We start from the raw sequence: 68,308 nt of genomic DNA, 5'->3' as shown, positions 1-68,308 counted from the left end.
CAACCGACCCTTGGCATTGGACGTGACATGACCAGAGTTGGGGGCTTCGCATGGAAGGCTACCCAGCCCCAGCCCCTGCCTTTTCTTTTGTGAACTTTCTTTCAGTCCCGACCTAACTTCGCTTGTGCAGCCTCTGAGTAGGGCAGGCGTGGGCTCCGTCGGGGCTCGAGCGGGGCGGCGGCGCGTGGGTGGCACCTCGGGAGGGAGGGGGCTAGTTCTGCCCCTTGCGCGCTCCTTCCCCGCCCCGTCGAGGCTGAGGTTGGGCTCGGCGTCTCCCTCCTCAAAAGCGCCGCGCCAAGCTGAGCAGGCGGGAGCGGCCGGGGGGAAGCCGCGGCACGGTGAGTCTCAGGTCCCTGGCCGGGGTGCGGGAGGGCGATGGCCGTCCAGCCCTTGGCAAAGACACGTGCCACACCCGATTCCCCGGGGCGCAGGAGCCGCATGTGCTGGTTCGGGCTGGTGGGAGGGGGAAAGCGCTCTGCACATGCTCCGCAGTGGGCTCGCCTTCGCTCCAAAGCCAAACCTGGAGAGGGGAGGAGGACACCGTTCTTTGGACCAAGGTCTCAGCCTTTCAGCCTGGCCCTGGACAGGGACAAGGCTTTCTCATCTGCTTTCCCGCTTCGGGCTGAGCTGGGCTCCGGGGAGCCTCAGCCTCTCCTACAGGGCTTTCCGCCGCCCCGTCCGGCTTGCCTCCTGCGAGGCTCGGTTCGGGGCCACCATCACCGCCCTCTCTGCCTTTGTCCGTAGAGGCGCATCCCAAAATCCCGCCCGCCCGTTGCGAAGAGCCCATCTCTCTGCCGGGTCTGCCCGCTCCCGCCAGCCTAGGTTCCGCTCCTACGGAGACTGGGCGATGCAAATGAACCGTTTCTCTCTTTCCCCCCCAAGACCGGGCATGGTGAGGAAGAATGAGGGGGCTTCCGCGAAGTCCAGGCTTGGCGGCATGGGGGAAAGAGGGTGCTATGGGGTTGCGCCCTGTACGCCCCACCCCAAACTTATGGGGCTGCGACCACTGGGACACCGGGTGCATTTGCCCTCCTTGCTCTCATGCGCACACAGTAGGTCAGGCTGTGGAAGTGCAGGGCCTCTGCCTAGCCGGGCAGGATTAGGCGCGCTTTGCAGTTGAGGACACGAGGTTCTCGGAGTCGATCCCTGGAATTCTCCAATTGGGAGACCCCTGGCGAGGTTCCGTGGCAAGAAGGCGCAGCGACAGCCTGGCTCAGCGGCGCTCTCCTGCACCCTCTTCCGCGCTCCTGGCGCCCGCCAAATGTTGATGGACTACAACTCCCAACAGCCCGCGGACCCAGCGTGGCCCGGCCTTAGGGATGATGAGAGTTGGAGTCAAAGAAGACCTAGCTGGCCACAGACTTCCTAGGCTCCCTGCTGCATCAGGCAGATGTATTAACATGTGGCTCTCCTGCCACTGCCATCAACGGCAACAACTTTTCATCCAGTCCTGGGGTGGGGGCAACTGAAAATGCCTGAGCCACAGCAGCTGAAAGCAGAACTGTCTGTTTCCTACAGTACAGTACTATAGTTTTTGTTTGATTGCCTATTTGCATCCTTTGTTTGAAGTATTGTTATTGTTCCACGGTTATTTTTATTGCTGTTTTTAGTGCACTAAGAGCTGTTCGGCAGTGGAATTTGCTACCAAGGAGTGTGGAGTGTGGTGGAGTCTCCTTCTTTGGAGGTCTTTAAGCAGAGGCTTGACAGGCATTTGTCAAGAATGCTTTGATGGTGTTTCCTGCTTGGCAGGGGGTTGGACTGGATGGCCCTTGTGGTCTCTTCCAACTCTATGATTCTATTATTCTAATTGTAAACCGCCCTGGGATCCTGCCAGGTTAAAGGCTGGGTAAAAAAACAACCCGTCAGGTGATCTCTGACTGTTGGCCATAGTACTAATGCAGAAATGCTGCAGCTCTGTGGTAGAGCATCTGCTTTGCATGCAGAAGGTCCCTGGTTCACCTCCTGGCAGCATCTCCATGTGGACCTGGGAGTGCCCCTAGCCTGAAACCCTGGAGAGCCACTGCTCTGTACAGGACACCTTGCCTTTCTCTGTTCTTCCTCTGAGTTTTAATGCAATAAGAGTTGTAAGATCTGAAAAGCAGGGTCATCCCTCCAGAGGTTGTTAGGCTTCAACTCTTGTCACCACTGCTCATGCTGGCTGGGGCTGATGGGATTTGGAGTCCAACACCCTCTGAAGGGACACCGTTGCTGCTGCCGCCAAGGAATCAGGGAGGTTTCTTGCGTCTGTTACCGTGACCACAGTCTAACCAGGCCTCTCTGCCTCCTCTCCAGATGCCAGTGAGGCTCTCCACAGCCCTGCGTGTTTTTGGGACCAGCCTCTTTGCCGTGGTGGTGCTGGGAGGCATCCTTGCTGCCTACGTCACGGGCTACCAGTTCATCCACACTGAGAGGCACTACCTCTCCTTTGGGCTCTATGGTGCCATCCTGGCCCTCCACCTCTTCATCCAGAGCCTCTTTGCCTTCCTGGAGCACCGGCAGATGCGCCTGGAGGGCCGGCCCCTGAAGCTGCGCTCCTCGGTGGCCCTCTGCATCGCTGCCTACCAGGAGGACCCCGACTACCTGCGCAAATGCCTGCGCTCCATCCAGCGCATCTCCTTCCCCGACCTCAAGGTTGTCATGGTGGTGGATGGCAATGGGGAGGACGACGTTTACATGATGGACATCTTCAACGAGGTGATGGGCTCTGACCGGACAGGTTGCTATGTGTGGAAGAGCAACTTCCATGCCCGGGGGAAGGGCGAGTCGGAGGCTGGCCGCCGCAGGGCCATGCGCCACATCCAGAGCCTTGTCCGGCACAATACCTATACCTGCATCATGCAGAAGTGGGGCGGAAAGCGCGAGGTGATGTACACAGCCTTCTGTGCCCTTGGAGACTCTGTCGACTTCGTGCAGGTGGGTGTCGGGGGCGGAGCCCTGCTCCTTGCCTGTTGTTGCTCTTCCTTCTCTGTATCTTCCCATTCATGCTCATCCTACAACCCAGGCCCTTGTCAAAAAGCAGAAAAAGGGAGGTGGGAGGAGTATTAGCTACATTCAAAATGATTTGGAGAGAGACTTGGGTCTGGGCTCCTTGGCCCCCATAGTAAACACAGCCCTAAAGGGCAACTCTCTGTCTCCCTACACCCTGATACATACCAGTAGGTGCTGTGAGCTTAAGAGGGAAGTAGGGCTACAATGAGCTGCTTCTTCACACTCTGGGGCTTGAACATGCAATCAGCCCCTCTTTGGAGCAGCTGGTTGCTTCTCCTTAGCTCAGTGGTAGAGCATCTGCCTTGCATGCAGAAGGTTCCAAGTTCAATCCCTGGAATCTCCAGGGAGGGCTGGGAGACAGACCCCGGCCTGAAATCCTGGAGAGCCACTGCCAGTCAGTGTAGAGACAATACTAAGCAAGATGGACCAATGGTTTGACTCAGTATAAGATAGCTTTCTATGATCCTATGATCCTGAGTGGTAGAGCACCTGTTTGCATGCTGAAGGTCCTGGGTTCACTCCCCAGTAACATTTCCAGCTTGGGAAGGATGGAAATCTACTACCAGCCCCTTGCAGACAATACTGAGCTGGGTGGACTAATGGTCTGATTTAGGATAAGGCAGCTTCCCCAGTTCCTTAAGCCCTTTGTATAGAATCTTGAGGACTAGAATCTTGATTTATTTTTTAAGGAAAGGCCACAATCCAGTTGCAAAGCAGTGGATTCAATCTCCAGGTTCAATCCCCAGTATCTCCAGGTAGGGTTGGGAGAGACCCCAGTCTGTAACCACGGAAAGCGGCTGCTGATCAGTTCAGGCAGTGCTGAGTTAGATGAATTCAGGCAGCTTCCAATGTTTCTCCTGAGATCACAACTCAGCCTCCAATCTGACAGTAGGAAAACAGTTCTTCTTTCACCCATGTGTAAGCGCAGAGGCTTCTCCTCTGCTCCCTTCCACTCATGCGCTGTAGTTCTGAGCAGCAGGGGATGGTAGAATGTAATTGAGCAGCAGGGGATGGTAAAATGTAATTGAGGATAGATATATATTGATATATTCCATATATGCACACCCCACCCTTCTTTCATTATGGAACCCAAGCATGGTTCCCAAGCAATCTCTCATTCAATTGCTGATCAGCCCCAGATCTGCATCACTTCAGCGATGTGATGGCCTAATGTGCCTTCAGCACTTTCTGGGGGACCTCATCGCAAGCAGAAAACTGGCAGACAAAGGAGAGAGGTGGTACCTCAGCCCTTTGCTAGGTGCTCTGCTTTTCCATTTACAGGGGGTTATAACTTGTGGAGGCATTCAAACCAGGACCTGGAGGTGAAAAGTGTTGCAGTCCATTCTTCCATTTCATTCTGCTGTCTGAATAGACCAGCTCTGGACTCCTTGAATAAGAGGAGGCAGATGCAGGGTATGCCCATACTGTATCTCTCATTTTGGGATTTGCTTCTGTGTTCTGCTTCCCTGTCCTCCAAAAATGCAGGATTCTTCAGCTGGGCTCGATCCCCCTTCTCTGGCCTGCATGGCTGCTGAACAGATATCAGCTGCCCCCTCAATATAGGATGCTACCTTATACAGTCAAGATCCCTGATCCATCTAGTTCACTATTATCATACATGTCCAGGGTTTCAGGTAGGGGACCAGGAGATGCCCTTGGGGATTGAACCTTCTGCATGCAAAGCAGGTGCTCTGCCACTAAGCTAAAGCCCCTCACCATACATGCTCTTGGGTACAGATGCCCTGTGATTCTTCTGCACTTCACCTTACAATGCCTGTTTGGCAATGGAGACCGGCTCCCTCTCGTCTGTGCCTGGTGTGACATCTTCCTCCTCGCCACTTCCGGTCTGTGTTCACATGAGGAAGTGTCCAGGAGAGTTTGTGTCACTTCTCTATCATTCACTTACACTTACATCTTTATTATTATCATTAGTTAAACGTGTTAATTGCCTTCTCAGGGTGATGCAGGCTAATGATAATATACATTAAGTGCAAACTCTCATAAAATTCTGAGATTAACCATAATAGAACCAATATTCCAATGACTGCATCAGTTATACAAATGTACTATGTGTATGTATGTACAAGTGTGTGTATATGTACACACACACACACACACACACACACACACACACACACACACACACACAAAAATATGTATACACACACACACTCAATATGCACAGGCACAGAGATCTAAGTCCATTCCTCATTCTCCTCCCCTGGCCCACCTCTCATTGGAGTTTCAGGAAAGTTACAGTTCTCCTCCACCCTGCATGCCAGAGTACAAAAGAGCCCTTAACTCCCTGGGAAGGTGTGGAGCAGGGTCCCCCAGGGACAACATGCAAAATTGTTCTGAAGGCGGTGGGGGTGTGCATTCCACTTGAAAGAAACGTCCATACGTACGCTTTCTCTCCCCATGCGAACAGTGCAATATTTGTCAAAAAGAAGCCACAATTTGCGTAAAAGTTCTTTAAGGGAAGGGACAGACAAGAGCGTCCTGACAGGGTGTTTTTCTTTCCCTGGCAGGTGTGTGACTCTGACACTGTCCTTGATCCAGCCTGCACAGTGGAGATGCTGCGCATCATGGAGGAGGATCCTCGCGTCGGTGGAGTTGGCGGGGATGTCCAGGTGTGGACCTGAGAGCACATGGCTGTGCAGAGTGTCTGGCTCAGATAATGCTCACAGGGATGGCTCCTTGGGGCAGCCTTCCCAAAGTTGGTCCTCTTCCAGCTGTTTTGAACTACAACTCCCATCAGGCTCAGTGTCCTACAGCTTGCTGGATGGGGTGCATGGAAGTTGTAGTCCAAAACAACTGGAAGAGGAGGCCTTCTGTCCCTCAATAATTGGGGTCAGCCACGGGTCAGCTTGATGTGCATCTGTGGTAAAGGAAACTGGTACAGGAGCCAACCTGTCCATCGGTGGGAGGGTTGTGGAGGGCCAATGACTCAGCGTTGCCTCTTCCCCCCAGATCCTGAACAAGTACGACTCGTGGATCTCCTTCCTGAGCAGCGTGCGCTACTGGATGGCCTTCAATGTGGAGCGGGCCTGCCAGTCCTACTTTGGCTGCGTCCAGTGCATCAGCGGCCCCTTGGGCATGTACCGCAACGCCCTGCTGCAGCAGTTCCTGGAGGACTGGTACAACCAGACATTCCTGGGCAGCAAGTGCAGCTTTGGGGACGACCGCCACCTCACCAACCGGGTCCTGAGCCTGGGCTACCGGACTAAGTACACTGCTCGCTCCAAGTGCCTGACCGAGACGCCCACCAGGTACCTCCGCTGGCTCAACCAGCAGACGCGCTGGAGCAAGTCCTACTTCCGGGAGTGGCTCTACAACGCCCTCTGGTTCCACAAGCATCACCTGTGGATGACCTACGAGTCGGTGGTGACGGGCTTCTTCCCCTTCTTCCTCATCGCCACCGTCATCCAGCTCTTCTACCGTGGGCGCATCTGGAACATCCTCCTCTTCCTTCTGACGGTGCAGCTGGTGGGCGTCATCAAGGCCACTTACGCCTGCTTCCTGCGCGGCAACGTTGAGATGATCTTCATGTCCCTCTACTCCCTGCTATACATGACCAGCCTCCTGCCGGCCAAGATGTTCGCCATCGCCACCATCAACAAGTCCGGCTGGGGCACCTCCGGCCGCAAGACCATTGTGGTCAACTTCATCGGCCTCATCCCGGTCTCCGTCTGGGTGGCAGTGCTGCTGGGGGGGCTGGCCTACACTGCCTACCACCAGGACCTCTTCACGGACACGGAGCTGGTCTTCCTCATCTCGGGAGCCATCCTCTATGCCTGCTACTGGGTGGCACTGCTCACCCTTTACCTGGCAATCGTGGCCCGGCGCTGCAGCAAGCCCCAGGAGGAGTACAGCTTGGCGTTTGCGGAGGTGTGATGAGGATGGAGGGGGGGCGGGGAGTGCAATAATAGCAAAGGACTGGCAGTGTTTTCCCACTTGGTTGTAGGGCTTAAGGAGGGCTGGACCCCCACCCTGCTCCGGACCTGATCCAGTTTTGAAATGTCCCTCCCAGAAGCAAATTGGCAGATTCAGGAGTGCATCACTGGGGATGGAAGCCAGAGCCTCGCAGAACGGATCCTGCCCCTGCAGAAAGCTCAACAGCTCCTGGGAAAAGTTTCCACCACCAGGTGTCCCTGTTGTTCTATGCAAATGACACTGCCTCTCCCCAGAATAGCACCAATGTGGCAGGGACGATCTCTGTAGCCGGTTCAGGGTACAAGAATCATTGTAGCTGATGGGGGTGCAGTTTTTACAGGGAGCAATAATAACCTCCTCGTGGAGATCTATTAAAGAAGGGGCCCTTCTGTGCCCAGCGAAGAGACCATCAGTAGGTTTTTGATCTTCCCTAGGAAGAGCTTTAAGGAGTTTGTAAGGGTTATTCTCTGTTCATAGGAGAAGCAAGTGGGGCTTGAGCCACTGACTTCAAGGGGTTGCTTTCTAGGCAGAGGCCCCACAGGAGGTGGGGTGACAGGGCAGAACATGTGCTCCTTCCAAGAGAGGCTCCCTTCTGCCTGTAATCACTGCATCTGCAGGACTGGAGGGAAATTTACTGAGAAGGAAAGGCTGGCAGTAGAAAAAACCACCTTTGGGCCATAGCGGGAACATGCTGTTGCCCAAAGAATACATCAAATGACTAGGCTGCCCATTTCTAAACAAACACAAGATACTTGAAAGCTCCCATATTGGCCCAATACAGCATGAACCACAGCTACTGTGAATTCGATAAAACAGGTTGCAAACTGGATTGGTCAAATGTCTTCAGCTCCTTCTGGAGTTTTGGGGGGTGGACCACCTATTGCTACCTCCCTCTTTAGTCCAGGACTACGGATCATGCAAGTGGTCCTACAGATCCTGTAGGGACTCCCAGTTCCCTGACTTATTGAACTCCAACTCCTGTCATCCCTGACATTGCTGGCTGGAGCTGGTATGAGCTGGGAGTCCAATAACATCTGCTTGGGGAAGGCTGCTGTAGACCAGGTATCTTCAACCTTTTTGGGACCTTTTCAGTCCCAGGACCCACATTTAACCAAAGCATGCATCTAGAGATCTATTGCTTAATCTTCCACAATATTTGTATGGTGGTAGTGCCCAACTAAACTTAAAGCGGGCCATGACCCACCAGTTGAAGACCAGTGTTCTAGACCATATTTTGTTATGCTTGGGTAGGGGGTGTTAAAATACTTTAATGCTGTGAACAGAGCTGCCTGTCTGGAGATCTTCCTTTGGACCAGCCTCTCTCTCTTGGCCTCTGCTTAGCCTGGGCCTCCTAACTTTCTGGTGCTTCTCCTACAGACTTCTTCTCCCCCTGGTGCTCTGCCAACATGGCCATGTTACACTTCCAGCTCAGAGAAGGGGGAGAAACCGAGGACAGTGGTGCTGCTTTTGGGAGGCCACTGCCACCCAGTCTAAAAGCCATTTCTTGATTCACAATCTGCACCTCTGCCCAGCCATTACAACTCCTTCCAGTCTCTCTGGCAAGAAGCTGCCTGTGTTGAAAGGGAAGGGGGGGGTCCCAGCTTCAGCTGGCAACAAGCTCTGGGCAGCTTTTATGCCAAACTCACATTGCTGAGATGGAAGTGCTCACTAGTTGTTCCTTGCCTGTTCCTAAGCTAGTAGGTCAGCATGGGAACAAAGTGTTTAGGCACTTGCTGTAGTAAATCCACTGTCATCTACATGCTTTCAGCATAGGCAAAGGCACAGATTTTCTGCAATTCAATTCGTGCAGAATGTGGAGGTCTGAAAAATCTCTGATTCCCTCCTTTTTATGGCTAAAAGAAAACAAACCAAGTTTCTAAAATTCGTATTTTTACAAAAAGTTCTGAAAATGTATAAGCAATATTTGAATGCTTCTTTAGTAGCTTGTTTGTATTGTTCCTTTGGCCTCCACTCTGCTTCTTGAAAAAAGGGGGTTCTAAATTCAACAGAGTTATAAAACAGATGCCAAATAAGGCAGGCGCATTTATGTTTAGACATATTTGTGTGGACCTTGATTTACAAAAATTTGTTAGCTTGCAAAAAATTGACAGGTTGCTGCTGAATTTGCTTAGAGCAGCAGTACTCCAAAGTTGACTCTTTATTGCTTCTCAAGAGAAGCACTAGAAGGCCCTGTATGCTGGAGACTGGCTGACCTTGGCCACACAACTTCCCAGTTTTCACAGGCACTGTGAATCCAATTGGTGGACAAGGAACAGAGTGAAGAAACTTTCTGATTAGAGCAGATGTATATTTATTATTACCTTTCACCCCCAAACTAAGGAGGGTGTTGTGTGTATATGTGTGTGTGTGCACCACACATACACACACTGGATAGGCTCCGACAACTTTTGTTTTCCTTGCTATGTAAGGGAGCTGAATAATCCCTGGGATCAAAAGTAACTTGGATGCTTTTGCTCCAAATATGCTTTTAGGGGGTATGAGGGAGGTGGACACACAGTATTTTAGTGTATTGGACTTTTGTTTTTCCAAATACAAAACTTGCCCATCAACAATGAGGCTAGACACCTTATTTTTACAAAACCAAGCAACTTCTCAGGATTCCACAAGAGACTTCTGTACCAAAATAATATTCTGTGCTATGACCATGCCACCTCCTAGGAACAGAGGGCACCTGATCTATCTTTTGGCCTTGGTGCTGTTCAGGAGCCTTCCCAGTGCCCATCTTCCTCTACTCCTTTCTGCCTCAGGCCAGTTAGCTGAGTCTGACTTTGTCCTGCTGCTGCTGCTGCTGCTGCTGCTGCTGCTGCTGCTAGAGGTTCCACTGCCCAATTCCAAGTTCTCCCTCCAGATGGGCACTGCCGCTCTTTCTGCCCATCCCACAAAAGGTTCTGAATCTGAGATTGTACCTGGAAATTCCTGCCTCTCCTGCCTGTAGCTCCATGCGAATTGACAAGAACAAGAAAAACAAGCCCCTAATATTAGACAGGGAAGCAGTGGACATAGGGCAGTTGCTACTCCCATGGGTCCATGTGGCTGGGAGGTAGACTAAAGTGGCATCAGTGCCAATTCTGTCCTGCCACCTCTGGAAGGCAGATGGAGTCTGCACTGCCATCTAAGAAAGCAATAATGGCTTTTGGGCTGCAAGCTCCCTTTATCTAGGCACAGACTAGTGAAGAACTTTTCTATGCTGGGGACTGACTGCATAAACTAATCTTGGACAGATGTCTCCTCCCACTACTGCCACCTGAAAGGGCTGGTCCCCGCCCCCTCAGCATAACCTCACACCCTAAGGGCTGATTGCCTAGCTGTTTCCCAGGGGCCCCAACCAGCTTGAAAAGGAATGGTTCTAAGCAATTCTTTTGGTGGCTGGGGGAGCATATGGTACTCCCTGGCAATAAAGAATGGCTGCTTTGCAGGCTAGGAGAGCTTGCAGCCCACACTAGAGCCTGCCTTTTAAAAGGCTGCCCTGTTGGGGGGAGCCATGTGGAAAAGCTTGCTCTGTAACCTGCCTAAGACAGATGCCTCCCTGCAAAGAGCTGCCAAATCAAACACTGTGGCAAAAGATGGAGAGCTTCCTCAGGTTCCTCTTTCCAACTGTGCATCCTTCCTAATTGCGAATGTCTGGAAATGCTGCTTTCTGCCCGTGCTGTTCTCTATGGCCTGCGCTGGTCCCAGGCATGAGAGTGGAGGGATGGGTGGGTAGGGTGCCAGGCTTTGTCCCCCCCCCCCAAAAAAACATTCCCTGCTCTGGGCTGCATCCCTTTTTCTACGTTACTCCGTTTGGGTTTCTCTTATTTAAAATGAAATTTGTAGAATTTTTGTACTCTTTGGTAACAAACACTAGTTGATTGCTTAAAGTTATTTGTAAACTTATTTATTTTTTACCTGCATTTTCATATTTTTTATAAAGGTTGTTTGGGTTTTTTTTACTATGATGCATTTGTTACAATAAAAATAGCTTGTAAACTAGATGGTCTAGGGTATATTTGGGACTTCTTCTGCGCATCCCCTCCCTTCACCAAAGTGCACACAATTTGAGTGGTGGGGAGGAAGACACTGGCAGGGGCAAAGAACCAGGTCTAAGCTAGCTGAAATCTGCAGGAAATTTCAGCCTGATTTCCCTTTCAGCCATTCTGATTTCCTATTTGCCAACATAGTCACCCCCTCCCCCAAAATGTCCTAGAGACAGAAAATAAAGTCAGATCAGAACCTAATCATCTCCTAGTGTCTGAAAAAGAGATGCCCATTTCTCAAAAGGCACTTTAGCAACAGCTGAGTCCCCCCCCCCCGCCGCCGCCAAAACCAAGTGGCAAAAAGCACAATGGAATCAAGAACCCAGGAAGAACTACGGTAAGTGACCAGCAGGGCCCACAATGAGGCTTGAGTTTCTGCAGGAGATAACTGTAGAGAGTCATCAGTGCTGACTGGAACTTGTGGGAGTGTTAGACCAGAGGACATCAGGTTGGCAGAGGTCACCAGCCCTTGGGAAAGGATCTAAGCTGAAACCCAGAGCAAAGTCCTCCATCCCTGCTATGAAGATCAGGCTAATATTACTCAGGTGCCCCAATAACTTTTATTTGTTCAGTCGTCTCTGGATTTTGGGGCAAGGGGCTCAGCACCTTAGCAAAGACACCGGGTTGAATATCACAGCTGAGCTGCTCTTGGGGAAAGCACTGGCTATTTGAACACACTGGACATGGGTGCTGGATTCTCCCAGACACTGGCTTTAATCCCACAAAGACTGGCCTCTGAGATAAGGCACTTCTCCCAAGGGCTGGGTTCACACAACAGACTGCATAAACTGGAACGAAAAGCACTGAGTTCCAACAAGCTGGCTAAGTGGACAGGATTTGTCCCTTTCAGCACAGCCCCGACACTGCAAGGAAGTAGGCAGATCTTCCTCCATGAGAACGAGGCACCAGTGTGCTTGGAGGTGGGCTGCAGCATCCTTATGCTTTCTTGGCCACATTGGTGATGATGGGCTTGGGGCGGGTTTTGAAGAGCAGCTTCTTCTTTATGAGAGCGGTGACTGAGTAGTGGCCTGGTCCCAAGGTCGACTCGCCCCCAGGCACGGCTTGCTTGGTCAGGACGGCAAAGGGCTTCTCTAGACGCACAACTTTACCATACAGGATGTGGTGCCCCACGATGAGTACAGGGACTCCCTAGAGAGAGATCAGACAGTGGAGGCACTCAAGCCTTGTAGAGAGAGTGGTATGGAAGGAAGCCAGCCTCAACCAAGAACTCCCCCCACATCCGCAAGCACCTGGCTAGTCCCTCACCTCTTTAGTGTAATGTAGGTCCCCCAGGAGCCTCCCTGCCAGGCCAGCCCCAGATCGCGATTCCAGCTCGCCTTGGAGCTCCATCAGCACCCACTCTGCCAGACCTCCAACCCCATCCCTGCAAGGAAAAGACGAGGAAGGGAAGAGCTGTTATAGGTCACGAGGTGTAGCAAAAAGATCATTCCCGAACCACCACCGCTAGAAGCCAGTGCAGACTCACCGGGACACGACCAGCTGCACCATCGTCCCACGGTTCCTCTGCAACAAGGAGAAAAGGGGTTTGGAGGCGGGGTGAGACCCAGATTCTCCCTCGTTCACCCCAGCGGGACTCCCGACCCAGAAGCAGCTAAGGGGCAGTCCCCCATCCCCAGCAGTGCCAACCTCGGGCAGAGATCCCCCTTTCCTAGGAACTCCCTGCGGGCTCCCCTCTTCCTGGCCCTGCGATGCCGAGGGCGGTGGCCAGTCCGGTAGCCTCAGGCGAGCAAACTGACGCAGCCGCAGCATCTAGCAAATAGGGCGAGCCGCTTCCCTGTGCTTGTTCTAATGACAGGAACTCTGCACGCGCTCAGAGTCACTTTCATCCCTGGACGCCGGGGGATCCGGAAACTCCGCGCGCCGGCGCCTCTGTGGGAGCGGCACTCTGTACGTGCTCAAGAGCGCGCTCTTTCTCTCTTCCCCCACAGCCCCGCCACGCACCTCACTCAGGATCTCCCGAACCTCCCGCCTCGCCGAAGCCCCGGAAGTCCCGCCCCTCACCCCTAGATGACTTCCGCTTCCGGGCTTAGAGGGGCGGCGCGCACGTGGAAACCGGGCTTGCTTCGCTCTCTCTCCGCGTTCTCCGGACGCTCGACCGGTGCTATTTTCTGCCTGCCTGCCATGGTCGAGTTCGAGGTGCACCGCGCACGGCTCTTCGCCTTTGTGCCGTCCGGGATCCGGTGCGTGGCTGCGTCCCGCCCTTCTCACCACCGCCTGGCCGTGGGCCGCCTCGACGGCTCCCTCGAGATCTACGACCTGCAGGCCAACATGTTCCAGGAGAAGGTGACTCTGGCTCCCCAGTGGTTGGCATTCAGGGGTAGACTGCCCGTGCACATGAGGGCTCCACCTGGCACCCATTTGACAGGTCTCCACCTCTGTGAGGTTTTAATGGCATCTTGGCCATTGTCTGACCCCAGATCTTGTGGCCTTGAGTTCCACAAGCTAGTTCTTTCCTCCGTGAAGTAATACTAGCTTATCCAGGCACAGCTGAGCTCAGTGACAGAGAGCCCTTTGGCTCCGCTGAGGCTGGGAATTGGAGCCCCAAAGAATTGTTTGCCTGGGGGATGCCCTGGCTAAACAGCTATCTTCTGGGCATTCTTTGGGGCAAGAGGGTGGGTAGCACAGGTGACTCACCAAGCTTCTCTGTACTTTATTTTTGTAATCAGGAGGTATATCAGTGTGGGGGGTTTCTGGCTGCAAAGTTCTCCAGTCTGAGCCCAGCACAGGTTCATCCTGTGTGTGATTCCTCCCAGCTAAAAGTGTGTGTATGTGTGTTGAAAGGAGGCCATTGACACCCAAAGCCTACAAGAGACACCTTTCCTTAAACCAAAAAAACTATTCAGGATTGCCTCTTGGTTTAGGAGTCCTGCAACTTCCCCTTACCTATGACTTCTCTTTCCAGGTCATTGCTGGCCACGAGACGAGGATCCCAGAGGCGCTCTGCTGGGTAGCGGGAGACCGGCTCCTTGGTGCAGGTCTCAGTGGGGACATTGTTGAATACAACTTGGAGAAGCTGAATGTCAAATATTCGTTGAATGCTTTTGGAGGTCCTATCTGGACGATGGTGGCTGATCCAACTGGGACTCAGTTGGCGGTAGGTGCCCCTAGTATCCCAGAAACGGGCAGCTTGAAAATGTGGTAATGAAGTCTTGTGCTAGTAAGAGAACAGCCTTTAGAGGGGGGGGGATAGCACTCAATGATTTAGAACAGTAAGGGGTGTAGATTTAGGTAGGTAGCCGTGTTGGTCTGACACAGTTGAAATATATAATTTTTTTTATAATTGTCCAGTAGCACCTTAGAGACCAACTAAGTTTGTTCTTGGTATAAACTTTCGCGTGCATCTGAAGAAGTGTGCATGCACATGAAAGCTTATACCAAGAACAAACTTAGTTGGTCTCTAAGGTGCTACTGGACGTTTTATTTATTTTTATATTTCAACAAGGGGTGGGTGTGTGTTACGGAATATTTTACCACATCTATAGATGATGCAAAACCAGAAGGCTAGCCTGCTTCTCAGAAGACAGTGATAAAACCCCAAATGATGTTAATAGAATGGAATACTGGGGGAAAGTTCTGGAGAAATGTATTTAAACAAATTTATTTTATTGCAAGGCAGACAGTCCACATCACCCCAGAACTGGGTGTACTTAGCTTGTATAGCCGCAATATTTTGCAAATTAGAAACAAAGAACTCATAACACATCCATTAACTGCTGCAAGAACAACTATTGCCAGGACATGAAAAGCGTTGCAATTATTAACTATGGACCAATTGTATAATGCAATTTAACAAACAGCATTATTGGAAAAATTGACACAAAAAATTGAAGTAGCAAGAGGCCAAAAGAAGCACAACAATTTTTTATCAGTATGGTATGACTTTATTGATTACACAAATAACGAGGCATATGGTACAACTAATTAACAGCACAGTCTAGTGTGCATTAAGTGCATATTTTATTTTTTCACCTCCCCTGCCTCCCTTTCCTATAAATTCCTATAAATTCTAATTGTTATTAATACAACATACCTTTTACTTATGGTCACCAATCTAAGCAATGCAGATATCATTTGATATCTGTAATAACTAGTAATTTTGGTACCGTGTTTCCCCCTTTTTAAGGCGTAGTCATAAAATAAGCCATAGCAGCATTTCTAAGCATTTGAGAAATATAAACCGTACCCCGAAAATAAGCCATAGTGATAGGCGCTGTGCGGAAGAGATCACTGAGCTCCCCGAGTCAGCAGCAGCAACGCCGGCCGCAGCAGTGTTTGCTGAGTCCTTTCTTGCTTTTGGGACTTGGTTACTGTGCTGGCTTGGGATGGTGTGTGTGCAATTGCTGTTGCTGCTTCGTGTTTTTCAGCTGGATTCTCTGGGTTCTAAGCACTTTCCCCCGTTTGTTTGTGAAGCAGCACTCGGCTGCAGCCCCTGCCTCTCCCGACGGCTGCATGAATGCGAGGCTGGATTTGATCGCTATCTCCTTTTCCATTTCTTTTGTCTTTGAGCACCCGGCCCCGCCCCCTCTCCCCTTCGTGGAATGAAGAACGGAGTTTTAGCAGCATTTCCTCATTATAAAAAAAAGGTCAGGAACTTTTACTTTAACCTCAAAAATGGGATATTTCCTCTCTCTAAAAACAACTCTGACCTGAACACCAATATAACGGGGGTAGATCACCTCCAGTTTATAAATCCGCAAGTAGATCGCAGTCTCCTAGAAGTTGGGCTCTATACTTTGGCTGATTGCAAGCCTTTGCATCTTTAAAAAACAAAAACCATGCGCTTCTCAGTCTTAATTTTCCTTTAATTCATCCCCCTATACCCTCCTCCAACCATTGCCTCCTTCCATTCCTTACCCCCCTCCCTCTCTCCCCACTTCCCTCACTCCTGTGCGATCTCATTTAGTCATATACTTGCTTTTTCTGTTGTGTTGTCTATTTTATATTTAATATTATTACCCTTTATGATGTTATTTTTCCCCTTGCGATAATTATTTATTTTTTATCTTTAACTAACTTTCCTTTCCATATTTTTCCATATATAACTCAACACTTTCCCATTCCTTCTTAACTCTTTGGATAGAGTGCCCCCCCATTATTGTTGTTAATTTTACAATTCCTGGATTTTTTATGGAACCGAACAGCTCGGGTGCTTCAGAATGTGCCTTCTGTTGCTACAGGGCTATGGGGCTTCACTATTTGACCCCCCCCCAGGTTGGGATTTTTAAAGTAGTTCTGTGGGTCCCAGGGCACAGAATCACCCCCGATCCTTTCCTTTGTCTAAACAGACCTATTCCCCCCTGACTTTGGAAGGCTGTGCTTCAAGGGTGATACCAGGGGTTTTTTAAGACCTGCGCCTCTTAAGGATTGTTACAGTCCATAACTTCCATTGCTTTCTACAGGGTTGGGGGTTTAAAGCACTGCCACCCCCACCCCACCCTGCAGGCGCTCGGAACTGGCAGCGCCAACAACGCGCCCAGCAATGTGCAGAAGAGAGCACCGAGCATCCTGAGCCAGTGGGTCCCAGTTGTACCAGCACTTTTTTTTTAAAAAAAAGACACCCCCTGAAAATAAGCCACTGTGTGTTTTTTTGAGGGAAAAAAGTTATAAGACGGTGTCTTAAAAAAGGGGAAACACGGTATATACACTTTGACAGGAGGGTTTATTTCACATGCACATTAGGAGAAGCTTATTGACAGTGCAGTTTGACAATTGGATCAATTATCTGCGGGGTGGGCACTCCCTTGTCTCGGAGGGCTCTTCCAACAGGGGCTAGACAGCCATCTCTCTCTAGGGGATGCTCCTGCTCTCTGGATTTCCAACATCAATCAGGGGTTTGGATTAAACAGCTTATAAAGCTCCCTCCAGCTCTTCAATTTTCTGCATTTCATTCTCTTCTCCACTCAGTGTCCTGCTTCCTGTGGCTTAAATTCTTTCCTTGTGAGTAGTAAGATGCTTCTCCAGCACCAGCTTGGCATCTGTTTCTGTGTTTGTGTCATTGATAATCTTGTGTAGTTTGGTCAGTCAGAGCTCAAATTATTGGGCAAAGTCCTGGACTCTTGGCTGTCTACCAGACAGGATTCTGAACAGTCTACTGACCCCCTCTCTTGTTCTTACAGCTTGGTTGTGATGATGGATCCATTAAGCTCTTCAACATCTTACCAGATAGAATCGAGTTTGAGAGGCAGCTGGACCGACAGAAAGGTTGGTTGTGGGTGGGAGTCATGATCACCAACAGGATGAGCTCTGAGTCCATGTGCAGGAAGGGTAGGGAGCGTGATTTCTTGTTGCTTGCAGAGGATAGCCCCTTCAGGATGCAAGGAGAGCACTTGGCTCAGTGGTAGAGCACATGCTTTGAATGCACAGGGTCCCAAGTTCAGTCCCTGGCATCCCCAGGAAGGGTTACGAATGTCTAAAATATTGAAGAGCCTTTGTCTGTCATTTTGGATAGCAAGGACCTACAAAGGCCAGTGGTCTGGTTTGGTATAAGGCAGCTTCTTGTACAGTGGTACCTCGACTTACGAATGTCTCAACATCCGGGAAAAAACCGCAGCAGTTTTAGATAGGGATTTTTCGACTTACAAATTTTTAGATAGGGTTGCTTTGACTTACAAATTTTTCCATTTTCAATGCATTCCTATGGGAAAACGTGTTTCCAATGGCGGTTTTTGACTTACGAAATTTTCGACTTATGAAGGTGCCTTCGGAACGGATTAAATTCGTAAGTGAGGCACCACTGTATTTGCATGTTCCTCTGAGCCTCACCTACCTGCCCCCACCCCCAAAATGAGTTTGAATCTTGGTACGTCTTATCTGAGACTCTCTTCTGCCCCACCTTACCTTACAGGACGCATCCTGTCCCTTTCCTGGAATCCATCAGGGACCAAGATTGCAGCTGGCTCCACTAACATCATCCGTGTCTTTGATGCCAAATCAGGTGAGTTTTGGAGTTAGGCATGTTTTATGCTGGGGCCAGGAATATGGTGTGTGTGTGTGTGTGTGTGTGTGTGTGTGTGTGTGTGTGTCATCAGCTCATCCAAACAAACTTCACCTTCATGATTTTGGTCTGTCGTGGCCATTAATAATCAAGGATTGCATCCTCTTGACTGTGTCCCTTCCATACTCCCAGGTTAAATGGCAAGGAGAGGGCAATACTGGCTGGCTTGCCCATAGCTGGTGAACTCCCTTCCATTAGAGAGGGACCCATAATTCAGTGACAGAGCGCATGTTTTGCAATCCAAAGAGGTTAGGTTCAATTTCTGGCACCTCCACCTTGATGGCGCGTTATGGGAAAGAGCCTCTGCTCTGCCTGGAGAGCAGGGCTTGCCAACCTTTTGGGGCCTGTGGGCATATTTGCATACTGCAGAGGTGCACCCACTGGTGCTATGCCCTGTTAGCATTTGAGCAAAGGGGCTTTCCTTAAGGCCTTGTAAAGGCCTGCTTGGTTTGGGGTGACTGTTGGCGGCTGAGGCTAAGCAGACCCTGAGCATGCCTGGTGCCTCCTTTGCAGGCCATGCTGTCCAGCGGATCCTCGTGGACCGGTGCTTCAATGGGTCCCGCAAGCGGTCGCCTGTGGTGGTGTGGGACATACTCTTCCTTTCGGATGGCACAATTGTCAGCGCGGACTCTGCTGGGAAGGTGCAGTTCTGGGACTCGGAGATGGGGACGCTGCTGTGGAGCCACCCTGTCAGCAAGTCAGCCGTGCTTTGCCTGGCTGGGTCTGAGGTAAGTTGCATGTTAAAGCCACAGCAGCAGCACTGGGGGCGGGGGAGGGGGGCAGCTTTTGCTTGAGCTTGACAAGCAGAAAAGAAAGCAGGAGTCACTGGTGTGGCCGAACAGGGGGAGTGTGAAATTGAACCACAGAATAACAACAGTCCAAAATTTGGAAAGTTGCAACCCAAGGTCAAACTTTCTTACTCCTAAGTTCTAAAGAGGGGAGATAGACAGACAGCTATCCTAGGGGATTGTGTGAGCAGAGTCCTCATTGGAGGGCAGCCTTTGCCAACCGTGGCTGATGGGAGCCATAGTCCACCAGATCTGGAGGGTCCCAGGTTGGCATAGGTTGCTCTTGAACTCTTGGCCCTGTGATGATATGATGCTAGCTATCAGAAATTCATTTAAATCAAGACTTTGTGGCAGATAAAAGCACTTTGTGTGTTATCCAGAGCCTCTAAAAACTTGAGTGTGTACATGTGGCCCTTCAGGGAAATGACATTGTTCTGTGCTTAATCTGAGCTTGACTGGGACATCCAGCTGACCAGTGTTGGTGGCCAGGGGGCTGGGCTTGATGGATCTTTGGTCTGACCCAACATGGCAGCCCTTAGTCTGTGTAATGTGACTTCAGTGTTCGATCAGTTCGCTATTTTCATTGCCTGAGGTTCTGCACGGAGACTGCAGCTGTTGGCTGCATTGACCTGTTCTCTGCCATTAATACTTCCTCCCTGCAAACCTTTAGCTTGCCCAACTTTCTCCACAGGCAGAAGACAGTATTGTGGTTGGCACATCGGAGGGGATGGTATATCAGTTCCAGCTGCTACCAGTTAAGGTGGACAGTGCTGAGCTCCAGTGGGTGCGAACAAGGCCCTTTCAGCAACACACCCACGATGTGCGGACAGTAGCACATCTTGCAACAACATTAATCTCTGGAGGTAGAGTTCACTGCAATCGTCTCTCTCTCTGTGTGTGATTGCTTTGTGGTAAAGTACCTGCTTTGCATACAGAAGTTCATGGGTTCCACCCCCAGATGCCCATTTAAAAAGGACCATGTAGGTAGGAGGTGATGGGAAAGGCCTCCCTCTGCCTCCTGAGACCGAGTCAAAGTAAACAACATTGGTCCAGGTCACTGGTCTTCAACTGGTGGGTCAGGACCCACTAATGGGTCACTGTCTGATCCAAGGTAGTTCACAACACGAGCACTTCCACTATGCAAATATATGGCAAAAGATTAAGGAATTGGTCCCCAAAACATATTTGGATTAAAAGCAGGTCCTTGGTCTGAGAAGGTTGAAGACGGCTGGTCTAGGAGAACCAGTAGTCTGATCTGGTGTGTGCACATGCCACCTATAGAGGGTGCTGTGATCTGTTACATCTTGACCTGGTTTGCACTCCCCCCCCCCAGTTTATTTATTTATTTATTTCATTTATATCCCTGATTTTGCTCCCAAGTTGCTCAAGGTGGTGCATCTGGTTCTCCTCCTTATTTAATCCCCACAACAACCCTGTGAAGTTGGTTAGGCTAAGAGATAGTGACTGACTGAAGGCCACCCAGCGATCTTTATGGCTGAGTGGGGATTTGAACGCTGGTTTCCCAGGTTCTTGTCTGATACTGTAATCACTATACCACCCTGGCTTTTTCCCTTCTCATTTAGGTCTGGACGGGCAACTTGTGATCCGACAATTTATGGAGAATTTGGATCCCAAGTCTTATGTACCTTCCCTCCAGAAAGTCACCTTCCCTCACGTGAGTAGCGGGATTGGCGCCTGCTATCTAGCAATGCCTTCTCTTCCCCCAGATGGCTTCTCATAGCTTCTTCCTTCCTGCAGTAGTCCTGTGCGCTAGAAGGACGCAGGGGCAACCCATGCAAACTCTGCTCCCCCACCCCACTTCTCACCTGCCGCTTCTTTTCCCTCTTACAGAGGTGCCTTGTCTCCTGTGCCCGGATAGCCCGCCTCCTCCTCTTCCAATACCCGAAACATCTGGAGCTTTGGCGACTTGGAGCCACCAACACAGCAGGTGAGAGCAAACGTTGCTTTCAGAGCCTTAGTGGTCTGGTGTGATTGATGTGCCCCTAGAGGAGACATGTCCCTTGGTCACCTGGGCCTGTGTTGAGCTCCAGGCTGCCCTTTCCAGCAGGTGCAGCAAGAGCTTTGGGCTGCTGGGAAGCTTGGCAGTCCCCTCACATATTGGGACATCCTAGCGAGACTTGGTGTGTAAAGATGCTCTTGGTTCTTGTTCCAGGAAAGGCTGGTGAAGTCCTGCCTGTCTCCTGTCCCCCGGAACACCTTCTGCAACTCAAGGCCAAGGTGAGGGAGCCATGATTTCTAGTCTCCTCTGATTGTGGATGCTTCAGATTCTCAACATGCCCTCTGGGCATGAATTGTGCAGGAAATATCTCCACTTCAGATACAAACAGTTTTGTGCAAAAGCAGGCTATGGGTTTTTTTTTTTGTATTAGAACAGAGAGGAGACAGTCTCTTGTGCTCCCTGAAATAAGATGCTTATTTAGCTCAATGCATTTCAGAGTTGAGCCGGCGAATGCTTGTAAATTCCTTGAACCTTAAAGAGACTTATTCTGGACACCTGAACTGAAAAGAACTTCAAAAAATCTACAAGACTTTCTGGATACAGAAATAAAGAAAACATCTTACAGCCTCATAGTTTGAAACTGCTTTTAGTTCAGGCATATAGAGTAAGTTTTTGTTTCTTTAAGGATCAAGGAATTTACAAGCATTCACAGCTCCTGTTGAAGGAGTTTCAACTCTGAAACATGTTGAACTAAATAAACATTTTATTTCAGGGAGCACAAGAGCCTCTCTCTTCCCTGTTCAGCTGACCCTGGTGCTTCCCCCTCTGCTTTTCTGCTTCCCATGGTTCCCCTACATCTGCTTAACTGTAGTTGTTCCCAAGCCAACTCAAATCAAGGCAATCTTGCAACATGTTGATTTTGCTGAGTCTCCAGAGGTGGCAAGTCCTACTGAGGGTGTGGTTACAGATGTTCATCCCCCTTAGTCCCCTGTATATTTTTGGAGGAACCCAGCTCAGCTTCTCCCTTCACCTGGATTCCTTCCTAGGACCCTGAGCACATTGCCAGCAGCTGTGTCTCACCCTGTGGCTCCTGGATTGCCTACTCCACAACTTCCAGGTTCTATCTGCACCAGGTCCAGCTCAGCAGCGACCACATTGCTATCAAGAGGGTGAGTGAGAATTCTGCAGGGTGGAGACTCTGGCCTGGGTGTTCTGGTCTGGGGCATGCTAGAGCAAGAGGTCATCCAGGAAAGCTGAATGTTGGGAGATTCTGGACAGACAAAAGGAAGAACTTCTTCACACAGGGCATAGGTAAATGATGGAGTCGACTGCCGCAGGATGTAGTAATGGCCAATAACTTGCATGGTTTCAAAGGCGAATCAGTCAGATCTGTGTAGGATAAGGCTATTGGCTACCAGCAATGATGACAGTGCACATGACCCCCCCCCCCAGTAATGGAGGCAGTCTACCTTTGAAGGCACGTGGCTGGGGATTATGAGCAAGGAATGTTGCACTTGGTCCTGCTTGTGGTCTTCTTCCCTTTGGGGCATCTGATTGGTCCCTGGGAGAACAAGAGGCTGGACTAGGTGGGCTGATCCAGCTCCAGGACTCTTAGTTATTTATTTAATTTCAGCAATTTAGATACAGCTTAAGTACAATAGTCTCTAAGCAGTTTACACGGATGCAATCCAAAAAAAGTAAAAATCAGATTAAATGATAAAATTATTATGTTCTTTTAAGATTTTGTAACTTATTCTTTTAAGTTGATGGAAGGAACAGGAAATGCTTTTCTAGACTTCCCCAAGTGAGCCTCCTTGGGGGACAGGGGCTTGGGAAAGGGTGAGGTGGGGCTTCAGGGTAGAGCTGGCCACACTGACCCTTAAACCTTGCCTTCCCAAAGGTTGCTAAGATTCCAAAGGGGATTCGCTCAGCCCACCACCTCCTTTTCTCTGCGGACTCCACCAGGCTCTTTGTGGCATCGGACCAAGGTTCTGTGCACGTCCTCAAGCTCTCGCAGTCAGGAGTCTGCAAACACCTGCACACCCTCTGCCCCAGCTCAGGTAAGATTGGCTTTTTGGAGAGCAGGACATACTTATCAGCACTGGGGTTAGGGCAGATGAGTGGCTTTTGAAGTGATATTTAAAATGAAGCCAGGGTACAAAAATGTCGATAGATACACACATTCATACACATGCTTTTGAAACTCACTTTCCTCATGCATCACTTCCTGCAGAGACGTCGGAAGCTGCATACCTGCTGGCGGCTAGTGCCAATGGCCAGTGGTTAGCTGCAGCTAGTGGTGATCGGGCAATCAACATCTACAACTTGGAAGATGCCAAGGTGAGCCAAACAGAGCCTGCAGTGGTGAGAGGTTGAACATGCTTTGTCTGAAAAAAGTGAAGCAGGTTCATCAGGTTTCTTTGCTGCATCCTCACCATGAGGGTGGTTAAGAGTTCTGAGAGCCTTCTGGGCTCCTGCTGTGCAATGATACGGCCCCAGATGAAGTGAAGGGAGCAGCCTGGGCCACCTGGGTGGGAGGAAGGCTTTGTGAACCCCACTGTCTCTCTCTCTTGTCCAGCCTCATTGCACGGTGCCTACATATGACTGCCCAGTGACTGCCTTGGCCATTCACCCAGTGACCAATAATGTTGTGATCGTCCACTCAGATCAGCAGGTAAGATCTTCACAGCCAACTTCACTTCCCGAGCCTCACTAGGCACACAGAGAATCCCGAGGGAGAGAGAGAGAGGAATTTGCTCCATCTGTGTGCACAAGAGTTTTGCCCCTGCTATTGCAGTCAGTCCCTATTGCTCACAAGGAGGATATTGGTCACAAGGAGGTCCCAGAGTGGCTTAGAGAAATATTGTAGGCAGGTCCTGCTTGGGGGCTTCCCATTGGGGCATCTGTTTGGTTGCTGTGAGAACAGGATGCTGGACTAAGTGGGCCCCCTTTGGCCTGATCCAACAGTCAGGCTCTTTTAAGTTCACAATTAAAAACAAAATCCAGCTTGCCATTAAAACAATAAAATAGAACCACAAAACAGTGATGACAAAATAACAGAAGAGCAGCATAGAACTGCAGCACATAGCGATGCAGGAGGAGGGAAGACGTCTACTCAGCCAAAGGCCTCCTGGGTAAAGTGATGTGTCCTGACTAATCAATTAAAAGCATGCAGTGCACAGAGACAAGCCCCAGAGGGGAGGGCATTCCACAACCTGGGAGCCACTACAGGGAAAGCCCTCTCACTGACTGCCCCCCTCGAAAGCCCCTCTTCTGATCATCCACCAGAGTGACCAAGGTAGTTTTGGTGCTGTGTCTGAGTGTGAAGCCGGATTAAGTGTGTCTAGATCAATATTATTTGCAGTTCTGCAAATCATTTTCTTTGCTATTATGATTAAAAGCGAGCTACAGGCCAGGGTGTTTCTATTCCAGGCAAGTCCAGAATTTGGCATCCTGGAGGTGGCGGGGGAGATTTTTCACTTTTGTTTTTTTTCTATGATCCATCTCTAGGGTAACCTTTGCCAACCAGGTGCCTTCCAGAAGTTTTAAACTACAGTTCCCATCAGCCTAAGGCAGCACAGCTGGGCTCGCAGCAGCTCCAGCATCTTGTGGGCATGCTGCCTGGGGCGGATGGGGGGTTGTACCCCAAAATCTCTGCAAGGCACCAACTGGTGAAGCCTGATGTCATGCTTTATGGGGCTGAGTCCCTGCTTAACAGAGCTGCTGCTCCAGCCCTCTGTTGTTTGTCTTCCTCTTTCCCAGCTGTTTGAGTTCAGCATCACCAACAAAGAATACACCCCCTGGAGCCGGAAGATGCAGCAGCTCGGGCTGCCCAGCAATTGGCAGGAGTGGGAGACACCCATCACCCACATTGCCTTCAGCCCCCGGCAGGCCTCCCACATCCTGCTGCACGATGCATTCATGTTCTGCATCCTGGATAAGTCCAAGGTGAGGAAGGTTCCAGCACTAGACCATTGGCAGTTTGCCACACAAGGGTGCACAGCACCTGCTGTTGTCTGAGCCACTGGTCTCACCCAGCCCATTCCTAGACTTGTCTGCAAGGGTACCAGGGCGAGGAATGCCCAAAAGCTCAGTGGCAGAGCATGTGCTTTGCATTACAAGAGGATCAGGTGGCAGGTACTGAGAGGTCCTGCTTTGGTCGGGCCTCACCTGGAATCACTGTGTCCCATTCTTGGACACCACAATTTGGTACAGAAAGATGAAATGTGGCAGAGGAGAGCAGTGAAAGTGGTGAAGGGCCTGGAGAAAGTCCTTTGAGGAAAGGGTTGGAGGAGGTGCTGGGAAGGGCTGGTGTAGAGAGGGGAAGATTTTCCATTCAGAGTAGGTGATCCATCAAACCGATGGGTTCAAATGTCAAGGAAGAGGATTTAGGTCACATCCACGCCGTACATGGCTTCCCCCAAATATTTTTAATTTTCTGCTTGGAGACCAACAATTCCCAGCAATCTTCACAAACTACAGGATTCTTGGGGAGGGGGGAAGCCACATGGTTTAAATGTGCTTGAAGGGTATGGTGTTGATGTTCTTTCAGCTAAATGTTAGGAAGGGCATCCTAGCAGTGGGTGGTATTAAACACTAGTCCTACTCATAGGTACCTAAGTTAATGGACGTGACTAACCTAGGTATGTCTACTCGTGAGTTGAATACCACCCAGTTAGAGCTCTTTGGAACCAGCAGGGAAGTGGCAGGCTCTCCTTCATTACAGGTTTTTATGCAGAGGCTGGATGGAAACCTGTCAAGGATGCCAAGGGCATGGCTTTCCTGCATCCACAGACCTTTTGAGCTCCCTTCCAACTTTTATGATTCTGTATGCCCAAGACCCTGGAGAGCTGCTGCCAATCATAATAGACAGGTGGACCAGCAGTTAGAATAAGGGACCCTCACAGGTTCAGACATCACCTCTGGCACATCCGTAGGGGGACTTCTGTAAGTTACAACTATGGGTGTTTGGCGGGGGGGGGAGGGGGGCACAAAGCTGGCTGACATGTCCAAGAAAGGCTCCGGGAGTCTAGGGAGGATTAGAGATTGCTCCAGCTCATAGGCTACAATAGGTAGACCTGGAGGCTGCTTCCAGCAGGGGGACTTAGCTGGGTCATTTTTGTCCTGGCAGAGAGTGCAACACAGCTCCGAGGCAAATTAGCTGCGCTGCTTGTTCTCCACAGCTTTGTGAAACGGGATATGATCTGAAACGTCTGTGAAGCTGACAACCACAGCTTCCCTGTGCCCTCAGTAACACTGCCTTTTCTCTCTCCAGCCGCTGCCTGAGGGCTCTGCCTTCTTGAATGACCAGCAGTCACAGGCACGGCTCTCCAAGGCTGCTCGCCATGGCTCCAGGCCCGCCTTCAAGTTCTGCAAAAAGTACCAGGTTGGTCTTTGTGCATCTGCACCCCACCCCAGGAGAGGCAAAAGGACCCAGGAGAGGCAAAAGGAAACACTCCCCCTCCCCCAGTGCATGGTTCAGGGATGCAGGGAGCTGCCATCAGCTCTGGAGCTGGCTGAGAGGACTCTGAAAGTGGATTTTACAAATCCATGGAGAAACATTTGGGGAGTACCAGCAATGCCCTGAGCAGGGTGCTGGCATGGTTGAAGGCCAACCCTGGTCTCCCAGAAGCAGAGTGCTTCCAGCCTCAAAACAGCCCTGCTGGACTAGACCATTTAGCCCACTGTCCTGTTCTCACAGTGGCCAACTAGTTGCTCCAAAGGGAAGCCCACAAGCAGGACCTGAGTGCAACAGCAGCACTCTCCCCACTTGTGGTTCCCAGCAGCTGGCATTATTCAAAAGGATATTGCCTCTGACAGTGGACAGAGAACATAGCCCTATTCTCTTCCATGAATTCTCCTACTTCTCTTTTAAAGCCAGGCACATTGGGGCCATCACTACTCCAAGCCATGCTCCAGTTGGCTTGGCAATGAAGCTGGTGCCTCTAGGCCAGACAGAGATGCATCTGTGGCAGGGAAGTGCAGCTTCATTGCCAAGGCCGCAGAGCTGTTTCCTTTGTTGCTAGAAAATACAGGTGTCCCATAAGGTGCAGGGCTGCTGCTAAGCCTGCTGGGCTATTTTTCAAATCCCAAGTAGCCACATGGTACAAGGAGAGGTGTGTCAGTCCGACATTACACTGAGCACAACGAGAGAGCAATAAATGACGGAAGACAACAGGCATCATAAGCCCACTGCCTTTGATTTCTTGAATAAGGGTGGCAGAGGCAAAAAGGGTGAGTGTGGTGAGACTCTGTTTCCAACACAAGGGGGAGAAGTCTCCCAGTGGCTACTAAAAGCACCGTCCTTCCTGTTCAGAGGCAGCTTGTTGCTTAACACCAGGGAGTATCAACAGAGCAGCTGAGAGGCATTTGATTGACCATTGTAGGCTATGGGATGCCAGAGTAGATAGCTTCCCTTGGTCTGATTCAACAGGGCTCTCTTTAGGTATTGATGAGAGTGTCCTGGAATGGCTGTGAGAAGGGCTTTTGCTGCTGGCCTATCTGGGCAGCTGATATTTTGCAGCCTGAAAATAATTGCATGTCTGCAGGCAACCAGTGTTGAGCGCAAGATGACACCTTATATTGAGCCCATTCTGTCCAAAGGTTGCCAGCTGCCAACCTCTGCCTATTCTAACTCTGCTCCTTTCTCCTTCCCCCTGGCAGCCTTTGCTGTTTGTGGACCTGTTAGATAAGAATCGCCTGGTGGTGGTGGAGCGGTCTCTGGCAGACATCAAGGCGCAACTGCCCCCGCCTGTCTATCTCAAGAAGTTTGGCACGTAAAGGCACCTGTCCCAGCCCTGCCATGGCTGTGGCTGTTCCATGCAAGGACTGTCAAGCAGGAAAAGAGCAAAAACCTGCAAGTCGGCAGTGTTGCCCTCCCAACTGCGATAGTCCAGGGAAGCAACAGCTCAGGTGGACTGAAAGCATCCCCTCTCCTCCTCCTCCTCCGATCCAAAGCAAGTGAATGAGTGGAGAGACAACCAGCAGGTCTTGGGAACCCGGCCAACTCCCATGCCTCCTTCCTCCTCCCCTCCTCTGGGCCCTTGAGCTCGCTCCCTTCCTCTGCAGCGTTATCAGGCTGACGAAGTTGGCTTTGACCTTGGGATCTAGGCTGGAATGAATGTTCTTCACTGTCAATGATTAACCTCCAAGATACCAGCAAATACTTCACAAGTATCTTTGAACCTGAAGGGGTGGAAGTCAGCAGAAGGGGCCAGGCTGCTATGGAAGAGACTCGTCTGCTGATGCCTTTGTTTGCCCCTTTTTAATAATAAAAAATAGTACCTGGCATCTGTACAGGGCTTTTGAGTGTTCAAAGTGCTTCACTCACGTTACACAATGCCACTTGGAAGGTGGGTCAGTATTGCTGAAGGTGAGACAGAGAGAAATGGGGGACTTGCTAATTTTCCCCACTCAATTTCTTGGCTGCTGCACAGGCTGAGCATGTATTAGAGCGAGTGTCCTTGTAGGTTTCCTCCCCAGTCTTGGGTCTACCATGTGCCTGTCTCTGCTCCTCCAAATGGCTATGGTGGCAGCAAATTCTAGTATTCTCCCAGACCAGGCAAACTGGTTTCAGCCCCATCAAGCAGAAACCATAAGTCCAGCCAGCGAGGAAGAACAATGCTTTGCCTGACCTTGACGTCTGTATTTATTTCCCCCGAAGTGGGGACGGTGATGGTCCCAAGTTTCCAGAATTCCTGAGGGGGTGAGAAGGAAGTGGCTACAGGGCTGAAATGATATGTTTTGAGTTTCAGGGTGGGGGTGAGGAGAGTAGTGTTATGCTGCTGGGTGAAGCTGTTGGACTGATAGCCTGCTGTGTCCTTCGCTGTAATTGAAATGATCAAAATAAATCTGACTGAAGATGGGCCTGACTTGAGTGCCGTCTCTCTTCCAGCTGCGAGCTTTCCTCCCTCGCCTGTTTTCCTTCAAGTTCTTTTCTGGGCGCCAGATGACGGTATTGTAGTCATGGCACTGTAGTTATTGTTGTATAGATTTATTGCATAGATTGAGCCTGTTTGTTTTTAAATCCAGTGGCCATTTTGAAGAAAACAAACCACCCTTATTAGAATTGTTTGTTCTCTCAACACAAGAACATTACAATTCAGAAATAATTATTTTAAATAAAGACAATTCCATACGTTCACAAATAGGTGGTTGTTGTTTTTTTCAAATAAAGGGGGGAAGGCCTAGTTAATAAATAAAAACTAGGCCAATACAAAGGTCTATTAGAGCAGCTCCTGTAACAAATTTGCAAAATCATTTATGGTCTGTTGTGCTTGACTTTCCCAATGAAAGCCCTTTTAAAACAAGTTGGTATTGTTCCCATTTTATAGATGGGGACTTGAAGCTTTGAGAGTACGACTTGCCCAATGGTGTGGCAGAGGGTGGGCCTTAAACCCAGACTGGACCATGTAAAGTCTAAATCTTCACTGAGATAGCCATTTTGCTTAACAAGAGACATTGCTTGGCTTTTACACTGTTTGGAAGCCATGTCTTGTTATCTCAGCAGGTCCAGGGTTATTTGCTTCCTTCAAATATTCCAGGTGAAAGTGCCAATATTGAACACATATTCGACAGTTGAACACTGGGCCCCCTACAGAGCTCTGCCTCATGCCAAAGTTGTGTTCTGACTTAAGACCTGGCACTGTTTCTTCCACCCAGACTCGAAAGAGCAGGTGGAGGCAGGCCGTTTAGCTTAACTCAGGCAAGGCAGAAGATTTGGCTATTCCTGCAACAGACATCCCTTCCTGTCCCCAAGGCGCTGGAGCCGCAAAGAGTTTATTCCGTAACAAGAGATGTCCTCAGGAGTCCGGGATCACTGCTGATTACGTCTGCTCATGTCAAAAATAGCCTTCCACAGCCCAAGGATCAGCGCCAAAGCCTCGACATCAAGAAGGACTCTGGGCCACGCAAGGGCTTCGCTCCCCTCGTGGGAACCTACAGCCAAATTAACGCCAAGCACTTGGGGCTGCAGTTGAACCAAATCCGTCTGTCTCAACCTGCTGGAAATCTTAGCTGCAGGCTTGCCTTATTGGGCCTGTGTAATAAGCTTGCAAAATCCTCTTTTAATCCAGGCTGCCTTTTCCTCAAGCGAAACGGGGGTGATGCAAGTTGAAATTGCTCTGAAGGAAATACAGCCTGTCAAAAGACTTTTGCCCATGTGGAGCAGCTCCCACTGGGGCTTTAACAAGTCCCTGGAGGGATCAGGCCAGGCCAGGCTTCCCCAACCTGGTGCCCTCCAGATGTTTGGGTCTACCACTGGCTAGGGCTGATGGAAGTTGTAGTCCCATATATCTGAAGGCACCAGGATGTAGGAAGCTGGCCTAAACTTCAGCCCTGCTTAGTGTTCCAGCGGAGTTGTACCGGTAGTGGCCTCTAACCTGGAATAGCTCCCCACCACAGCTGGCTCGCTCCAGTTGTTGTTTAATTCAGACAGCCTCTTTGTGATTTCAGGCCATTCTTTTCATGGTTAGTGGCCAGTGCTGTTGCTTGGACCCTTGATCAGTGGGTGGGCACCGGGTACCGGGTTTTCCCTCTTGATCGACCACCTTCCCAGGTTCACGAGCCCCATCTGCCCCTCCCCTCTGCAGCACGTGCAGAAACTGCCTTCTTGACCGTTGTGCCTACTATTGGTCTCATCTGCTCAGTCCACCAGAGCCTGCTTTTGCACGCAGGGGAAGTCCCAAACTCACTTGAGCGTTTGAGACCCATTGCTACCCTCACCTGGTTTAGCTGGCCAGTTGAAGCCGTTGCCTGTGGTGTGGCCACTGTCACATGCTGACAGCTTCTAGCAGCCACAGGTGAGAGCTGAGTGCAAGGTGGGGACCAAAAGTGGGCAAACTACCCCAGAAGGAGCATGACGTGTCCCCCACCAGAGGTACTACCCTAACACCCCATACACCCCTGGGGATACGTAATACTGTAAAGAGAACAGAAAAATGGGAGAGGAGCATGCAGTGGGGGGTAAGAAACCCTAACAAAGTTCTGATTTCCCCTGTGATTTCTACTTTAATGCTTTTTTGAAGTATCAAATGTCATTAAAACAAACAAACTCATTTTGGAGGGGTTGCCCCTACTTTGCTGGTGCTCTAAACATGGCTTAATCTGCCTACTTTGTGATCTAGCACTTCTTAAATGCAGCCAATGTATAGCAATGTAAGGCTGACAATTGAGTTACATATCTGCAAATGGATGTTAGTGGCATGTGAGAGGACATGGCAGGCACCTTGCTAGGAGCTGGGTGGAGGGATCTGCTGCCTTTGCCCTTGAGTGAAAAGAGGCTACTGACTTAACCCTTTGGCTCCCTCTTCATGGTAATGTTGCCGGAAGCCTTTCTTTGAGGGTTTTTTCTTTCTTTTGCAATTTAACTTCTCTGATGAAATTGCTCTCGAGTCCTCCTGTTAGTCTCATTATTTTTAAAAACGAAAGAACTTCAACTTTTTAGTACTGTATCTTTATTCCTTTTTTTACTCGCTGCTCCCCTAAAATGATGAGCTGCAGTGTGCAGCATTTATTTCATTTCATTTAATTTATATACCACTTGATTGTAGAAAACCTCAATGAGGTTTACAAAAAGAATAAAACAGTAAGATTATTAGTAAAAGCAATTAAAACATTCAAAAAAAATAAAACCAGCAATAAACTAAAAACACACCAGCTTCACATCATCAGGGTAAAGGTAAAGGTAAAGGGCCCCCTGACCATCAGGTCCAGTCGTGTCCGACTCTGGGGTTGCGGCGCTCATCTCGCTCTATAGGCCGAGGGAGCCGGCGTTTGTCCGCAGACAGCTTCCAGGTCATGTGGCCAGCATGACAAAGCTGCTTCTGGCAAACCAGAGCAGCGCACGGAAACGCCGTTTACCTTCACACCAGAGCGGTCCCTATTTATCTACTTGCACTTTCGTGCTTTCAAACTGCTAGGTGGGCAGGAGCTGGGACCGAGCAACGGGAGCTCACCCCATTGCAGGGATTCGAACCGCCGACCTTCTGATCAGCAAGCCCTTGGCTCAGTGGTTTAACCCACAGCGCCACCTGGGTCCCTTATCATCAGGGTAGGCTTGTCTAAACAAACATGTTTTTAGCAGGGGCCCAAAAAAGTACAGTGAAGGTGCCTGCCTGGTGTCAATAGGCAGGGAGTTCCAAAGTGTAGGTGCAGCCACGCTAAAGACTGATTTATTACAAATGCAGAACAGATATTATGTGGCACTGGTAACAGAGCCAGTTTTGCAGGTAAAAGCAATTGAGAGGACATATATGGGGTAAGACGATTTCAAAGCATTATCTACAGCCCAGGAGTAACCAAAGTGGTGCCCACCACATGTAATTGGACTGCAGCTCCCATTATTCCTGACTTTTGTTTGGGACTGATGGGATTTGTAGTCCAAACACAATTGGAATGGCCAACTATGTTGGCTATTGCTGGCCCATGCAGGAGCCAGCTGCGCTCTTTCTGCACAGAAGGCTTTTGCAGCCCGGACAGCAGTTTCCAGGGACTGAACCTGGAGCCTTCTGCATGCAAAAAAGATGCACTGACGCTGAGGAACAGCTTCCCGCGCGGGACAACAACGGAGTAGAAAAACTCACTACACCTGAAAGTGAGCAATGGAAAATGAATGGAGGCGAACTGCTCACTCCTCCGCGTCCTCCTACTCCCCGCCCCAGCGCTACGCGGGCCCAGCCACCCCACGCCACTCCTTGGAGTTTGGGTCTGCGCCACGCCCTCTATTATTTCTCCGTGACTCGAAAAACGGCTTAGACTTCGAGGTAGAAGGAAACACAGGTCTTCGCTTCCGGAACTTTTAGGCAGTTTCTCTCCCCCACCAGGGTTTGTACCGTAGTGAGAGCCGTGCAGAAAACCAGGACTTTAGCCCAGGAGCAGCAAATCAAGCAGTCCCTCAGCAATGGAGAATTCTGGCCAAAAATCCGAACCAACCTCAACTCGCCTTCACCTCTAATTTGCAATGTTTTCTCTAGACTACACTGCGGGGCGGGGCTGTCGTAGGGCATTGTATCCGATACATGCATCCGCCAACCTACAATGCGGTGTTTTTAATACATGGTGCCACTAATAAAAATGAGCTGTACAGTACTTACTTTAGGACTATGTCACTGGTAGGACTTTTTATGTTTTAAAACTAAAAGATTTGGGGTTTTGCTGCTGCTGCTGTTTTGTCGAGATACTGGATTTCGTCCTTAATTTTTAACTGAACTTTTAACAAGTCTCTTCTCTAAATGCGAACCCTGATATTCCCCTATCCTGATCAGGGGTGTTGTCACTCTAACTTTTTATTTATCTCTATGGTGTGTGGAGGGGGGCAGAGCTCCGCCTCCCGCTCCCACCAATCCGCTTTGCAGCACCCGCGCTCACACCGTCCGGCCTCGCCCCTTTGGGCGGGGAGAGGCGGGGTCTCCCGGGGTTCCCAATCCTCCTCTTTATAGGGGGCGGGCGGCGGGCGCGCGCGGCCCATTCTCCTCCTCCTCCTCATTGCTGGAGTTGCGGCTCTTCCAGCCGCTGCTGCTCCAGCGTGAGTCCGGCGCGACTCCGGTCCGGCCATGGCAGTGTGGACGCGCGCCTGCAAGGCGGGGCTGGTGGAGGTGCTGGTGCGCGAGCGCTGGGTGCGGGCGCTTGCCGAGCTGAGCGGGGAGGCGCTGGTGCTCAGCTCCGACCCGGAGCCCGTCAACGGGCTGCCCAACGGCGCCGAGTGGGGGAGCCCCGTCGTGGCTGCAGTAACGGCAGCATCCCGAGCGCGGAGCCCCACGGGCAGCCCGGGCGGGCGGAGCGCAGCGGGCAGCTGCAGCCCGGAGATGCCCCCCTCGGCGTCCGTCTACCCGCCTTCCTCGCCTCCCAGCCGGCCCTTCTCCCCTCCGCCGGGGCTGCCCGGTGGCGCGTCCTGCTCCGCCTCGTCGCCTCCTGGCTCCCCTCCGAGCGGGGTGCGCCGGGTTAGGGTAGTGAAGGCAGAGGCGGGCGGGCTGGGCATTAGCATCAAGGGCGGCCGCGAGAACCGCATGCCCGTCCTCATCTCGCGCATCTTCCCGGGGCTGGCCGCCGAGCGCTGCGGCGCCCTCCGCCTGGGAGACGCCATTCTTTCCGTCAACGGCACCGACCTCCGCGACGCCACCCACGATCAGGCCGTGCAGGCGCTCAAGCGGGCCGGCAGGGAGGTCCTCCTGGAAGGTAGGCGAGGGATTCTGGTGGGATGCGCTCTGCACGCGCTCAGGGGGGTGGCGCCGCTGCCGCAACTTTTGGTGCCACCCGCTGCTTCCTGTTCCTCGAGGCCGGGGATGGTACCCAAAATAAACAAGGCGGGGGCGGGTGGTTAGTGAGCCCTCGAAGCTGGCTTGGGGAAGTACCTGTGCTTTCGCTTAAATTTGGTGCCTACCTCGCAGGGTTGTTGGGAGCACAAAATGGGCACAATTCTGAACTCTTAAGTTGTTTGAAGGGGCAGGATGCAAACATTTTAAAAGGGGGGGGGGTCCTGAGACTTGGTGTGGATGGGAACAGCTGACTTCCTGGGCACCCATGGTGCTAAAGAGGGGAGGAAAGTTTTTCTATCCTTCCCTGGGAGCTTGTCCAGAATCAGTTCCTGTTCTGCTCTCTCTCCCCTCACTCAAGTTCCACAGTGTGCTCTACTCTCCGAGTCTGACCCTTCGGGGCCCAGGCAATGTTGCTTTCCATGCCTCAACTCCATGCCTGGGTGCATCTGTCTTGGTCCTGACATCAAAATGATCCAACTCTCTCAGTTGGCAAGCCCCTTTGGTGTAAGCAGGTGTTTTCTCAGTGTGGGATGGGCTTGTTTGGACTGATCCGTTGACTCTCGCTTTCATATTCATGAGCCCAGACTTGGTCCCTAGGCGTGGAAACAGTTTGCAGGTCTGGTTCTGCAGGAGTCATAACCAGTAAGGGTGGAGCTGCTTTGCAAAGGATGGAGCACTGTGTGTGGTCCTGGGGGTTGTCTGACTCTTTGGTTAGGAGCAAAAATAAAATAAAATAGCAAAACCCTGGTCTACTTGTCCCCACTTTCCTTTTTTTGCCCTTGACACTAGCACATGACGCACTATTGGAAAACTTTTGGATTAGTGTGGCCCAAGAGGTCAGTCATTGGAAACTGAAGCTTGGAAGCTTGGAGGGCAACAGTGTCATGGAAGTTAACAGTTCATAATGATTAAGGTTGGGCAGTTAACTAATCGAATATGCATCAAGTATTTCTAAAGCATAACTTTAATAGATCAAATGCAATAGAACCAGTTTGCTTACAAAAGCAAATTAGCAAATGGTGATGGTGAATTAATTTAACTTTTAAAAGAAATTAGTGGATTATTTTAACTTTAACGGTGTAAGTTTTCTATAAACATGAATTATTTGTCAAAAGGATTTTTATGCTAGTTTACCAGAATCAGCCTATAGTAGTTACACAAAAGTTTTCAATGCAGAGCAACAACTAAAAACAAGATTTTTAAAGTTACAGGTAGGTAGCCGTGTTGGTCTGAGTCGAAGCAAAATAAAAAAAAATTCCTTCAGTAGCACCTTAAAGACCAACTAAGTTTATATTTTTAAAGTCATTTTTCCTGAATTAGCAACTGGTCATTTCTTCAAGTGTTGTGGCTTTTTTTGTGATACTTGGCAATATCTTCTCTATTAATTTGCCTGTGTGCTAACTCTAGGAAGACATTGTGAAGGAAATGTGAGTGTGCAGTAATGGTTGGATTTCATAGGAATGCAGGGCAACTAGGCTTTTAAAACCTGAAGGGAAGAGACGATGGGCTTCCAGCTGGCAAGAAGTATAGTCAAACTCTGCAAGAGGCTTGCTTGGAAAGCAGCATCAGTTGAGAATGCCTGTCCATAGTCATCTTAGCTGCCTGGTTTGTTGGACCTGTAGACAGGCTGTCATTTTTGTGCTTTTTGATGCGATAGTACAGTTAATTTAACCTCGGGAGAAGTTCTTTCTGGGAGGTGGGAGCTCTTGGGGAAGTCGATGGAGTGCGTACAGTTACGAAAACTTGGGGATATTTTTAAAGTGTCTTTAATCATTATGCTGCCTTAGTGGTTAAGAAGAAATGACAGCACAGGCTCCCTACTTATGCCGGGGTGTGATTCTGTCACTTGGAATGTGTATTTTGGAAATGTGAAGTGGAGGGGGAGAAGGTTTGCAGATGACTGACTGTGCCAGGCGGCATCAGCAGTGGGAAGTGCTGCCGCCACCTTCTGTGCCAGTGTAAACAGTCGTGTTTTTAAGTGCCCTTCGTTAAGGAAAAGCTGGTGGGAGGAGAGTGTTGCTCCCAAGCTTTGATTCTCAGCGGTGGGGGAGGGTGTGTGTTTTACTTCTTGTATCAGCCCTTGTACATCTACGCCTTTTGTTTGGCCTGTGGCTGGGACCTCAGACCACACAGTGGAGGTCAGAAAATACTTGTTTGTAGTGTGGGTTGGTTAGCAAATGTCACTGGGATTGGGTGGCCATCCTGAGCTGAGAAAAGCCAGTTTTAAATTCCCTCTCATGCCTGAAGCTCCATGGGTGACCTCAGCCTAACCTACGGTGCAGGGTTGTGAAGGAGGTGAGGAGGCCACATGTGTCCCTTTGGAGGAGCAGGGCCTTCTGCCTTGTGGCACAGCTGATGTGAAATTCCTTCCCCATATACATCCAGCTGCCCCTACGCTATCTATTGTTAAGCACCAGATTAAAATGCATCAGTTTTTCTCCCAGGCTTATGGTTTTAACTGATTGCTGCTGGATTGCTTAAATTTCTGATTTCTTGATATTTTGCTTTGCTACTTGTTTTATATTGTTGTTTTTGTGGTTCTCAGGGTGGCTTAACAATCCCTCTTCTCAGGCAACTTTTGTCAACCGTAGCTCTGCGAGGAGAATAGGGCTCTCCTACAAACTCTCGACACTCTTAACAAGCTACAGTTTCCAGGATTCTCTGGAGGAAGCTATGACTGCTTAAAGTGGTATAATATTGCTTTAAATGTATAGAAGGGACCTCATTGATCCTGTTTGTACATAACACTGTGTCGAAGCATGGCTTAGTGAAAATGAACAAAGCGTGGGCTTTCAGAGAGGAGTCTACGATCATTTCGCTTCTGTCTGGTTGTTTTGCTGCTGTGCTAAGATGAGCCACAGTTTGACTTCAGTGTCATCTGAACCTAGGTTTGTGGTTTAGGTCTCCCCAGAGAAACCACTAACTGAAACCAACATTTGTATTCGGGTTTACAGCTCCAATGCTCCATAGTAAGCATGGCTTTTGATGAGGCTGAAAGGAGATTAGAGCTCTAGTCCCAGTCCAAAGCTCTGCTGGGCCTCATCACCATCTATTTATGGTGCTGGTCCCGGGCCTCAGCTGCTTCTGTGTTTCTGCCATTTCCATTTTCACAACTGAAAGGTGTGTAGTCTTGGAACAAGCTGTGTTTCTTCCAGAGATACCCCATGCTGTGTGCTTCCTTTCCCCAAGAATATGCAAAAGCAGAATTTTGCGGGAAATGTTCAGAAGGCTTCTCCGAGCAGAGACTTTTCCTTGTTGCTTAACTTTAGCCTCATTTTGAATTGACAACATGTAGGCTAAAATTAACTTGGAGGAAAAAAGGAAAACCTTAAACCTTACCCAAAAAAATGACATGCAAAATCTGTCTATGTTGATGCTGCCAAATGGCTGAAAGAGACTGAGACAGAGATCCTGTAGGCTGAGGGGAGTGGACCAGCTATAGCAGGCATAGGCAAACTCAGCCCTCCAGATGCTTTGAGACTCCAATTCCTATCATCCCTGACCACTGGTCCTGTTAGCTAGGGATGATGGGAGTTGTAGTCCCAAAACATCTGGAGGGCCAAGTTTGCCTATGCCTGAGCTATAGCCAAGGCCACAAACATATTAAAATTACTTTCCGGTTGTAACCCACAAGCTCTACCAGTATCCAACCAGATGAAAAGGATCTGCATTGCTTTCCAGCACTGATGGTGCTCAGTTTTTGGAGCCTGAGGTCCAGATTCCAGCCAGGCAAAAGCTCTTAAGGGCTCAGAGCAGTACTAGTACGGGGGCATGACCTGGAAGAATCCTTGAGGGCCACCTAGAGACATGGAGGGCCACATTCAGCCTGTGGGGCAGATATTCCCAGTGGGTTTTGCCTCCCAAAAAGGAAGCATATAGATACTGCTTTGGCCAGGAACTTTGTGCCACCCTTAAGTGACACTTGAAGCTCTTGAGGGCTATTTTAAAATACCTCCGGATGTAGAAGGAACCTGACAGCTAAAAACCTGGCAAGCGTTCTAACCTTGTGGCAATCCCAAATTTGAGAATCCATTTCGGAAAAGAAGGGTGTGACTGCAACAACAAGGAAGTTGGTAGGCCTACCAGTGTTTACATGGTTGGATAAAGCCTGGTTGAAGTGGGAGGGATGCTCTAGCTGCGACTGCAGGAGATTGTGAGATGGGGCTTTGCCTTCTTGTGCCAAAAAGTGCTGTGAGGTTGGAGCGTGACCCACCAGTGTCCCAGCTCTCCTTTCCTAGCCTTACTGGTGCCAGATTAAACAACTGCTTTGGCTTTTGCTGAGTCAAATGCAGCTTTCCCTTCTCTCCTGATGAGTGGATATGAGTCAAGCTTAGTGTTCTCCTGGGAGCAAAGGGTTAGTTATGGGCTGTTATCTTTTTGGGGTGGGGGAGCTTGGAACAAACAGTCCCTCAGCTTCTGTCCTTGTCCCAGAACTGGCTTGGAAAGAAAAGTGGCTTCCTCAGCTAAAGCTCATCTAGCCTTCTCCAACCTGGCGCCCTCCAGTTTTGGGGGACTACAATTCCCATTAGCCTCAGCCAGCATAACCGTATGATGCTGGGGCTGCTGGGAGTTGTAGTCTAATTGGAAGTTTGGGGAGGCTTGGCTATTGTCGCTACTTAGAAATTACCTCCAGGGTTTCTGGACCAGTGTCTGACATCCAGCATCACCAATGGAGGCTTTTTTAAAGCTATCGCCAGAACCCCTCCAGCTCTTTTCTCCCTTTTATGCTCCATAGAAGCACCTGGTCTTCATCCTATGCAAATAGAACCAAAGGGCTGGGTTGGGCAGAGCACTAACTGCGACTAAGGTTTCATTGGTTAGACTAAATAACGGCACCCTGGATCTACCTTTAACCTGTTCAGAATTTCCTCCAGGGCCTTTTCCATCTTCCTCAGCACTGCCTTGCTCTCCACTAACTACAGTATCTCAAATACATCCTGGGTTAATTAGATTTTAAAAGTCCAACTCTGTGTCCGCTGGCCATCCCTCCAAGCTGAGTATTTGTCTTGTTATTTTTCCAAACCCTCCTTGCCTTTTGACCCTAAATACAGCCACTCTCTGGAGGCTACTTTAAGCTCCCAGCTCTTAATCTCTTGTGATATTTACATATTTTGCCTTCTGGCACGGAATAATAAGGTTGCACTTTTCATTCCCAAGGTTCCTTCTCTCCCCCCCCCCCCGGGGGCCCTGTGAGTGGGTGGAATAACACTCTTCAGCTATTGCACTTCACAATGGGATGTACTTCTCAGGCTATTTTTTGCTGCTGCTTGAAAAGTTGTTCATCTGTTCCTGCAACCATTTCCTGAAACTATCAGTCGCCTGCCTCTGGAGTCTTTGCTCTGGCATGGAGCATTTCAGCTTTGGTGAAGAAGGGAACATTTAACTTTGTGACCTTGTTAGAAAGCAACTTCTGGACCAGTGTGCTAGTTGGTCCACATCTGGTAGCCAGCTGTGTAGCTCATTTTAACTGCTGAGGCAGCACTGCTTTCTACTCCGTTTGAATTGTGCACAGAGGAAATGGACTTCTCTCCTCCCTCTCCCCCATCCAGGTTCCCTAGTTTGCATTCAGCCACCCATCCTCAGAAAAGGAGAGGAGCAGATTAAAGGTGGAGGGGGATGAGTGTAATCCTGGGATAAGCACTCTGCCTCCAGGAGGCTAATATTAAATGCTAGGTCTCCCTGCTGTGGCTCTCTCCAGCCTTGCCCTGGCTGCTAAGCTGTTTGACCAAAGAGAACTGCGTGCTGGGGATTGGTGAAGCTCAGGTTAACCAGATCAGGCTCCCTTGCCCTCCTCTTTGACTCTTCCTTTTTGACATACTGACTTCTGTCATTGGCTTGCCTCTGTTGCCGGTGTCTAATGTATATCTTGCTGCCTGCCCCGTGGGACATTAAATGCCAAGATAGATAGGAAGGGCAAGCCAGCAGATGCATGAGGATTACCCTTTAATACACCCTTGGGCACGAGCTGCGTGATTTAGCAGAGCAGCCAAATGCCAGGCGTTGAATGGGCACAGTGTTCTTCCTGTCAAGCTTCCTTCTAACATCTTTGCCCACCTTGAGCTCTCCTAGTATCACACTGGGGAGAGATATGGGGATGTGGCTACAGTTTGGCTGCAGAGCTGGCCTCCAAATCTTGATTAAGGTGGGTGTGGGTGTAGAAATGGTGGTCCATAACTATACGGTGCTTGGGCATCCTCTTCACATACATAGTCTTCTAGCTGGGAGGCTGCTGAGAGCAATGGATAGGACTTGGGAGTTTGCAGAAAGTTGTCATATAGAGCCCGGGGCCCAAACAGATGTTAGGTAGAAGGGCGGAAATGACCGATGGATCTCCTGGTGCTTTGGGTCTTAGTTATTTAAATTATTAGTTTAAACCCATCAGGTGGGCACCTTTCTTATGTCAGCCTCCTCTCCCCCCACAAGCTGTTTTGAGGTCTGCTGGGATGAAATTCAGACATGAAAACCATACCAGGCAGACCCTGCTTAGCTTTGCAAATGTGCTAGCAGTTTTATTGCTGCAGTGCTCTGATATAGGTACATCCCACCACCACACCCCCCCCCCAGTGCGCCTATGGAGCTGCTTATGGAGATGGGAGAGGGGTACTATATTGATCTCAGAAAACAACATGGGACAGGCAGAAGGTTCAAGATGCACATTCCCAATTGTCATTGGAGCCCTTGCAGCTCCATTAAAGCATGAACACTCCATGGTTAAAAGTCTGGAGGATTTGATGCTAGGACTCCTGTTTGGGCTCCTAGAAGAGGAAACCTTTGTGCTCCTGCAAGATGAGATGGGGCTTGGTTCCAAATGTGTCCCGTGCCCTCCTTAAAGCAACTGACAGTCTCCTTGCATTATGAAGGCGCTGAATGGGCCCCTCAGTGGGTGCTGCATGTTCCTCGTAAGCAAGCTGGCATCACCCGAAAGGTTGGGAGCAAGAGCCAGGGAGAAGGGGAGGCAGCTGGGCAAACACTCCACCTCCCTCTTGCAAAGACGGTGGGAAAATCTGTGCTGGAGCCAAAACCCTCCACCTCGAAACAAAGCCAATGATTCTGCTTCACAGTCTCCGAATGTGGCCGCGGCCTGTTTTCCGTTAGTTGCGCACATTGTCTATTGTGCCCAGGCAGGCCTGGAAAGAGCGTGGCATATTTAGCTGCTGTTTAATGGGGCTTTCATGAGCTTTGCTGGAAGAGAGTTCGGAGTGAATGAGACATTTATGGCTCCTTTGAATTGCCACTAACTGGACATAAACAGTTGTGTTGTCTTTTGCTGCCTGCTGTTTGCTTTCCCCCACTCTGTCTTAATTTATTGTGAGCTGATGGGTGTTCCCAGGCTGAAATTAGTTTCATAACTTTCCGTAAAGAGTATATTTGATGCTACAGTTGGACTGTGGACTAGTCTGCTGTTTGACTCAAGAGCAAGCAGCTGGCTGTTGTGGATTCAGCTGTATTTCTGGCATAAAATCTGCTTGTTCTGAATTTGCTGGTGAAGAGTGTTGCAGGAGGAGAGTTTCTCCACACCCTGCCGAAACCAGGACTCCCCAGGAGTCTGTGTCTTTAATGTTTCCTCTGCTTTCTTGCCTTTTAGGGCTAAAAATGTCTTCGGACTTGGCACTGTGGCTGTTTAGAATTGAGAGACCTGAAACATCTGGGCTTTCTAGAGGCTCACTGGAGGCAGGAAGAGAGGGAAGGCACCTCCTCTCTGCTGTAACACAGGTTGTCTTCCTTTGAGATCTTGCAATCTGCATTTCCAAAATTGAGACAGATGTGTATGTGCATTAAATGGTCAGCTCTTTGGCTTCTTGTTTTGTCATTTGGACCAGCTGGTTTGGCCCTTTATAGCATCTGTGCATGAACTTTTTATAAAACGCCTATCTTGGCCAAGCAGCATAAACCAAAGGCATTTGCCTCTCCACCCATAGCAGACTGACTAACATCCCTAGATGGCACTTGTTGTATGGATTGTGGAGGTTACTAAATCCTCCAGCACTTCAGTATACAGTGTGTTTAATTGACTTTCTTTAGCACCCTTTGCTGCCCTGGCTGCAGCTAATGGGATTTGTAGTCCAAACATTTCAAGGGCACCAGTTTGGGGAACACTACTTTGGAAGATTGCCTCCTGACCTGCGAAGGAATTCATTCTGCAAGGGTTGTGAAGCATTTCACTACTGGATAGTTCACATTCTGCTTGCAACTATAAAAGAAGGGGTGGTGGTGCTGTGACGGCAGCACGATGCAGTGAATGCTTCTGCAAAACAAATCAAAAAGCCACGGTGGAATCAGTTGGCCCTTTATTTGAACCGACTAAAATGCAGCAAAGGAGTGAGCAAGAAAAACCGGAAGACAGCTGATGGGCTGGGTGGGTGAGGGTGGAGGCAAAGGCTGCATCTGGCATGGAAACCCAAAAGCCTCTAGTTGGACACTGTATTAAGATGAATGTGTCAGGCAGGCACAGTTAGATCAGTCTGCCAGAAGTACTACTACAGATCTCATCTCAGTACTTCCTGGCATTTTCCATGGCCTTAAGGTATTTCCGTACAGAGGTTTCAAGGGAGGATGAATGGTATCATCAGCATCCACAAATCCACTACATAAAAAGCGCTGCTTTTTCCCCTTTTTTGGAAATCATTTTTATTTGATACTACAAATAGAAAGTTGTATTAAAAAACACTCAAATATATACTGTATCAATAAACAGAGATTACTCTGAATTTCAGGACCTCCTCCAACCCCCTCCATGGGGTCCCATATTAAACATGTAAAACTGCATATTCTTCCAAATTATATTATATCAATCCATATTATCCATAGTAATTATTACAAGTGAAATCAAAATCCTGCCAATGTTTCCATCTGCTTACAGTGGTCTCCTAAATAACTTATAGATTTCCCCCATTCTTTTATAAAGTTTTTGTCCTCTTGGTTTCTGAGTTTCCAGTCAGTTTTGTCATTTCAGTATAGTCCATCAGCTTGGTTTGCCATCCCTCTCTGGTTAGGGACCTTGTCTTCTTTTCATCTGTGGACTAGTAACATCCAGGCAGTTGTTCCATACATAAAAAGTCTTTTCTGCTCCTTTGGGATGTTGGTACCTGTAATTCCTAATAAGAAAACTTCTCGTTTTTTAACAAAAGTTATTTTAAACATTTTTTTCCCATTTCATTATATATTATCTCCCAGAAAGCTTTTAGCACCTTACAAGTCCACCACATATGATAAAACATACCTTCTTTTTCTTTACATTTCCAGCAGATATTTGCACTTGTCCTATACATTTTTGCTAGTTTAGTAGGAGTTAAATACCACCTTCCCTCTCCAACCTTTAGTAGTACTATAGCTAAATTCATAACAATAGCCCTGCTGAATCAGGCCAAAGGAGCTCATCTAGTCTGGCATCCTCAGTGACCAGCCAGATGCCCCCATGGGAAGTTCACAAGCAGGCCCTGAACACAACAGCAGCACTTTCCTCATTTGTGATCGCCAGCAACTGGCATTCAGGGATATAATGCTTCTGACAATGGAAGTAGACTATAGCCATCCTGGCAAGTAGTAAGCTTGTCTGATCTTCTTTTAAAGTTGGAGGCCATCGCTGCATCTTGTGGGAGCAAATTCCAGAGTTTAACTATCTGCTGTGTGAGGAGGCTGTAGTCGAGTGATAAAGCATCTGTAGAAGCGCTGGGATCAGTCCCCAACACCTCCGGTTTAAAATCAGCAGGTGAAGGGAAAGAAACCCTGGCGGGGCACCTGCCACTTAGTGTAGGCAGAGCTGGGCTAGATGGACAAATGACCTGCCCTGCCTTTGTGTGTTCTGTCTCTGCGGAGTTGGCTTATGTTTCAAGCGCTTGCCCTTCAGCATGTCTTGGGTATTCTGAAGGGGGAAGGATTTGGGCCAACCCACCAGTCTTGTACAGCTGAGAAATGGAGCCACTTCCTTCCACCGCCTAGATAGGTCAGTCCTCGTTCAAACTGCAAGCCGATCCCTGTTATGCCAAGCTTGTTCTCATACAGTACTTCATTAGGGATCACTTTACATTTGCAAGAGCAAAAATGAAGGTGGCATTTCCTTTTGCTGGATTTGTACCAGAGGCCGACCAAAAAAGTTGTTTGTTGTAGAGGGAGGGGCAGAATGTGGGTGCCAAGGTGCTACCCAGCCAGTTTGGGCAGCTTCCTGTGTTGGCAGCAGCATCTTAGTGACTGGCCATAGGTCAACCCAGGCCCTCCTTGGCTCTGCCTCTTCCCCTCCAATGGTCTGTGCATTCCACCTGCCATCTTCCTCTGCTTGAATGAAACAACCTCTTCCCTGCTTATGTTACCTGTGTGTCCGTATGGACTTGGGAGGGAAAAGGTGACTGAGTAAAGCAGGTCTTTTTCTTTCCTGAGGAAATTTTTAATAGAACATTTGCTTGCCCCCCCCCAAATTTATTTTTATTGATAATTAAAAGTGTCTTTTCTCTCCATGATATGCATATTTGTTTGTTCAGAGGATTCCGTTTATGGAGCTGAAGATTTATCACCATAAAAATTCATGGAATAGTAGGGTTTGGAGAGTTTTCTTCCAATATTATTTGATATATTGTGCGTTAAATATGTCCCAAAGGCACTCTTCTTAGACATCAAAATGTATTGGCGGCATATGCTCACATACAGTCTTAAGATAATACATTTTTGTGCACATCTGAATTATTTTTTAGCTGTTTTTTAGATGCTTCTGATGAAAAGTTGATACACTCAAAAATGCATTCGGCATAACATTATACCAATCTGGAGTCCTTTTCAAAATAACAGCTACTTTTCACAGGATCCCCTTGTGAGCTTCTCTTTTTATTTTGTTTGGAACTGGTGCTGCTGGTCCTTCTTTTTCATTGTGCTGTGATCCCCTTTTATCATTTAATGCAATCTCCCCCAATCTAGCATCCTTCTAATGTTACGGACTACAACTCCCATCAGCCCCAGGTAACACAATCATGCTGTGCTAAATGGGGCTGATGGGAGTTGTCGTCCAAATCTTCTGGAGGGCTTCTGGGAGAGGCTGATTTAATGACATTGTTATTGCAAAGAGGGTGTGGTGTGTGGACATCTATTCCTGTGCGGGGCCCATTCCAGGGTCCCTCTAGTCATCATGGAGATAGGGGAGAGATTTCCTTTCCAGAAAAGTCAAGAAAGACAGCAACAAGCTCACGTATATTAAAGTGAATAATGACTAATTTAGTTACAGGTAGGTAGCCGTGTTGGTCTGAGTTGAAGCAAAATAAAAAAATTCCTTCAGTAGCACCTTAAAGACCAACTAAGTTTTTATTTTGGTATGAGCATGCACACGAAAGCTCATACCAAAATAAAAAACTTAGTTCGTTTTTAAGGTGCTACTGAATGATTAATTTGTGAGAGCTAAATGCCTGCCTGCCTGCCTGCCTGAGGATTGTTTTTCTGTTGTTCATCCTCTGGCCTTGGAAAGTAGCTTTTGTTTTCTCTGCTGCTCCTTGTTACTTGGAGAAGTTTAGCCAATACAATGGGACCTCTGGTTAAGAACTTTATTCGTTCTGGAGGTCCATTCTTAACCTGAAACTGTTCTTAACCTGAGGCACCACTTTAGCTAATGGCGCCTCCTGCTGCTGCCGTGCCTCTGGAGCGTGACTTCCGCTCAAATCCCGGGGCAAAGGTCACAACAAGGGGCATCTACTTCTGGGTTAGCAGAGCGCATAACCTGCAGCATTCGTAAGGGGGATGGTACATAACATGAGGTACCACTATACTGTGCTGGCTGACCTGGGCTGATGTGAGTTGTAATAAAAAAGCAGGTTTTGGGGGGCTCTTCATCTCAGCCTCACATGCACAATGGTGTGGGTGAGTTGGGGGATCTGGCCTGTGTACTTGGAAGGGGCACAGTGGATCCCTTTTAGTCTCAGAAGGGAATGTAGTTGGGGCTCTTGTAGCAGAAGCCAGGCTGCAGCTCAATGGTAGGATGCCTTGGGTTCAGCTCCCCAAATCTCCAGTGGCTAGTGATGGAGACGACCTGCCTAGAGCCCCGAAGAATTTCTGCCAAATTGAGCAAGTGACATTGCTGAGGATTGGGGGGGGCATGCCAACACTCCTCATAAACCCGTTGAAGTTACTGGACATGGCTAATTCAAGCTGCTTAATTTCAGTGCATCTACTCTGAGCCAGGACTCAATTGAATACCACCCTAAATCTTGCCACCTCTTAGTGTATTAGGCAAATTCCTAAGTTGAAAAGAGCACAAATACAAGCAGAACTTGTCCAGAGTGGGTACTCACATTGTACTGTAATAGAGAATTAGTGGTTTCTGGGAGCCAGCTGCTGAAAGCCTTGTGGCTGTGGCGAATGGCCCATGTTTTGACTTTGAGATGAATGGTTGGAATCAACTCCACCAAAATGGCTTCTTTGCTTGCAGTATAGCCTGGTGGCATGGAAAGGTTTTGTTCCAGCGCATCAGCAGTAGTGTGAATGGATGGTTCAGTACTGAAGGAAATTGTGGTTGGAAGGGAGGCCAGGCATTGCTCTCTGTTGTTCTTGCCTACAGTTGGTAGAAGATGCTCCCTTCATTTTAACTTCTTTAACATAAAACAGGATCTCGTGTTTCAGGCTCTTGGGGGGGGGGCGGTCCTGACTCCTGAGGTAGATCAGTTAGTAGACCATGAGACTTAATCTCAGGATGGTGAGTTTGAGCTCCACATCCTGCATTGCAACTCCATTGCAGGGAGTTTGAGCTGATGACCCTTGTCATCTACAATTCTGTGGTTCTGAAGCAGGACATAGAACCAGCTGCTCCAGAGACAATGTCCTGCACAGACAAGGCAGCTGGCAGTGTCTGATCCTAATGGCAGTGATGCTGTAGGGCAGCCTTTCCCAACCTGGTGCCTTCCAGGTGTTTTGGACTCTCAGCCCCAGCATCCTATGGCTATGTTGGCTAGGGCTGATGGGAGTTGTAGTCCAAAACACATGGAGGGCACCAAGTTGGGAGAAGCTGTTGTAAAGTGGCCCATAACATGAGGGTGCCTTACAGAGCTGACCAAGGTTCAGCCTTGAGTAGGATGCCCACTGTCAAGATGCTGAGAGGATGGCGGCCTCTCGAGGGCTCTGCTTTTCCCAGTTGATACCCAGTGCTGCTGCCTCCTTCCTTTGGCAAGCAGACAGATAGTTTGCAAGAGCCCCATCAGTCAGCTGTTTTGCATTTCCTTCTTAGCAGATGACTCATGGCCAGTGTTGAACTTCACTTTGAATTTCCGGTGTGGAAGCTGTAACACTCCGCTCCCTCACTCAGTGGAAATTGGTTGCCTCAGCGTATTGTGCTGCTAAATCTCACTGGACAGAACTATGCACAGCATGAAAGAGAGACCATTTTGAGCCCATGTTTGTAGTGGGGTGGTCTGGGTCTGCATTTGGTAGAGAAAGACAGACTTTGCCACTACCCCACCCTGCCACCCTTGTCTAAAAACATCACCTGCCTCTCTGGCACACACCCGCCATGATGCTGAGTCTTGCTGCAGCTTCTATCTTTGCTTCTTAGGGCTAGGAGATCCTGGCCTTGTTACTGAGGAAATGGCACGTTCTTGCAAGCAGGGATTAGAAACCCAAAGCCTTTTTGCTGTGATCTGCTCCTGAAAGCAAAAGGGCAGAGCTCTCGATCCCTGCTGGGTGCAGCTCCCCTCCTTTGGTGAGAGGACTGCATGCAGCCCTTATGCTTATCACAAACCCATCTTACCTGTCACCTTCGAAAAGCAGGTGTAAGTCTGCATGGGAGGGCAATGCTGATGCTCAGAAATGATTAGCACAAGAAGGGAACATCTCAGGCACTACAGGTGTTCTGGAAAGCAGCAGACAATTTGGTATTCAGAGAGATTTGTTTCTAGGGAAATTCAAATGTTGTGTTAGTCTTTTGCATCTGGCTGGTGCTTCAGTGGGTTTTGGAGGGGTCCTGAAGTAGGCAGGTCTCCCCCAGGAATGTTGCACAACCCTAATTGACTTTTGCATTAAACATAAAGCACAGGAAACCTCTCATTAGTAGTGAGAATATGTTCCATGTAGATCCTTAGTGCTCAGTTCGTTCAGTTGGTTAGAACATGCCATGCTGCTAATAATGACAAGGTTGCAGGATTGATCCCCATACGGGCCAAGTAAATCTCTTAGAGAGCCAATGTTGTGTAGTGATTAGAGCTTTGGACCTTGGAGACCAGGGCTCAGGTTCCCACTCACCTGTGAAACTCTTTGGGTGACACTGGGCCAATTGCTGTTGCTTAGCCTAACCTGCCTCATAGGGTTGCTGTAAGGCAGGCATAGGCAAACTCCGGCCCTCTAGATGTTTGGGACTACAATTCCCATCATCCCTAGCTAACAGGACCAGTGGTCAGGGATGGTGGGAATTGTAGTCCCAAACATCTGGAGGGCCGGAGTTTGCCTATGCCTGCTGTAGGGGATAAAATGGGAAGGGGAAGAATCCCATATGCCACCTTGAGCTTCATGGAGGAAAGGTGGGATAGTAAATAAATAAAATAAAATAAAATATTGTCTTGGGTAACAGTCCCTTGGCCAGGGCACCTACCTTGTGTGTTGCTTGCAACTTCCTGGCTGTTCAGATATTGCTAGATAAAGTCTTTTGCCCGTAAACTGTAAAATTATATGTGTTTTATGGTATTCTAATGGCTGATCTGAGAACTTAACCAAAAGATTGATTAGGTGATATTGCTAGATCTTTCCTCTGCCAAAGAATCTCGTGCAAGCAAGCGTGCTGCAGTGGGCAGAGTGCTGAACACAGTGGATGGGAGGAGGGAACTGGGCGACCTTAGGCCAGTCACACACCTCCAGCTTAGCTCATCTCATAGGTTGCTGGGATAAAGGGGGTGTGGGGTAGCCCCATCCATGTATGTGCCACTCTCAGCTTCTTGCAGGATAGCTGGGGTTATAATAAATCTAAGAAATAAATAATTCCAGAGTGGAGGCATCTTCCACCTGTTTCTCCTTTTTGCTAGTCCTCATCCATGCTTGAGCTTCCCAGCTCTTTGCCTGCCTGGGCCCTTGAGAGTTTGGAGAGCTCTGACCTTTGCTGGGCCAGAGACAAGCTGTTCCCATCCCATCTGTGTTGGCAGTTGAAGGAGAGCTTTCCTGTGACTCATCCTCTTCCATCTGCACACCTTTTCCTGTGGAATAAACGTGTTTACCACTTCTCCCAAGGAGCCTTTAGACAAAACAGTAAAAGGAAATGGGTTGCTGAAAAGGATGAGCTGAGCCCCATCAACAGGCCAGGTGGCAGAAGGGCATCCCATTCTAAACCACCACCCTGACTGTGGGCTGCTATTTCCCCCCTCCTTGCCCCACTGGTGCATTTTTTGGATGATGCTCAGGTTCTTGAGCGACCCTCAACATTGCTGCTGTAGGGACTCCTCCACTCTCCATATAAGCCAGCTCACCTTGCCTTTGGTTCTTTTTTGTTTGTTTGCTCCTAGTGAAGTATATGCGGGAAGCCAGCCCTTATATCAAGAAGCCGTCACTGGTGTCGGATTTGCCTTGGGATGGGGTAGCTCCGCAGTCGCCCAGCCTTAGCGGCAGCGAGGATTCTGGCTCCCCAAAGCACCATGGCGCTGCCAAGGACCGTAAGGTGATCCCTTTGAAGATGTGCTACGCTGCGAGGAACCTGTGCATGCCAGATCTGGAGAACAGGTGAGCCGAGATGGAGGAGGAGGAGGCGTCTCAAATTGCAATGGTGGCGCTGTAGTTTTGTTTTTCCTTTCCATTTTGGTTTCACGGAGAGCCAGTGGCATGAGTTGGAGGGAGACCCAGACGCTTGTGACTTCCCAGGCCCGGTTTTCCTAATATCCCACACTGCTCAGCGCCACAGCCATACCTTGAGAATAATGAGCAAGGCTGAGTGCTCGCTGCTCTTTTTGCCAAGAAAAACAAGTATGCTGTGCTGCTCACGATGGATTATGCAGATTTCCAGAAATGTTGAGTATTCTGGTTTCTGTTTTACAAGCAAGGAGGGCTATGCGTAGGAGTCAAGGGACAGGGTGGGGGCCTGCAGGTTGGGCTGCCAGATTTCCATAGAGGAGACGCCCCTATGTGGCCAAGAAGAAGAACTGGGGCTGACGCAGCTTCTCCTTAGCGCCACAGTGACAGGGGAAAAGCTGCACCCCTTTGCTGTCCAGCGATCCTGTCCCCACTGGGGACAGGCAGGAGGGCTAGCGATAATTGGGAAAGCTTCACAGCCCAGGAGGCCCCACCACAGAGGGGGACTGAGGGGAAGGACAGCCTGCTAATTCCACATCCCAGCCCTGCTCCTCATTTGTAGTGAAGGTCTGCAATGACTTCACTGGGCAGATGGCTCAGTCAGTGGCTATTTGCCTGGAGAGGACCCCTCGCTGTTCAAAGGGGGCATGCCTCCTACTGGCAGGTGCCATCATGCCCTTCTTGTGAGTTTCCTGGATGCCTCTTGCTGGTTGCTTTTGTGGTGGTAGGAGGGGGACACAGAGCTGTATTATTTATTGCAAGTTGTCCCGACCTGTCCCTGCTGGAAGTTCAGGATATGTTTGCTTTGGGCGTAGACAGGATGCAAATCTAATCCGCACGCTGGCTTCCTTCCACAGAGGGGAGATGAAAGTTGGACTGGAGTCTCTCTCCCTCCCTCTCCCTCCCCCCCCTCTCTCTCACACACAGAGGCAAGCCGTAGAGGAAGTGTCAGTTCATCCTCACGTTCCTTTGCTGGGTGTTGAGTTTCAGCTGGCTGGGTCAGCTCTTGCAGCAGCGGAGGGGGAAGGGGAGGGCAAGGCAGGCCGCAGAGAGGAGACCGCAGGCTCCTGATTCATTCACCCAACTAATTGCAAGTGCCCTTTGCAGGAAACTCCCGGCCTTTGGGCGGCTTGCCAGGGACCTCCACGCTGTGCCGCTTCCCCCTCCCTGCTCTGTTTGCGGTCTGGGGCCTGGCTGCCTTCCAGGTTGCCTTTGCACCCTTTTCTGCAGCGCTAGGCAACGGCATGCTGGCTGACGGAAGGTCCTCTTCTGAGTGGCAAAGAAAGCCCTGCTTAGGGCAACCCAGGCAGACAGATAATGTCCTCCCCACACCCCGCCACCTCCGCCCTTGCAAGGCTGCTGTTTCTCTTTCGCCTCCTCCCCCAGTCTCTCACTCACCGGAAGGTTCTTGTTTTTATTTGGAGACAGAACAGGCAGCAGGAGGGTCAGGATCTCTGGATGACTTGAAGTAGAGCGGCAAATGTTTAAAAAGGGGGATAAGAAACAGCAGCAAAAAGGCTTTTCCTCCTGTAAACTAGGCTGTTAAAACAAAGAGAGGCTGAAAAGTTGGCGGTGGCGGGGAGGGAAAGCAGGAATGGGTTGTTGTTTTTGCGCCTGAAAGGGTCTGTGAGCTGAGCTCTGGTACAGACAGCAAAAAGCAAAGTGTGGGTGTGGCCCCAGTGGGCCCCCCTTTTCCTGACTGTGTCTCTCCCCCCCCCCATCCATTGCTGCCACTGTTTTACACCTAGCTGTCACTGGTGAGCCTTGGGATCCTTGCAAAGTCCAAAATAGATCCCACAAGTCTGAAGACTTCCCATACCTAACTAAAGAATCCAAGAAGAGAATAAAACAATACATTTAGCATAAAAGCAATTTGTTCATTTGTTGCATTTATATACTGCCTTACTGCAGCTTAATGCTTGGACTCTTCAGAATTGGTTCTGAATTGGTGTGTGTATCAGCCTTTTTCAGCCTGGTACCCTCCAGGTGTTGTTGGACTAGCAGCCCCGGCCACCAGGGCCATATTACGGTGGGGTCAATGGCAAGTTGTAGCCTAGCCAAGCCATGAGCAAGGAGGGCTTAGAAAGGCAGCTCACATTAAACCCCAAGACAGATGTTGTGTAAGCTACGCAGTAGCAGCTGCGAGAACTCTGATAGCAATGAATTGGAAGTCTGCAAACACCCCAAAATTGGAAGATTGGCAACAAAAATTATATAATTATTATAAATTGGCAAAGAAATATGAACAAATCAAAGGAGTAAAACTTGAGGAGTCAGAAAAAACATGGAAACAATTTACACAATATATAAAAGAGATAGTGGAAAACCCTAAACTCATATTAGATATATAAAGGTTCTATGAAAATTTAAGAAATGAATATTATTTGAAGAAAATAATTACAAATTGGAAAAGTAATTTGGAAAATTAATTGGTAAATAACAAATTACATTTAGAAATATGAAGGGGAAAAGCACGTTGGGAATTTGTATAGACCAGGAAGGGAGAAACTCAGTACCGGCTGAGAAGCCATATTGGGAGGGAAAGGGGAGGGGGGGAGGGAAGTAAACTAGAAGACCTGTAAAATGAAATAACTGTAACAACATGGTTGTGGCTGTATCTTCTTTTATAGTTGTATCTTCTTTTTAATAATAACAATGTAAGTTTGTAATGTGCAATAAATTTAATAAAGTTTCTTTTAAAAAAAGAAAAAGAAAAAAGAAAGGCAGCTCACTGATTGTCCCAAAAGCAAAGATATGCAGTGTTTGAGTGCAGGGGAGATGGAAAGAGGCAAATGTCCAGAGCTAGGTTTTCATAAATGCATTCTTGTAGAAACAGCCCTCCTTTGCTGCTTCATGGTTGAGGTCAAGTGCTTTAAAAGTAGGCAGGCTGCAGCTTGTAGAGCCTACCTGCATGGCAGATTCTTCCTTCCCTTGACATTTTCTGTTTGGCATCAGCTGCTACCACCTGGGCAAGTCACTTCCTGTCAGCTCTTGAGCCCGGGCTGTATGTGGGCAGCTTTCCACACTCTCCCTGCCTCGAAAAAGCAGCCAAGACACTCCAGTTCCAATAAAAGACTTCCTTGCAAAGCAGCCAGACACTCTGCAGATTCCAGGCTGCTTGGGTGTTCCCTGGGGATACAAAAAGCCATCTTGATTCAGAGCCTCTAAGTGAAGCTTGTCCCTGACACTCTCACGGCATGGGCCTTACTTGCTCCAGATCTTTCCAGTGAATGACAGTCCTGTAACACTTGACTGTAAGGAGGCGCTGATGCCTTCAGGGTTGGAGAGCACTGCAAGAGCAGCAGAGGGCAGTCAGGATGGCTCCTTTAAGCTCAGGGTTAGAGAGAGGCTGTGACCTTCCTCCAAGTGCTGGTGGGCTGGCACTCCCATCATCCCTGACCATTGGCTGTCCTGGCTGCTAGGGGAGTTTGTTTTCCCACTGCCTCTGTAGCTTCCCTACTCTGATCTTCACTCCTCTAGAGGTGTGCACAGTGAAGCAGTTGAAACTGCAAGGCTGCAGAGGCAAGGTTGCGTTTTCTGCACCAAAAAAGGAGCTGGATTCTGTGAGCTGAACCAGTACAGTGGTACCTCGCAAGACGAATGCCTCGCGCAACGAAGCGACTTCCGGCACGAATTAATTTTGTCTTGCGAGGCACCACTGTAATTCATTTTGGAATGGATATGCAATGCAGAATCCTCTGCTTCTGTCAGCCATGGTGTGTGTGGCAGGTAGGGAGCTGCAGCCCAAGTCCCTGGTTGTGGCAAGTCCTGCTCAGCTCCTCTCTGGTACCTGTCTTTCTAACTCCACACCTTCCATCTTCGCTTTAAAGGCAAAATGTTTGTTGCTTATAAACGAAAGCACTCAATTGCATCCCTGTCGCACAAGCTGCCAACTGATCCTGTTGTGATGGGTGGCTATTCTTCCTTGGGGGGAGTGTCAACCGTCTTGAACCATCTAGAGTGCCCCTCTCATCTTCCCTGCCCTCCCCTTGGTCTGGAGAGATCGCTCAGAGAGCAAAGAGAGTCTTCTGCAACCCTGTTGGCGGATTAGCAAAATAATCCCAGGGGAAGAGTTTACCTTTCTGTTGTGTGCTTAGTTTGCCCTTATCCAACCAACCCAAACAGGAGTGAAATTATTGTGAGTGGAGCTGGGGTGCAGCAAGCAAAATCTGTTTCCCCAGGAGGTTAGCTTGACATGAGGATGGGGGAAGCAGGGCAGGGCCTCCAAGTGGGCTGGAGAAGCAACTGCAGCCTTTACCGGTGATCTGGAGAGCAGAGTCGATTTTGCAGCGTTTTCAGTTTGGCTTATCAGATCTCTTAATAGGCTGAAGAAGGTTGGTGCTAGGCTTTTGGTTCCTAGATAGTACAAATTCCCCCAAACGGTTATGACCATTTTTGCTCCTTGATTTCTGCTGTTCGCCATGCAATTCAGGTGGCACATCCTAAAATCCACTAATGGAAGTGCAAAAATTTCACTTGCCACATGGATGCAGTGTTTGGCTTTCCTTGGGCAGTCATAATGCTTGATGGATCCATAGTGGCAGTTGGACCACGTGGCTGGGATTAAGTCCCTCAAACTGCCCGCCTTGTAGCATGTTCCCCCTCAAAGTGCTGGAGTGCTGTCTTAACACCTTCCCTTGGCAGATAGAGATGTACGCAGAAGCTGATACATCTCTGGAGGCCATGCAGGGAGAGTGGACTTTGCCATGTTTTGCTGCCTTTTTCTTGTGTGTTCCGCACTTCTTCTTTGTTCTAAGCAGCAGTGACTCTGGGAGATGGTTTGGCCCAGTCGAAATCCCTCCTATGTTTAGAGTGGGGCAGGCAGGCAGTCACTCAGAAGCAACTGCTTGTGAGAAGCATGTTCTGCAGCCTGAGCTGAAAGTAGCTTCTCCTTTGGAGCTTACCTGACCAGAGGGAGGAGTGAACAGAGTTCTCTTTGCAGGTTGCTGCAAGTCCTGTCGGGTCAGACAAGCTATCGCCTTCTCCGGTTTGTGTGCAAAGTGTAAAATCAATTATATAGCCCCGAAGCAGCCATTCATTCAGGGAGAAGTAGCCCATGCAGAAGGCTTTTACACAGTTCCAATGCCCCAGATCACCAAGGTCAAGAAGGAAAGTGACAGAGGCTTTGGTCCCCCTCTGCTAGGGTATGCTGTTGAGCATAAGGAAGCAGCAGTTAAGTGAGTAAACCCGGCTCATGAATTCCTGCTTTCTCCACTTTGCTTTAGCTGCCAAGAGGTGGGTCTGCTGGAGGGTGGAGGCTGCCATTAAAGGCTCTGGCTGCAGCTTCTCCATCTGCCAAGAGGTGGGTAGAGCAAGCAGCAAAGTTGCTGTCACTTTCTGGTGGGGGAGGGCAGGCTGGATGCCAGGCACCCATGCTCTTTGGTGATATTTGTGAGTGTAGCCAGGGATGGGCCTGGGCACGATCATTGCCCTCAAGAAGAGCCAGCAGAGTGCTCAAGGCTAATTCTGCCCCCTGCAGGACTGGGAGCTGAGGCCTTGCTGCCTCCGCCTCCTAATCGGGACTGTTGCTTTTCCTTAGACATCCTTTAGCAATCAGGAGCAAATGTGTTGCAGCCCCTTTTCCTAATAAAAGTGGGAGAAAGACTAACTCAGGAGTAGGGAACCCTTTTCAGCCCAAGGGCTGCATTCCCTCTTGAGCAACCTTCTGAGGGCCGATTGGCAGTGGTGGGCAAAGCCAGAGGCAGAAGTGAGGAGAGCAAGAAATGCAAGTGTTGCTTTTTTGTAGTAGGCTAATTTCTGTGTGCGCGCACATGCACACCCCCTATCTAGCTCTGGACAAGAAAGAGGCATCCCCACTGTTCAAGGACACATTTCTGGCCAGGCAAGTGCTCTTGAGGACACAGTAAAGAAGGTCTGGCCAGGGGAGAGTTTTGAGAGCCAGGTGCAGAGGTCTAGAGGACCTCGACTACTTAACCATTGATTCTGTGCTCACTCCAATTGCTCAGCTCTCCTGTGAGGATGGGTCCTCTTTGGGGAAGGAGCTGGAGATCAGTGGCAGAGCTTATGCTGTGCATACAGGAGGTCGCAGATTCAATCCCTGGCATCTCCAGGCAGGGCTGAGAAGGAAGGAATCCCTGTCCTGAAGCCTTGGAAGACCATTGCTACCACCAGCATAAGCGGTACTGAGATAGATGGACCAGTGGTGGCATTTTTAGAAGTCTGATTCCTGCTGGCGCTTGGTAGCCCAGACCATTTCTTCTGGCAGCCTCCCCACTAAGTTCATCCTGCCCTTCCTTCCTTCCCTGCGCAGGTTGATAGAGTTGCACTCGCCCGACAGCCGGAACACCCTGATCCTCCGCTGCAAGGACACAGCCACAGCGCACTCCTGGTTCATGGCCATCCACACCAACATCATGGCTCTCCTCCCGCAAGTCCTGGCTGAGCTCAACGCCATGCTGGCCGCCAGCAACACGCCAGGGAGCAGCAAGGAGGTCAAGCACATTGCGTGGTTGGCGGAACAGGTGGGCCAGGAAGAGTGGAAGCTCTGTGGGGCTCTGTGAAGTGGAGGTTCAAAAGCTCTTTGGGATTGCAGTGGGGCATTATTGTTGATGACCTGAACATGAGAAGAGCATGCTGGATCAGGCCAGTGACCCATCTAGTTCAGCATCATAGTCTCATGGTGGCCGACCTATCTTGCTTCCCTCCCACCTTTTAGGAGAGATGTCAGCTGGTGACTGAAGAGGGGACATGTAATATCTGGTACCTCCTCTGTGCACAACCCAACACAGAAGTCCTTGGCTGAGCTTCCTCCTGCAGCGAACTTGACAAATGCATCGGATGGAGGGTGGGATGCTCGGAAGAGGCTCTGCCATTGGTGGGAAAATCCCTGTTCTGTTTTCAGGCTGTTGGATGTATCAATTCAAGGCTGAAAAGAGTTTGGGAGTTGCTGTGCTCTGGGCACTTTGTCTCAGTATTGTTACATTTGCACACCTCGCTCTAGTCTGTTTCTGCTGCCTTGTTTCCCCACTTAGGCTTGTTAACTCATGGGGGAGGAGAGCGGGTGGGGGGACCCGTCTGTCTCTGCCCTTTGCAGAGTAGGTGGGCCCAGCGCTGCCCTGACCCCTCAGACCCTCTGGGACAGCCCTTTGCTGACTTGGTGGCTCTCATGAGCCTCAGCCTGCATGTCAATTTTGGGCTCCACCTCCCACCAGCCCCTGGGTCATATGGCCCTGCTGGCTGGGGCTGATGGGAGTTGTCACCCCAACTATCTGGAAGGCACCAGGCTGGGGAAAGCTTTTTTAAGGTGTCACTAGCCCCTAGGTGTTTTGCTGCAACAAGTTCCCCTCTTGGTTTTGAGCCGCCCCAGCCCTCAGTTTTTGTGCTCGCATCCACCACCTTCAGTCAACAAAGTAAGCAGCTGCTTGGATAATCTGATGCCACAGCAACACACTCTTCTTTTTACTGCAGATGGAGCTTTAAACGTGTTTTGCACGTGCAGAACTGTGTCCTTCAAGTTATCGTTGTGCATGTCGCAGGGCGGAGGGTGTTTGTGGTAGCTTTCATCCTTCCCGTTATTTCCACTGCTGCCTTGAACCCTGCAGAAGGAATCTGCTGTATCTTGGGATCTAGCCTTTCTATAGGGCTGGATTCCTGCACCTAGGTAGAGGCAGCAACAGCCCCAGCTTCCTGTCCAACCAGGCATGGCTCCATGCCAAGGGCAACAGGCAGGGCCCAGCCTTGCTTTGCGGTGAAGCGAGACCTGTTGCTTGTTTCCTGGGATACGTCTGATCTGTGCCATGGAAGGTGAAGGAGAGTCTGGCAGACAGTGGGAGAGAAATAGGAGCCTAGACTAGAGGAGGGGGTAGGCTGGTACTTGGGTGCCACAGGGTGAAATCCTGGCTCTGTGGCTGCCTTGCACTCTGTTAGCAGCAACTGGCAGTTCCTAGCACAGCAGCTCCAGTTCTTGATCTTCTGTAGGGTACCCTCCACTTCCTGTGCCTTCTGTTTGCCAGCTTTGAAGTGCCTTAAAGATTGGGGCAGGGAGGAAATGTGAGTAAAAGGAGCCCCGCCCCATCAGCGTTGCATGCCGAATGTCCCGGGTTCAATCCCCAATGGCATTTCCAGATAGGACCGAGAGAGACTCCCTGCCTGAAACTCAGAGGACCCACTGCTGCCAGTCAGTGCAGGCAGTACTTAGCTGGATGGATCTAATGGTCTGACGCTGCAGAAGGCAGCTCCCTGTGTTGCAAGATACATATGACACAGGATTGCAATTCATTTCCTTATTATGGAGTAAAAGGGGAAAAAATGGGAGCCGGGCTTTGATTAAAAGGCTCCTGTGTGCTCAAAGCCTGAGAGCCGTGTGGGAGAGTGACTTTCAGGATCCAGATCCGGCCTTGGGGTGGGAACAAAATATTCCCGTCTCTACAGCTCCTCATAGGCTTGCAAAGCCAGTCACCTCCCTCCTGCACACTGTTCTTCCTGGCAGGTCCCTTCGGAAGGGTGTGTTCTCCACCCCTTATGTTCTTCCCCCAAATCCTTGCTTGCTTTGCTCATGGAGATGGACTGCCAACAACTCCCTCCTCCTCCTTTTCCTCTTGTCTTCCCGTAGGCCCGGCTGGATGGAGGCCGGCAGCAGTGGCGGCCAGCTCTCTTGGCCGTGACGGAGAAGGACTTGCTGCTCTATGACTGCATGCCATGGACGAGAGATGCCTGGGCCTCCCCGTGCCACAGCTACCCACTTGTTGCCACCAGGTAAGGGAACAAACAGGTGACTATGTAAGAGGGAGATTGTTGAAACGGCCAATCTGTGAACAGAGATGCCCTTGAGACCGGATGCCAGGGGAAGAGCAGATTAAGACAAACAAATCAACAAACTGACTGACATATAAAGTCCAAGGGTGGTAGTCAACAAAGTGTGACCCATTGAAATTAATGGATCATGTTGATACCACCCTGAGCGTGAGCCCAAGCTGTATGTACATACCAAGGATGATGGTAGGGGGTGGGAGAGATCTGAGGAGAGAGTTGGCTTGCCCCTACCATGCTTGGCCTTTTGCCATTGGGGGTGGGCTGGCTGAGACAAAAACTTGGCAGCTCTGTGATCTTGCTGGAGAGTTAGGGGTGGGTGGGCTGACAACTTGCAAGAGGCTCTCCCTGTCTGGGCAGGCTCCTGCCACATTGTCTGCCCTGGCAGCTGCCGCCGCCAAGCTAGTTGCGTTCCCGCCACCCGTTGGAAGCCTCCCATGCAAGCCCCCAAGAGGTGTGGCCGCTGGCAGAGGTTTCTGGCAGCATGCAGCAGCTGGATTCAATTAGGGTCCCTCCCAAACCATCCCTCAAGCCAAAACTGGTTGGAGAGAGATTCTCAGGCCTCAGACTCTGCAGCTTCAGAACCAGCCCTGCCCCATCCCCCACATCCAGGAACTGTAGGGGTTTCTCTGCTGTGCCAGGTCTGCAGCCACTTGTTGAATCTGTCAGGTGGATTTCTGGATGACTTTCCAGGTTTTTTGGGTGGGGGTGGGGTCACAGGTGTGGTTGCTGCTTGCTCTTGTTGACCAAAAAAAAAAACCCTCCTCCTGCAGGCTAGTGCATTCTGGCTCAGGCCGCAGATCACCCTGCATGGGATCGGACCTCAGCTTTGCCACGCGAACGGGTTGCCGCCAGGGCATTGCCATGCACATATTCCGCGTGGAGACTCATCGGGACCTCTCCTCCTGGACCAGAATCCTGGTGCAAGGCTGCCACGCTGCTGCAGAGCTGGTCAAGGAGGTGTCTTTAGGTAAGTGGCCAGCAGCCCTGCCTCTCTGAAGCCTGGTTTGGGAGTCTTGCCTGAGCTGCTGGGCAGGGTGGTGACTTGGCCCATTCGCTGCCTTGAGCAGCTGGGGAACCCAGGCCTTGCAGTGTTTTTCTTCCAAGCTCAACAGGAGAAGAGAATGCTGCTTTTGCTCTTGAAGGGTGCATTTTCCTAGGCAAAACGTAAACGCTCAAGCCAGGCTGAAATGTGATCATTTGGGTGTTGGTGCCAGTAAGAGCTACCCAAAGGCACATTTAGTCTAGGCTTCTGTTCTCACAGTCGCCAGCCAGGATCTCTAAAAGGAAGCCGGACCTGAGTGCAATAGCAGTGCTCTCCCAACTCATGATTCCAGCAAATGGTATGCAGAGGCGTCCTGCAGCTGGCAGGAGAACAGAGCCATGGTGGTTAGTGAGAGGGAGAGTACAGCTGTTTGTGTTGATGAAGGCTGATGGTTGGACTGGTTGCTTGGTAGAAGTCTGGATGATCTCAGAATATTTGGGGTGGGGAGCAAGGTGTGGATGTAATTGTCTGCTGTCAGGTAAGCTAGTCTGAGCCTTTGAAAATGCCTTGGCTCTGTTGGGAGGGAGCTGAGCACCTGGGAGAGAGGAGCTTTTGTTCTTGATGCTTTCAGAACAGAGGATAGAGGAGTCATATAGCTCAGGCCTGCATAAGCATTGTCTCAGAACACTTTGAAAAGCCAGGCTTTGGGCTGCAAGCAGTTGAAGGAGGAAGATCCCAAGGAACTCTTTGGGCTCTTGGTTTCTCTGTTTTTTTTGAAGGCTCTCAGTGCTGATTCCCAGGTCTCAAGCTCCCTCTAGAGTTTGTAAGAGAATAGCACCCATTCTGCACAGGAATGCTTCATTGCTAACACTCTCCTGGCTGTGGCATGAGTCTTCCATGAGCCAGGTTGATGTGAATCGCAGGCCAAAACTTTTGGAGGGCATCCGGTTGGTGATATCTGGCCGACATTATCTGATTTTGTGTCTGTGAGGCAAGTGGAGCTTCAGAGCCAGCTGCTTTTAGGAGCACATGGCTGACCTAGCTGCAATATTTGTTGCCAGACACAACTTGCACAGTTCAGCCATTTGCTGGCTTGCAGCAAGTGGTTTGTGACCCTCATCACTTGTGAATTGCCACTTAGCAGTTTTGACATGCATCATTTCTGGCCTTCATTTTTGCAAGGTATGTAACAGACAGGGGAACATCTGTGGCCTTCCAAATGTTGGCCTCCTGATTCCCAGCAGCCAGCCTGGTCAGGGATGAAGAGAGTTGCTGTAGTCCAGCAACAATTGAAGGGGCCTCCGATCCCTACCTCTGGCCCACACTATATTTGGGGTGGTTTAGTATGTATGTAATTTATTTGTTTGTTTGTTAGCATTTATCAGCAACTTAATATTTTAAACAAACAAACAAACAAACAAACAGCATCATTAAAACAAAAATGCACCCTAAAACCAATAGAACAACCTTGTAAAAGCAAGAAACAAAAATTCAAGGGATCTGTCATGAATGGGAATTGGTGAGATTGATGGCAAAATAATGTTATTATTTATTCAATTCGGTTTGTTAGTCTCTTGACATATTAAGAAGTCTCCAAGTGACTTACCAAACCTAAAAGCGTATAGAATGGGATAAAATCAGAACCTGGGTGACCCAGACCAAAACAAGCAAGCTGTCTTCTGCCACCGTCTAGCTGAACATCATTACTAGGTCTGATGGAAGGACATAAGGGGGAAACTCTGCTCTGCTCTGTGTGTGTGTGTGTGTGTGTGTGTGTGTGTGTGTGTGTGTGTGTATTGGGGAGGCCATGACCTGGAAGGATATGTGCTAGCCTGTGTCCAATGACAATTTGCATTTTCGTGTTCTAGGGTGTGTCCTGAATGCCCAGGAGGTCCGCCTCATCATCCACTATGAAAACGGCTTCATTATTTCCAAGGAGGAGGCAGGCTCTGCCAGTGTCCTTTTCCGATACCCTTTTGAGAGGCTAAGAATGTCTGCGGATGATGGCATCAGAAACCTCTACTTGGATTTTGGGGGACCGGAAGGGGAACTGGTAAGTAGAGGGCAGGGGCCACAGCTGCATATATGTACTTCAAGGTTCCTATTAAAACCTGTTTTATCTGCTCTTGTATATGCAGCAATTTTAAGTAATTTTAAAATCATATAATAAATTGCTGGGGGGGTGGCTTCATGGGAAGTGATTAATAGAGGAAAGAGTAATCTTTCATTAATATTAATTAGTAATTAATACTATTTACTATTTACTATTTTCTATTAAGTTTTCTATTAATAATAATTAATATTAATGGAAAAAATAAAAAAACTTGCAATTTAAAAACATGTGTTCACCTTAGCTCATGTGCAAAGTAGTGACCCCATTGTGTGCTGCTTCTCCCCCAGACCCTGGAGCTGCACTCCTGCCCCAAACCCATTGTGTTTGTGTTGCACACGTTCTTGTCGGCCAAAGTGACTCGCCTGGGGCTGCTCGTGTAGGAGGAGCCAAGGGGCCTTGGTGACATGGCAGTGTCAGCGAACCACAGCAGTAGCAGCACCAAGTCCTGCCTCTGCGATGTTCTCCAGCATCAGTGCCTTGACCAAGACTTGTGATTGGCAGCTGCATTATAGACACAAGGCCATTGGATGAGCTTCGGCTGGATGCTGCGGCTGTTGCATGAACTGCCTTCCTAGGAGAAGCAGCTGAAGGATGGAAAGGCAGCCAAAGGAGTGAGATTGGGGGGGGGGGGAATAAGGCAGCCAAGGAGGCTGCATGTCAACCCCCCTTGCCTGCCTGGAGTTCGGCATTGCTCTGAAAACCCCACCGTCGTCTTGGCACCTTGCCATTCAGGATCATGCCCCGTACGAAAGGCAGGTGAGATGAGAGGTGGTCCTGCCAGGCCAATAGAGCAGCTCCTGACCTGGGGCATTACAAAGCCATTTCTCCCATATCCCTTATACCACATGTGCCTTTTGGTGGAGGAAGGAAAGAGGAGTCATGGCAGCAGTGGCAAGCTGGACCCTGGGCCATTTGCCTGGTTGGGCCGGAAATGCTGTCTTGTCGGGCAACCCCGCCTTACAGCTTGGAGGGGAGCTTGTATCCTCTGCAGGGGTTTCAAGAGATGGGCTTGGCTCAAATTGAAAAACTGAAGCATATGCACTTCAGAGCCACAAGACTCTGGAGGCCTGGACCAGTAAAGGAGGCCAGCTTTACTTAGTTCTAGGTTCCCTGCTCAGGCCAAACAGTGACATTTTTGAGCTGGGCTGAGAGCACTGTGTTCCTCTGGGAGGGTGGGGTGAGGTTTGGGTGCTGTGAAATCTGGAATGCCCTCAGCCCCCAGGGCTGTGGTGCAGATCAAGACTGTGGCAGTGGGAAAGAGCTAGCCTCAACAAGAGAAGGAGCACCAGCAGTTCATAAACCAAAGCTGAGCAAAGAGGTCTGTAGTGAGGGTGATGCTCTCCCCCCCCTTTCCCCCTTACGAAACGAGTGTCCCTTTCTCCTCATTCCTCTCCACTTTACTACTTCTTCTCGGGGAAGAAGGAATTCATGACAGTGTGAAACAGAACACAACAGCCTTATAAAAGGACGCACTATTCAGCCCTATTTGTGGGTTTTGCAAAATTCTGCCATGTGATGGTCACACACACCCTGATCTTTGCTGCCATAAAGGCCTGGAACTTTATTTTTCAATCGATGGAACCGCAGAACATGCAGCTCTTCCCAGCAAACCCAGCTGGGCACCCCTCATACCACAAGCCCATTGCAGGGGTGGGGAGAAGCATTGGGGCAAGGATAGAGGTTGGTGGGGTGGAGGGCACAGTAGAGCCACAGACATCCTTAACAGAGTGGGGCTTAGCCTCAAGCATTGCAGTGGCTGCCTAAGAGATCAGAATGGTGGTCCATTTGCCCTGTTTGATAACATAGAAGCCTTTTAACAAAGCCCTAGACCAGGCATCCCCAAACTTCGGCCCTCCAGATGTTTTGGACTACAATTCCCATCATCCCTGACCACTGGTCCTGTTAGCTAGGGATCATGGGAGTTGTAGGCCAAAACATCTGGAGGGCCGCAGTTTGGGAATGTCTGCCCTAGACCAGTGGTTTCCAATTCTCATAACTAAAACTGCCATTGAGATATCACAATTTCCAAAAGTAGGGAGTCTGTGGCTTGGTTTTTAAAAAACAAGGCTGCAGTAGTTAGCTAATTGGAAACCACTCCCCTAGGTGGTAGAGCGGGACATGGAAGAGAGAGGGGGAAACCTATTTTCCTGTTCATAATACAGGCCCTTGAGAATGCTTGAGCCTGAGGCTTTAGGAGACAAGTAAAAGAGACGCAGGTGGTGCTGTGGGTTAAACCACTGAGCCCTAGGGCTTGCTGATCAGAAGGTCGGCAGTTTGAATCCCTGCGACGGGATGAGCTCCCATTGCTCAGTCCCAGCTCCTGCCAACCTAGCAGTTTGAAGGCACGTCAAAGTGCAAGTAGATAAATAGGTACCGCTCCAAGTGGGAAGGTAAACAGCGTTTCCGTGTGCTACTCTGGTTTGCCAGAAGCGGCTTTGTCATGCTGGCCACATGACCTGGAAGCTGCACGCCAGCTTCGGTCATGACTGGACCTAATGGTCAGGGGTCCCTTTACCTAAAAGAGAGATAGGGTGTGTGTGTGTGTGGTTTTTTTTTCCTATGCTCCAAAAAAGTCATTTAGCCATGGGGCAATGCCTAAAAGACACAAGTCATGCTTGGCTTAGCAGCTGGCCATGGACCAAATTTTGCAAGAAGGGGGCCAGGTGCTTCTGTGAGTTGCTGGTTCCTCTGAGGAGGTAGCATCCTCAGGTTTGGGAGGGATTGACTGGGAGAAGTATCTGATAAAAGGTTCTGTGTGTGGTGGCTCTTGTATAAAAGTGCTTATTCCCAGCAAGGTGGCTTCTGCCTGCAAAAGTCCCAACCGAATATGTAGAGTTGCAGACTTGGCTTTTTGGTGGAATTCTGAAGGATGTGCTGTGGAAGAAGGAAAGGGAAGTGTGGTCTAGTGTTGTGGGAGGTGGGCCTTGGAGACATTGGAAGGGGCTACAGATGAGGACTTCAGTCCCTGCCTAAATCCTCTTAGGCCTGTGCACTTTTATTCTGATGATGTCTCAAGGCTAGTCACAGCTTAATGGAGCTTTATAATTAAGCAGACATCTGTTCTAGTGTCCACTTATGGTCCCACAGAACAGTAGAAAATAGTGTTCCCAGTTGGTGGTTCCCAGTTGGTGGTAACCCACCCAGGGAGTCCGTGGCACCATTCACATAACATAAGCTGCTGTAGAGCTAACATAAAATTCACAAGTAGAGGGGCCACAGCTTGGATTTTGAAAAACAGGGAGTCCACAATACTTAGCTAACTGGGAACCACTGGTTTAGAGTGTGCATGTGTGCTGGAATTTAGTTGCAAGCAGGATTTGGGTCACTTTCAAGGCTCCTCTCGTGTCATTATGGGCAGCAAATCAGTCAGAGCGCAATTATTGCCTGTGCTTGTGAAAAATTAAAAGATGTATCTCGACATTTGCCAGGGCTGTCTGACAACTGTTCCAGTTGCAATGGCTGGAGCGGGGAAGCAGGTTTCACGGAGCTCACCTTTGGTGCCAGTCTAAGGGCAATGCAACAATGTGGAGAGATGACAACGGTGGTTCTTGCATAGGTATGAGAATAGCAGTTGGGTTGTGGTAGAACAGACACCAAAGCATTCATTTCTGTATGTTTGAAATTCACTCAAACGAGCATATTAGGCCTCTCTCCTTATTTAATAGTTTAGCTGCTCAATTTTAAGAGGAATTGTTTACTGCTTACATAGAAACAATTTAATGCAATGGAAACCAGCTTTTTATTTGTCTCGGACAAGTTACCTCCATTGGAGAGTGTCTCTCACCACCTCACAAATACTGACTTCAGTTCCATCCATGGCATTATCCCAAGACAATTTCCTGCACATTCACATATGCATTAGGCAAACCAAGGCTGTACTTGGGGTTAGTGGCACGCTCTGAGCAGAAATGGCTTCTTAACCTCTTGTAATGGACTTGGGTTTTCCAGTTTTTATTCAGTGTTATTCTGGTGGTTGCCAACACTTGTGTTTTGCACCAAAACCTGCACCGTGACTGTTGTGCCATGGAGGACAGCACCAGATGCTGCTATGTGTGTTTGGAAACTCCAAACACACACAGTCATAAACAGAAGATACTCTGGCTGGCCTTAACAGAACTTTTTAAAATGGTGCTTTGGTATCACAGTGAAAGGTGACCTTACAAAAAAAAAAACACCATGATGAGCTTTTAAAAACAATTTTTTTAAAAGCCCAGGTAGTCCTGCAGTTCCCACTCTGAACACTTCCTTTTTAATAGCACTTTCCCTCAAAGTTGTATAGCACTCTGTTTTCCCCCCCCCATACCAGGCCTGGTTCCCATAGCTGGGGCGGGGGCCACGCTAACCGCTTCTGTGATCTGGACACCAAGCAGTGCGCAATAAAACGACAGGTGTTTGGTCTGTACAACCTTTGCCTTCATTGCCTGGCCCTCATCTGCTCCTGACCCTTCAGCATTGGGGCATGGAGCACACGATCAAATTCCCTATGGAGTTGCACTTTGCTATCCCAGTGACTAGGGACCCAGGTGGCGCTGTGGTTAAACCACTGAGCCTAGGGCTTGCTGATCAGAAGGTCAGCGGTTCGAATCCCTGTGACGGGGTGAGCTCCCGTTGGTCGGTCCCAGCTCCTGCCCACCTAGCAGTTCGAAAGCACGTCAAAATGCAAGTAGATAAATAGGAACCGCTACAGCGGGAAGGTAAACGGCATTTCCATGTGCTGCTCTGGTTTGCCAGAAGCGGCTTTGTCATGCTGGCCACATGACCTGGAAGCTATACGCCGGCTCCCTCGGCCAATAATGCGAGATGAGCGCGCAACCCCAGAGTCGGTCACGACTGGACCTAATGGTCAGGGGTTCCTTTACCTTTTTATCCCAGTGACTAGATTGTGTGTTTGTGTAAAAGGATGGTGGTTCCTGATTCTTTCAAAAGTAATATTTTTTCGATGGCAATTTTATTCCCTCATCAGCAACCCCCCCTACATTGTCTGTTTCCTTTGTTCTGCAGCTGGGGTTTTCCTGTTTTGGGGTTCCCCATCTGCTATAGAAATCAGTCAGGAGTTTACAGTTTGGGCAAATGCAACTTTAAGGCCCCAAGTGCCAAAGATGAGACTTCTTGAAAGATCTCTTCAAGAAATCTGCACAGAAACCACTACAAATAAATGTTTTTGTTTATCCCGCGTAAGGTCTGTTTGTGCTTCTGTTTGTGTGCACACTGTTTGATCATAGCTGCCAAGTTTTTCCTTTTCTCACAAGGAAGCCTATTCAGCATAAGGGAAAATCCCTTTAAAAAAGGGATAACTTGGCAGCTATGTGTTTGATAGAATCTAACCTTGGGTATTGAGGCACAACCAGTAACACTGCCACAATCAATCCAAAATGTACAACTGACTTTATTTTTGTATTCTTTGTAAATGGTATTTATACAAGAACAAATTCTTTTTTTCCTGAGTTTTTAATTTCAAATGTTGGGAGTCTCCAGGTTACCAAATCCAGATAAAACAAGTGGTGGTGTGGGCAGTGTATGGTCTTCACAAGCAAAGGAATGTGCTCTCTCTAGAGAATACATGGATACCCTCCAGCCCTTGAGTTACATGCTAACTGTATAGTATTGTACATTACAATGGAAATGTGACTTAAGGGTGACTGTAACCTTTATGTTGTGCATAATAAAGGTGTTTATGCTTTTAGTTTTAATTCATTGGCTTGTGTCTTTGTGGGAAAACATAGACTTCAAAAATATATGTTAGTTTTCCAGAGTAACTTAAAAGGAAATGACCTAATGGTTAAGGTCACAGACACAGATAAGGTAGCAAGTTCTGAAAAGGGGAGGGGGCACCCTTCTTCCTTCCCACCTGCTTTAACTCTACAGAATCTCCTCCTTCAATACATCCTTCCAGGGCAATGCAAGTTTTAAGAACATCAGAAAAGCCCTGCTGGCTAAGACCAAAAGCCCTATCTAGCCCAGCATCTGTACTCACAGTGGTCAACCGCATGCCTTAGTGGGAAGCCTGCAAGCAAGACCTGAATGCAACAGTGCTCTCCCTGCTTGGGATTCCCAGAAAATGGCATGCTGCCTCCCGACAGTGGAGGTGGAATGCAGCCATCATAACTTAGCAGCCTTTGATAGCCCTTTCATGAATTGGTTTAATCCCTTTTTAAAGCCATCCAAGTTCGGGGTCACACTATCTTGTGAAATAAGACTCCATAGCTGAACAGTGTGGTGTGACATGTGTGAATAAGTTATTTTTGTCAGTTCTGAATCTTATCACATTCGGCTTCATTGAATTGAATTGGATTCTGCAAGAGAAAACAACACGCACTCCATTTGATTTCCGTTTCCCCCCTAAACTAAAAAACCCAAATGTATTGCGACCTTTCCTCTCTCTCCCCCCCCCCCACTTTACGGGAACTGCTCTAGATATTCTGATAATCCTGAACCAGAAACCTCTGACACCAGAAACTTTGTTGGAGTAGTCAGCTGACTGGAACATATTTTTATTTTATTTTTAATTAAAATTAAATTTGTATAACCATACTTCATCTGTAAATCTCAGGGCGGTTCACAACATAAATGCAAGATAAAACACAAAATACATAATAAAAACAGGAACAAAAAACCACAAACCAATAAACCTCCCCCCCCCAATTTTAGAGACTTATACGATGTTAATCAAAAGCCTGGTTGAACAGGAACATTTACACCCAGTGCCTAAATATGTATAATGAAGGCACCAGCAACACC

General features: G+C 49.3%; 4 protein-coding genes across 7 annotated transcripts; 3 read left to right on the top strand and 1 right to left on the bottom strand.

Moving 5' to 3' along the window:
* Positions 1–298: 298 nt before the first annotated feature.
* Positions 299–6,882, top strand: HAS3 (hyaluronan synthase 3). 2 transcript variants are annotated; one of them, XM_060276025.1, is made up of 3 exons: positions 299–338; positions 2,293–2,913; positions 5,517–5,656. In XM_060276025.1, exons 2-3 carry the CDS (start codon positions 2,293–2,295, stop codon positions 5,628–5,630), a joined length of 735 nt encoding a protein of 244 aa, XP_060132008.1. In that variant the 5' UTR covers positions 299–338; the 3' UTR covers positions 5,631–5,656. The 2 variants fall into 2 exon arrangements, with proteins under 2 accessions (XP_060132008.1, XP_034973723.1); XM_035117832.2 differs by lacking the exon at positions 299–338 and adding an exon at positions 5,959–6,882 and having other exon boundaries at positions 2,063–2,913; positions 5,517–5,618.
* On the bottom strand, positions 6,706–12,964 carry CHTF8 (chromosome transmission fidelity factor 8). 3 transcript variants are annotated; one of them, XM_035117835.2, is made up of 4 exons: positions 12,918–12,964; positions 12,442–12,479; positions 12,222–12,339; positions 6,706–12,104 (listed from the first exon to the last, which is right to left on the bottom strand). In XM_035117835.2, the coding sequence occupies exons 2-4, from the start codon at positions 12,462–12,464 to the stop codon at positions 11,892–11,894; spliced, it is 354 nt and encodes a 117-aa protein (XP_034973726.1). In that variant the 5' UTR covers positions 12,465–12,479; positions 12,918–12,964; the 3' UTR covers positions 6,706–11,891. The 3 variants fall into 3 exon arrangements, with proteins under 3 accessions (XP_034973726.1, XP_034973725.2, XP_034973724.2); XM_035117834.2 differs by lacking the exon at positions 12,918–12,964 and adding an exon at positions 12,603–12,909; XM_035117833.2 differs by lacking the exon at positions 12,918–12,964 and having other exon boundaries at positions 12,442–12,909.
* A 47-nt stretch (positions 12,965–13,011) lies between these two features.
* UTP4 (UTP4 small subunit processome component) lies at positions 13,012–30,649 on the top strand. Its single transcript, XM_035117831.2, has 16 exons — positions 13,012–13,259; positions 13,879–14,070; positions 17,093–17,177; positions 17,821–17,910; positions 18,484–18,698; positions 19,450–19,621; positions 20,342–20,433; positions 20,610–20,706; positions 20,932–20,996; positions 21,765–21,887; positions 22,619–22,778; positions 22,952–23,058; positions 23,297–23,392; positions 24,481–24,666; positions 25,994–26,104; positions 27,382–30,649. The coding sequence occupies exons 1-16, from the start codon at positions 13,098–13,100 to the stop codon at positions 27,496–27,498; spliced, it is 2,070 nt and encodes a 689-aa protein (XP_034973722.2). The 5' UTR covers positions 13,012–13,097; the 3' UTR covers positions 27,499–30,649.
* Positions 30,650–33,189: 2,540 nt separating this feature from the next.
* Positions 33,190–67,260, top strand: SNTB2 (syntrophin beta 2). The gene is made up of 7 exons (XM_060276024.1): positions 33,190–33,891; positions 49,424–49,637; positions 55,975–56,185; positions 58,276–58,418; positions 59,246–59,442; positions 61,326–61,510; positions 61,858–67,260. Exons 1-7 carry the CDS (start codon positions 33,270–33,272, stop codon positions 61,948–61,950), a joined length of 1,665 nt encoding a protein of 554 aa, XP_060132007.1. The 5' UTR covers positions 33,190–33,269; the 3' UTR covers positions 61,951–67,260.
* The last annotated feature ends 1,048 nt before the right edge of the window (positions 67,261–68,308 follow it).

This window comes from Zootoca vivipara, chromosome 6 (genome assembly GCF_963506605.1).
Source record: "Zootoca vivipara chromosome 6, rZooViv1.1, whole genome shotgun sequence".
Taxonomy (NCBI): domain Eukaryota; kingdom Metazoa; phylum Chordata; class Lepidosauria; order Squamata; family Lacertidae; genus Zootoca; species Zootoca vivipara.
This window is presented reverse-complemented; position numbering and strand designations above follow the sequence as displayed.

Excerpts from the sequence above, each read along its gene's own strand:
- HAS3 (XM_035117832.2), top strand. The coding sequence starts at position 2,293 with ATGCCAGTGAGGCTCTCCACAGCCCTGCGTGTTTTTGGGACCAGCCTC. Across the intron at positions 2,914-5,516 it reads ACTCTGTCGACTTCGTGCAG|GTGTGTGACTCTGACACTGT; the intron begins GTGGGTGTCGGG and ends TTTCCCTGGCAG. Across the intron at positions 5,619-5,958 it reads GAGTTGGCGGGGATGTCCAG|ATCCTGAACAAGTACGACTC; the intron begins GTGTGGACCTGA and ends TCTTCCCCCCAG.
- CHTF8 (XM_035117833.2), bottom strand. The coding sequence starts at position 12,725 with ATGCTGCGGCTGCGTCAGTTTGCTCGCCTGAGGCTACCGGACTGGCCA. Across the intron at positions 12,340-12,441 it reads GTGCAGCTGGTCGTGTCCCG|GGATGGGGTTGGAGGTCTGG; the intron begins GTGAGTCTGCAC and ends TTTTCCTTGCAG. Across the intron at positions 12,105-12,221 it reads ACCTACATTACACTAAAGAG|GGAGTCCCTGTACTCATCGT; the intron begins GTGAGGGACTAG and ends ATCTCTCTCTAG.
- UTP4 (XM_035117831.2), top strand. The coding sequence starts at position 13,098 with ATGGTCGAGTTCGAGGTGCACCGCGCACGGCTCTTCGCCTTTGTGCCG. Across the intron at positions 18,699-19,449 it reads TTTGCCTGGCTGGGTCTGAG|GCAGAAGACAGTATTGTGGT; the intron begins GTAAGTTGCATG and ends CTTTCTCCACAG. Across the intron at positions 20,707-20,931 it reads TGGAGCCACCAACACAGCAG|GAAAGGCTGGTGAAGTCCTG; the intron begins GTGAGAGCAAAC and ends TTCTTGTTCCAG.
- SNTB2 (XM_060276024.1), top strand. The coding sequence starts at position 33,270 with ATGGCAGTGTGGACGCGCGCCTGCAAGGCGGGGCTGGTGGAGGTGCTG. Across the intron at positions 58,419-59,245 it reads TACCCACTTGTTGCCACCAG|GCTAGTGCATTCTGGCTCAG; the intron begins GTAAGGGAACAA and ends CTCCTCCTGCAG. Across the intron at positions 59,443-61,325 it reads GGTCAAGGAGGTGTCTTTAG|GGTGTGTCCTGAATGCCCAG; the intron begins GTAAGTGGCCAG and ends TTCGTGTTCTAG.